This window comes from Gorilla gorilla, chromosome 13 (genome assembly GCF_029281585.2).
Source record: "Gorilla gorilla gorilla isolate KB3781 chromosome 13, NHGRI_mGorGor1-v2.1_pri, whole genome shotgun sequence".
Lineage (NCBI taxonomy): Eukaryota > Metazoa > Chordata > Mammalia > Primates > Hominidae > Gorilla > Gorilla gorilla.
Genome location: NC_073237.2, coordinates 119020716 through 119092804, shown reverse-complemented (window position 1 = coordinate 119092804; position 72089 = coordinate 119020716). Strand labels below are relative to the sequence as shown.

The window sequence follows — 72089 nt, the reverse complement described above, 5'->3', positions numbered from 1 at the left end:
ATACATAATGCAATAAGTCTAACCTGCTCTTCCTTACAGACACCACCTGATGAAATCTGCCTCAGATGGTGTGGATAGGCTGTCTGGTCTCTCACTCCTTAGTATTTTTCTTACCCTCATCTCCAATTATGGGAAGATTCATCACATCTTTGAAGAGCCCAGTGACCAGGGGGTGCCCACAATATCAGCCGTGGGACACAGAAAACTGAGGTGCAGAGAAGCAGCATCCAGTGCCTGATTGCAAAACAGACTGACCATTGTGAAGGCAAGCATTGTTTTCCATCTCCTCTTCTCCAGCAACCTTGGAATGCTTGGTTTGAATAAAATAGTCTTAGGCTACCATAAATCTACCCCAAATTCTGGATATCTTCTCTCTCTAATGTCCGTTTTAAAGGTCAGCCTGGTGGAGTGGTGAGACCTCTGAAATGGGAGCCAGAAAAACAATGTTCTAGGTTTGACTTTGCTGTAGAGCAACTTTCAAACAGTTACTTAATCTATGAGAGCCTGGGTTTTATTCATTTCAAGGAAGGCAAAAATCTGGGAAATTGATTTATTAATGAGGTTGGCTCCGTAGAAGGTGGTATCTTAGCTTAATTTCCAATTTCCTGCCTAGTTTAGCAGGAAAAAACAAAACAAAACAAAACTCCATGACTATCCACACCCCCCACCAGACTGGCATATTTATTACAGTTGATGAACTTATTTTGATACCTTAAGGTAGTAGAAACGAGACATCTCCAAAATTAACGGTGCTACAGAAATGTGAAGGTGAAATGTGAATCTCCAGGTCATCTCATCCACCCATTGCTCCAATGATTAGTTATTCTCTGTTTCAGAGTCACCAAGAGATTGTCTAGTTGCTTGAATATCTTCTCTGCTGGAGACACCATGTTCCTTCACTGACATAGTTTTCTCCTTACCTATCTGGTCCTCTGTGAATTGTGGCAACCCCTAATCTTAAATCCAGCCTGGCATATTCCCTCACAACCATTTCTGATTCCCATGGTGAGTAGAGCACCTCATAACTGGGTTTTGCTATGGCTATTCCACTGAACACAGGGCTGAAAGTCAGGGGACACGTTTCTGGTTTCAGCTCCGCCATGAGTTCATGGAGTCCTATCCCATAGCAATCTGCCTCATTTCTATGCTAGTAATGGCAGGTTGTTAAGATGAATTACCTTGCCCTTCCCAGATTTAAAATTCTAGATTCTAGGCAAATGAATGATTAAAATATGCCTATTGAGATTCTTTTTGTGAATAATTGCCTTTGCTCTGTCTCAACATACTTTTGGTAGCCATCAGATCCACCAGAGGTACTTCAACTGGGATTTGCTGAAAACAAATCTTGTTTTCCTCAGCTGAGCTGAGAAAGCCCCATCTGGCTGTTTCTGGTCTAGAGATACCCACTTTATTACAGCTCCTTCCCATGAATAGTCTCCATTATGGTAATGTAATGGGTAGCAATTAAATAGCACTTACACATGGAAGCACTGCTCTAAGAACCTTATATACATGAAGTCACTTAGTTTCTACAACACTCCATTTTACAGGTACCAAAAGTGAAGTACAGAGAAGCAAAGTGACTTGCCTAAGGACACGCAGCCAGATGGTGGTAGATTCCAGCTCCAAGTGTGTGCTTTCAATCTCTTTATTGTCCAGACGTTCTTGTTTATTTGTTCCTCTGCCAACTCAGTTTCCCTGGAGGAGATAGCCCAGTGGGTCTCAGGTTGCAGAATGTGGGCTGCACCCTTTAAGGGCAGGGACTAATGACTACAACAGTGTCTTGCATAGAATAAGTACTTTAAATGTCTGATATTTTATCAAAGGGAGCAAGAAGAAAAATATAGAGAGAGACAATATTTCCTGGTTTTTGAGATGGAGGGAAAAAAAATCAGGAAAAGGGAAGAAGATTATATGAAGATATTGATCCCGGGGTTCCCATTGCCAAAGACCTCTCAGCCTGCCTACCTGTGGGTGTGACAGGAGATTCAGAGGCCTGAATAGGCCTGGGGGCTGCCAGAGGGTTACATTTGGGCTCTGAGTCTCTGAAGAAGGTGGCCTCTTGAAGTGCAGATATAGCCTCAGAAATGTGACAGTGCTTCACCTACAGTGAGAAATGACGAGTTAATGGGTGCAGCACACCAACATGGCACATGTATACATATGTAACAAACCTGCACGTTGTGCACATGTACCCTAAAACTTAAAGTATAATAATAATAAAATTAAAAAAAAAGAAAAGAAAGGGAGATCCAGGGGCCTGTCCTCTATGCATACCAGAGCCCTGAGGGGATTGGCCCTGTGGTCTTCCCAGGGGTGAAGAACATTACTATGGGGAACCTAGGTTCCAGAGGTGTAGCCTCTTACACCTGGGAGGGGAATTAGAACCATGCAGCAGCAGGGGTGGAGGTTTGTTCAAGCACATATGTATACCCTATGCACATGTGTGTTTCCATACACATGTGTGCACCCTATATAAGGTGTTTTTTTCATGTACATGTATACTCTATGTACATGTGTGTGCCTACTCTAGCTACATGCACGTACTCTTGTGCACTTCTGGGTTTACACTTATGTGTGCCTACCTGGAAGGAGAAGCGATGACCTTTGACATCCCTAAGGTTCTGTGTTTGCATGTATGACTGCATCTAGATACACATGCAGTGTTGTGGGGAAGGGGTTAAGGTACAGGCCCGGGAGCCAGACTGACTATATTCTGATGCTGGCTCGGCATCTTATGATCTATGCAGTTTTGCAAATAATTAACCTTACTGAGCCTTGATTATTTTGGTTTCATTTGCCTTTCTTAAACATTTTATTACTTCGATTTCTTTTTTTTTATATTTGTTTTTCTTTTTTTTATTATTATACTTTAAGTTCTAGGGTACGTGTGCACAACATGCAGGTTTGTTACATATGTATACATGTGCCATGTTGGTGTGCTGCACCCATTAACTCGTCATTTACATTAGGTATATCTCCTAATGCTATCCCTCCCCACTCCCCCCACCCCACAACGGGCCTCGGTATGTGATGTTCCCTTCCCTGTGTCCATGTGTTCTCATTGTTCAGTTCCCACCTATGAGTGAGAACATGTGGTGTTTGGTTTTCTGTCCTTGCGACAGTTTGCTGAGAATGATGGTTTCCAGCTTCATCCATGTCCCTACAAAGACATGAACTCATCCTTTTTTATGGCTGCATAGTATTGCATGGTGTATATGTGCCACATTTTCTTTATCCAGTCTATCATTGTTGGACATTTGGGTTGGTTCCAAGTCTTTGCTATTGTGAATAGTGCCGCAATAAACATACGTGTGCATGTGTCTTTATAACAGCATGATTTATAATCCTTTGGGTATATACCCAGTAATGGGATGGCTGGGTCAAATGGTATTTCTAGTTCTAGATCCTTGAGGAATTGCCACACTGTCTTCCACAGTGGTTGAACTAGTTTACAGTCCCACCAATAGTGTAAAAGTGTTCCTGTTTCTCCACATCCTCTCCAGCAGCTGTTGTTTCCTGACTTTTTAATGATCTCTATTCTAACTGGTGTGAGATGGTATCTCAATGTGGTTTTGATTTGTATTTCTCTGATGGCCAGTGATGATGAGCATTTTTTCATGTGTCTATTGGCTGCATAAATATCTTCTTTTGAGAAGTGTCTGTTCATATCCTTTGCCCACTTGGGGTTGTTTGATTTTTTTCTTGTAAATTTGTTTGAGTTCATTGTAGATTCTGGATATTAGCCCTTTGTCGGATGGGTAGATTATAAAAATTTTCTCCCATTCTGTAGGTTGCCTGTTCACTCTGATGGTAGTTTCTTTTGCTGTGCAGAAGCTCTTTAGTTTAATTAGATCCCATTTGTCAATTTTGGCTTTTGTTGCCATTGCTTTTGGTGTTTTAGTCATGAAGTCCTTGCCCATGCCTATGTCCTGAATGGCATCGCCTAGGTTTTCTTCTAGGGTTTTTATTGTTTTGGGTCTAATATTTAAGTCTTTCATCTGTCTTGGATTAATTTTTGTATAAGGCATAAGGAAGGGATCCAGTTTCAGCTTTCTACGTATGGCTAGACAGCCAGTTTTCCAAGCACCATTCATTAAATAGGGAATACTTTCCCCGTTTCTTGTTTTTGTTAGGTTTGTCAAAGATCAAATGGTTGTAGATGTGTGGTATTATTTCTGAGGGCTCTGTTCTGTTCCATTGGTCTATATCTCTGTTTTGGTACCAGTACCATGCTATTTTGGTTACTGTAGCCTTGTAGCATAGTTTGAAGTCAGGTAGCGTGATTCCTCCAGCTTTGTTCTTTTGGCTTAGGATTGTCTTGGCAATGCGGACTCTTTTTTGTTTCCATATGAACTTTAAAGTAGTTTTTTCCAATTCTGTGAAGAAAGTCATTGGTAGCTTGATGGGGATGGTGTTGAATCTATAAATTACCTTGGGCAGTATGGCCATTTTCATGATATTGATTCTTCCTGTCCATGAGCATGGAATGTTCTTCCATTTGTTTGTGTCCTCTTTTATTTCATTGAGCAGTGGTTTGTAGTTCTCCTTGAAGAGGTCCTTCACATCCCTTGTAAGTTGGATTCCTAGGTATTTTATTCTCTTTGAAGCAATTGTGAATGGGAGTTCACTTGTGATTTGGTTCTCTGTTTGTCTGTTATTGGTGTATAGGAATGCTTGTGATTTTTGCACATTGATTTTGTATCCTGAGACTTTGCTGATGTTGCTTATCAGCTTAAGGAGATTTTAGGCTGAGACGATGGGGTTTTCTAGATATACAATCATGTCATCTGCAAACAGGGACAATTTGACTTCCTCTTTTCCTAATTGATTACCCTTTATTTCCTTCTCCTGCCTGATTGCCCTGTCCAGAACTTCCAACACTGTGTTGAATAGGAGTGGTGAGAGAGGGCATCCCTGTCTTGTGCCAGTTTTCAAAGGGAATGCTTCCAGTTTTTGCCCATTCTGTATGATATTGGCTGTAGGTTTGTCATAAATAGCTCTTATTATTTTGAGATACGTCCCATCAATACCTAATTCATTGAGAGTTTTTAGCATGAAACATTGTTGAATTTTGTCAAAGGCCTTTTCTGCATCTATTGAGATAATCATGTGGTTTTTGTCTTTGGTTCTGTTTATGTGACAGATTACGTTTATTGATTTGCTTATGTTGAACCAGCCTTGAATCGCAGAGATGAAGCCAACTTGTTCGTGGTGGATAAGCTTTTTCATGTGCTGCTAGATTCAGTTTGCCAGTATGTTATTGAGGATTTCTGCATCAATGTTCATCAGGGATATTGGTCTAAAATTCTATTATTTTGTGTGTCTCTGCCAGGCTTTGGTATCAGGATGATGCTGGTCTCATAAAATGAGTTAGGGAGGAGTCCCTCTTTTTCTATTGATTGGGATAGTTTCAGAAGGAATGGTACCAGCTCCTCTTTGTACCTCTGGTAGAATTCGGCTGTGAATCCGTCTGGTCCTGGACTTTTTTTGGTTGGTAGGCTATTAATTCTTGTCTCAATTTCAGAGCCTGTTATTGGTCTATTCAGAGATTCAACTTCTTCCTGGTTTAGTCTTGGGAGGGTGTATGTGTCCAGAAATTTATCCATTTCTTCTAGATTTTCTAGTTTTTTTACATAGAGGCGTTTTTAGTATTCTCTGATGGTAGTTTGTATTTCTGTGGGATCGGTGGTGATATCCCCTTTATCATTTTTTATTGCATCTATTTGATTCTTCTCTCTTTTCTTCTTTATTAGTCTTGCTAGCGATCTATCAATTTTGTTGATCTCTTTGAAAAACCAGCTCCTGGATTCATTGATTTTTTGAAGGGTTTTTTCTGTCTCTATTTCCTTCAGTTCTGCTCTGATCTTAGTTATTTCTTGCCTTCTGCTAGCTTTTGAATGTGTTTGCTCTAGCTTCTCTAGTTCTTTTAATTGTGATGTTAGAGTGTCAATTTTAGATCTTTCCTCCTTTCTCTTGTGGGCATTTAGTGCTATAAATTTCCCTCTACACAGTACCTTAAATGTGTCCCAGAGATTGTGGTATGTTGTGTCTTTGTTCTCACTGGTTTCAAAGAACACCTTTATTTCTGCCTTCATTTTGTTATGTACCCAGTAGTCATTCAGGAGCAGGTTGTTCAGTATCCATGTAGTTGAGTGGTTTTGAGTGAGTTTCTTAATCCTGAATTCTAGCTTGATTGCACTGTGGTCTGAGGGACAGTTTGTTATAATTTCTGTTCTTTTACATTTGCTGAGGAGTGCTTTACTTCCAACCATGTGGTCAATTTTGGAATAGGTGTGGTGTGGTGCTGAAAAGAATGTATATTCTGTTGATTTGGGGTGGAGAGTTCTGTAGCTGTCTATTGGGTCTGCTTGGTGCAGAGCTGAGTTCAATTCCTGGATATCTTTGTTAACTTTCTGTCTCATTGATCCGTCTAGTGTTGACAGTGGAGTGTTAAAGTCTCCCATCATTATTGTGTGGGAGTCTAAGTCTCTTTGCAGGTCTCTAAGGGCTTGCTTTATGAATCTGGGTGCTCCTGTATTGGATGTATATATATTTAGTATAGTTAGCTCTTCTTGTTGAATTGATCCCTTGACCATTATGTAATGGCCTTCTTTGTCTCTTTTGATCTTTGTTGGTGTAAAGTCTGTTTTATCAGAGACTAAGATTGCAAGCCCTGCTTTTTTTGTTTGTTTTTCCATTTGCTTGGTAGATCTCCATCCCTTTATTTTGAGCCTGTGTGTGTCTCTGCCCGTGAGATGGGTTTCCTGAATACAGCACACTGATGGTTCTTGACTCTTTATCCAATTTGCCAGTCTGTGTCTTTTAATTGGAGCATTTAGCCCATTTACATTTAAGGTTAATGTTGTTATGTGTGAATTTGATCCTGTCATTATGATGTTAGCTGTTTATTTTGCTTGTTAGTTGATGCAGTTTCTTCCTAGCATCAATGGTCTTTACAATTTGGCATGTTTTTGCAGTGGCTGGTACCAGTTGTTCCTTTCCATGTTTAACAAATCTCTCAGCATTTGTTTGTCTGTAAAGGATTTTATTTCTCCTTCACTTATGAAGCTTAGTTTGGCTGGATATGAAATTCTGGGTTGAAAATTATTTTCTTTAAGAATGTTGAATATTGGCTCCACTCTCTTCTGGCTTGTAGAGTTTCTGCTGAGAGATCAGCTGTTAGTCTGATGGGCTTCCATTTATGGGTAACCCGACCTGTCTCTCTGGCTGCCCTTAACATTTTTTCCTTCATTTCAACTTTGGTGAATCTGACAATTATGTGTCTTGGAGTTGCTCTTCTCAAGGGGTATCTTTGTGGCATTCTCTGTATTTCCTGAATTTGAATGTTGGTCTGCCTTCCTTGGTTGGGGAAGTTCTCCTGGATAATATCCTGCAGAGTGTTTTCCAACTTGGTTCCATTCTCTCCATCACTTTCAGGTACACCAATCAGACGTAGATTTGGTCTTTTCACATAGTCCCATATTTCTTGGAGGCTTTGTTCATTTCTTTTTACTCTTTTTTCTCTAAACTTCTCTTCTCGCTTCTTTTCATTCATTTGATCTTCAATCACTGATACCCTTTCTTCCATTTGATCAAATCAGCTACTGAAGCTTGTGCATGCGTCACGTAGTTGTGGTGCCATGGTTTTCAGCTCCATCAGGTCATTTAAGGTCTTCTCTACACTGTTTATTCTAGTTAGCCATTCTTCTAACCTTTTTTCAAAGTTTTTATCTTCTTTGCGATGGGTTCAAACATCCTCCTTTAGCTCGGAAAAGTTTGTTATTACCAATCGTGTGAAGCCTTCTTCTCTTAACTCATCAAAGTCATTCTCCGTCCAGCTTTGTTCCGTTGCTGGCGAGGAGCTGCGTTCCTTTGGAGGAGAAGAGGCGCTCTGATTTTTAGAATTTTCAGCTTTTCTGCTCCGCTTTTTCCCCATCTTTGTGGTTTTATCTACCTTTGATCTTTGATGATGGCGATGTACAGATGGGATTTTGGTATGGATGTCCTTTCTGTTTGTTAGTTTTCCTTCTAACAGTCAGGACCCTCAGCTGCAGGTCTGTTGGAGTTTGCTGGAGGTCCACTCCAGACCCTGTTTCCCTGGGTATCACCAGGGGAGGCTCAGTTGGAAATGCAGAAATCACCCGTCTCCTGCATCGCTCATGCTGGGAGCTGTAGACTAGAGCTGTTCCTATTCAGCCATCTTGGAACCTCCCTATTACTTCAGTTTCTTAAGCCAGTCTGCTTATATTTGAATTCCAGTTGCCTCAATTACTAAATGAGTGAATTTGGGTAAGGTATTTAGCCTCACTAGCCCACATTGTCCTCGTTATGTATAAATGGCACAGCAATTACAACTTTTAGATAGATATTTCTTTTTTCTGTTTTTATTCCTTTCAAAGGTACATTATTATTATTATTATTGAGAAATTTTAGGTCACAGAAAAATTGATCAGAAAGTACAAGGGGTTCCCATACCTCCTGCTCCCACACATGCACAGTTTCCCCTACTATCAATGCCCGCCATCAGAGCGATGCATTTGTTACAATTGATGAACTTATTTTAACACATCATCATCGTAGTTTACATTAGGATTTACTCTTGGTGCTGACCATTCTGTGGGTTTTGAAAAACATATGTCATGTATCTGCTATTATAGCATTATACAAAATAACTCTATCATCCTAAAAATCCTAAAAATCCTCTGTGCTTCACCTGTTCATCCCTTCCCCCAAACCTCTGACAACCACTGATATTCTTAGTTTTGCCTTTTCCAGAATGTCATATAGTTGGAATTATACAGTATGAGTGATTCTCATATTGACTTCTTTCACTTACTAATATGCATTTAAGGTACCTCCATATCTTTTCATGGTTTGATAGCTCATTTCTTTTTAGCACTGAATAACATTCTGTTGTCTGCATGTACCACAGTTTATTCTCTTATGTACTGAAGGACAACGTGGTTGCTTCCGAGTTTTGGAAGCTATGAATAAAGCTGCTGCAAATGTCTTCGCAGGTTTTTGTGTGGACATAAGTTTTCAATTTATTTGCATAAATACCAAAGAGGATGATTCTGGGTCATATGGTAAGAGTATGTCTAGTTTCATGAGAAATTGTCAACTGTCTTCCAAAGTGACTATAGAACTTTGTGTTCTCACTAGCAATGAATGAGATAGTCTTGTTGCTCTACATCGTTGTCAGCATTTGGTGTTGTCAGTGTTCTTGATTTGGGCCATTTTAATAGCTGTGTAGTGGTATTTCATTGTTGTTTTAATTTGCATTTTTCTAACAACATATGTATGGAGCATTTTTCATATATTTACTTGCCATCCGTATATCTTCTTTGGTGTGGTGCCTGTTTAAGTCTTCTGGCCATTTTTCAATTGGGTTACTCATTTTTTGATTGTTGAGTTTTAAGAGATCTTTGTATATTTTCGATAATTGACCCTTACCAGATATGTCTTTTGCAAATATTTTCACCTAGTCTGGGGATTGTCTTCTCATTCTTTTGAAAGTGTCTTTCTCAGAGTAAAAAGTTTAAATTTTAATTAATCATACCTTATCAATTATTTCTTTCATGGATGTTGTCTTTGGTGTTGTTTCTAAAAAGTTATTGCTATACCCAAGATCATCTAGGTTTTCTTTATGTTATCTTCTAGGAGTCTTATTATTTTACAGTTTACATTTAGATCTAGTATCTATTTTGAACGAATTATTGTGAAATGTGTAAAGCCTGTGTCTAGATTCATTTCTTTTTGCATGTGGATGTCCAGTTGTTCTGGCACCATTTGTTGAAAAGACTATATTTTCTCTGCTGTCAAATGTGTTCTCTCCTTTGCCCCTGATCAATTGACAGTATCTATATGGATCTATTTCTTGGAGAGCCTCTAGCCTCTATTTTTACTTTTATAAAAAGGGACTAAAAATAAGAATGTATTCATGGTGAGGTAAGTGGTAAGTCAGGATCTGAACTCTGGTATAGAGGGTAAGAGGTGAGCTTTGGAGACACATTATCTCATTTTGTATCCCAGCCTTACACTCACTAGCTGTGTAACCTTGGGGGAGTTCCCTGATCTCTAGGCAGATAAGAATGGTCTTGAGGTTGTTATGATGTTTGGTGAAGGTGTGGGAAGCATGGAATTTTGGGTTTGTTACAGGGGCAGAAAACTGGGACAGAGTGGAGAAAGGCAATGTTAGGTTAAGAGAATGGGCTTTGGAGTTAATGCCTGTGTTCAAATCCCTAGCTGCCACTTAGTAGTTGTATGACATTAGACAATTCACTAGATAGCTCTGTGCCTCAGTTTCCCCATTTATAAAATAGGTGCAATAGTAATCCTGATCTTATTATCTTATTAAATAAGGTTGCAGTTGTAGTTTAGCAATTAGATTGCCTGGTATCAGCACTAGCTTTATGGGTGTGCTTCTTCCTGTGCTCAGAAGGGCCCAGAGCTTAGTTTAATGCTCTGCTGTCTCTGTCTTAAAACTCTTAATACTTTTTGAACCAGGGAATGGGCTTCACATTTTCATTTTGCACTGGGTCCTGGAAATTATGTACCGAGTCCTGCCTGACACATAGTTTCCACTTAATAAGCATTAATGATGATTATGATGATGGTGTGAATGTCCCCATGCTATTCAGTACCTACTTCCTGCCCATTCTTATTCCCTACTCCAACATATTGAGTTCTATAGGGTTAGTTGGTGGGGACTCTGATGCATCTTGAGAACAGGTGTTGACGTGTTTGGTTCTATGTCCCCACCCGAATCTCATGTTGAATTGTAATCTCAAATGTTGGAGCTGGGCCTGGTGGGAGGTGGTTGGATCATGGGGTGGTTTCTCATGAATGGTTTAGCACCATCTTCTTGGTGCTGTTCTTGTGATAGTGAGTTCTCACAAGATTGGGTTTTTTAAAAGTGTGCAGTGCCTCCCCCCTTGCTGTCTGTCGGACCTGCTCCTGCCATGTAAGAGGCCTGCTTCCACTTTACCTTCTGCCATGAGTACAAGCTCCCTGAGGCCTCCCAAGAAGCATATGCTGCCATGCTTCCTGTACAGCTATGGAATCATGAGCCAATTTAAACCTTTTTTCTTTATAAATTATCCTGTCTCAGATATTTCTTTATAGCAGTGAAAGAACAGATTAATACAGAAAATGCTCTGCTCCCTGTATCCCAGCCACTCCAGCTCCAGTCATGGCTCAAAGGGTCCTAGGTACGTACAGCTGAAGCCACTGCTTCAGAAGGTGCAAGCCATAAGCCTTGGTGGCTTCCACATGGTGTTAAGCCTGCAGGTGCACAGAGTGCAAGAGCTGAGGCTTGGGAGCCTGCACCTAGATTTCAGAGAATGTATGAAAGAGCCTGGATGTCTAGACAGAAGCCTGTTACAGAGGCAGAGCCCTCATGGAGAACCTCTACTAGGGCAGTGCAGAGGTGAAATGTGGGGTTGGAGCCCCCAGACAGAGTCCCCACTGGAACACTGCTAGTGGAACTGTGAGAAGAGGGCCACCAGCCTCCAGACCCCAGAATGGTAGATCCACCTGCACTTGCACCCTGTGCCTGAAAAGCTGTAAGCACTCAATACCAGTCCTTGAGGCCAGCTGCAGGGACTGAACCCCGTAAAGCCACAGGGGTGGAGTTGCCCAAAGACTTAGGGGCCCACTCCTTTCATTAGTGTGCCCTGGATGTAGGACATGGAGTCAAAAGAGATTATTTTGGAACTTCAAGATTTAATGACTGCCCTGCTTGGTTTTAGGCTTGCATGGGGTCTGTAGCCCCTTTCTTTTGGCCTGACTGGCACTATCATCTGCCCAGTCATCAAAACCAGGAAGTTGGAAACAGCCCTTAACTGTTTTTCTTTTTTCTTCTTCTTTTTTTTTTTTTTTGAGATGGCGTCTCCCTCTGTTGACCAGGCTGGTGTGCAGTGGCACGATCTCAGCTCACTGCAATCTCTGCCTCCTGGGTTCAAGTGATTCTCCTGCCTCAGCCCCCTAAATAGCTGGAATTACAGGTGCCCGCCACTATGCCTGGCTAATTTTTGTATTTTTAGTAGAGACAGAGTTTCACCATGTTGGCCAGTCTGGTCTCAAACTCCTGACCTCAAGTGATCTGCCTGCTTCAGCCTCCCAAAGTGCTGGGATTACAGGCATGAGCCACTGTTCAAGGCTGCCCTTAACTTCTCATTGCTAGCTTGCCCTCCCCCAACTTAATTAATAACTAAATCTGATCAGAGCTTCCTCCTTAAAATTTCTCACGTCTGTCTCCCCTGTATGTCTCCACTGCCACTGCCCTAGCTCAGGACTCAATGTCTTTGTTTTGGTGTATTACCTCAAACTCCTAATAAGTCTAATTGCCTCTAGTGTCTTTTGCCATATGTCATTCAGTCCTAGCTAGAAAGAGATGGAACATTCCAAATGAGAAGACTGATGAAGGGATTATTTTCAAAAGTGGGAGTAGGGTATAAGGAAATTTTCAAGGGATAATGTAGTACTCTTGGGCTGGCAACAACAGAGAGTCATTACACCCCTAGACCTGAAGGGAAAAATCACAGGGTGTAGATCTCAGAACGTGGACAAGGTGGCCACATGGAGAAAGTTGCCTGATGGGAGCTGTGGCCTTCATTAGATGGATACAGGTAACTCACTGTGACCAGCAAAAAGGAAGTTGATGGAATAAATACTCTGATCGTTCCCACCTCCCTCCCTCAGGATCTCTTACCAGTACCTTGCATTTCCTGGAGGGAAAGGGAGCCTTCTGAAACATGTCTCAACCTTATGAAACACAGAGCAGGGTGGACACAAGTGGAGAGCAGGGTAAATGGACAAATGCACTCTATCCTTTCAACCCCATTCTATCTTCCATCTGGTGACCAGAGCGATCTTTTTAAGTTACAAAAAATTTTGTTATAATTTGGTCCCTTCTCTGCTCAATGTCCTTCAAATTCTCTCCCTTGTCGACATCCTGTGTTTTCAAAGCAAATTGTCATGGTATGTGATGGCTCAGAATTAACATGGAGGAGTGTCAATTTTATTCATTTTTTAAAGAGAGACAAGGGAAGTACTGTCTTGTATTTATGGCATGGAATGATAACTTTGCATGAATTTTAGTGATAGAACATATATAACCCAAATGTTTACAAGTTCTTCATCTATCTGTAGAGTTGCTCCTCCCTTCAAATGTCCACTTTCCTGGGTCAAGCCCCCAGGTTCTGTGACTGAATATCCCCACTGGTCTCCCCATGAGTGTGTCTTTTTACTGCTGTTGCAGTTCTTTTTAGTCGGCTTCACCACGAAGTGAGATCGAGGCCACCTCCCTTTATTCCTCAAGACACACCCCGATCAAGGCCATGTGTTAACACAGTGGTCTTCAACCTTTTTGGCACCAGGGACTGGTTTTGTGAAAGAAATTTTTTCCACGGATGGTGGGAGGAAGATGGTTTTGGGATGAAACTGTCCCACATTAGGTCATCAGGCATTAGATTCTCATAAGGAGCAGGCAACCTAGATCCCTTGAGTTCATAGTTTACCATAGGGTTCGAGCTCCTTTGAGATCTAATGTGGCCGCTGATCTGACAGGAGGCAGAGATCAGGAAGTAATGCTCACTTGCCTGCCACTCACCTCCTGCTATGTGGCCTCCTGCTGTTCCTAACAGACCACAGATTGGTACCGGTCCATAGCCCAGGTGTTGGGGACCCCTGTTAACAGACTCTACCAAGACTTAAATGTAACACAAGGAAATCACAATGCAGAGAACGCAAAAGCAGACAGTAGCTCTCACTGTCCCTAGATGCACTGGCAGTGCCCTCTTTATTAAAGGAAACTCATTCTGATCTTTTCTTATCCTGGCAGGATAATCTTGAGGCACATTGATCTCACCCAGAGGAGAGTTTTCTTTTCCATAGTCTTCTTTTCTCGAGTTCAATTCTCTAACAACCTATTTCTGGACACATTAAAGGACTGTAGGTTTGCCAGATTTAGCAACTGTGGAAAGGTTCTAATACCAATAATTTCTTTAGAGATGCCACAATCCAATGAAAACAGTCATTTACATTATTTAACAAAATGCATACTATCTCAATCTGAAACTCTGTAATTATTTCCTGGTTCAGGAATCACAGAGCAATTAAGAGGTATTCTACTTATAATTTGGTAATTTTTTTTTTGATGGATTCTTGCTCTGTTGCCCAGGATGGAGTGCAGTGGCACGATCTCAGCTCACTGCAACCTCTGCCTCCCAGGTTCAAGCGATTCTCTTGCCTCAGCCTCCTGATTAGCTGGGATTACAGGCACCTGCCACCACGCCTGGCTAATTTTTATATTTTTAGTAGAGACAAGGTTTCACCATGTTGGACAGGCTGGTCTCGAACTCCTGACCTCAGGTGATCCACCCACCTCAGCCTCCCAAAGTGCTGGGATTACTGGTGTGAGCCACGGTGCCCAGACCATAATTTGATGATGTTAAAATGTCTCACTTAGAATAGTCTCTCCCAAAAGAAAATTAACAGCAAAGCCCCATAAGTCACAGAGCCTCATGTTGCAATCTGATGAACACTGCTATCTTCCCTGAAGGTTATGCATTATGGAAGGGCTGGAGCCATTATTTAATTTAAAATTTTAATATAACACAAGTAATACTCTACATACATGCTCACAGTGCAGATGGGTAAAGATTGTTTTGTTCTTCTTTGTGTCTCCTTTGGGGTTGCCTATAGCACTTATAAATGTTGATTGGACCAATTAGCGCAATTTTGAAAAACTGAACATAAGGAAAATTTTAAAAACTATTTACTATTCTGGAAAGAAGTTTGGCAGTTTCTTAAAAAACTAGACATGCAACTACCATGCAACTCAATGATTATACTCATAAGCATTTATCCCAGAGAAACAAAAACTTATGTTCATATAAAAACCTATATACAAATGCTTATAGCAGCTTTATTCATAATGTTCCTAAATTGGAAGTAGCTCAGATGTCCATTAATGGGGGAATGATTAATGAAATTGTGGTACATATATACCAGGGGCTACTACTTGGTAATAAAAAGGAACACATTATTGATATACACAACAACCTGTATTACTCTCCAGAGAATTATGTGAGGTAAAAATAGCCAATTCCCTCTTCCCTGGAAACCACCATTTTATTTTCTGTTTCTATGAATTCGACTATGTATTTTAGATATTTTATGGGAGTGCAATCATAGAGTATTTGTCTTGAATTACTTTTGTGTTATTCTTTTGTTTTAATTTCTAAAGTAATTACAGTGTAGACAGAGAATGTGGCTTGTATGATTTCTGGAATTCTTGATTGGAATTTGTTTAGATTTTCTTTATTACCTAATACATAATAATTTTGTAAATATTTCTCATGTATTTGAAAAGAACATATTTCTATTGAATACAAATCTTTATTTTTATTAAATCAAACATACTAAATATATTTCAAATTTTTACATATTTACTTAATTTTGTTTGACTTCATTTAATGATTTCTGAAAAAAGAAAATGTCTCCCATAATCATGGGGGATGTTTAATATCTCCTCCCTTCCTATTCATTTTTGTTTTGTATATTCTGGTTTCAAAATAATTTTCTATGAAGACTTTGAAGACATTACTTCCGGTATCCAGTGTTGCTGGTAGGGATTCTCACATTCAGCTTATTCTCACTACCGTGTAATTAAGAATAAAGTAGAACTCAGAAGACATATACTTATTAGGAAATAAAAACAATAAAAACAAACATTTAATTAAAGAAACAAGAAATGAACCATAAGATAAACCTCAGTAGATTGTAAGAAGAAATTAATGTTTAAATGCAAAATTAATGAAATAGAAAATACAAATGTTAGATCCAATTAATAAACCTAAGCTGTTTTTTGAAAAGATCAGTAGAGTGGTCAAGGCCTTAGTAAGTGTGAATTCATAAAAATGAGAGAAGACTAAAATAAATATTATTAAGGATAAGAAGAAAAGATAAAATAAAAAAAACTGTACAATTCCCTGATGAATTTCTAGTAAAATATAAATAATTGAAATGGTCAAAAAAGGTGAAAATCTGGAGAGTCTGGTTAATTATCGAGGCTTTAACTGGCTAGTTTAAAAATTTTAACTATTCAATATTAGTTAAATTTTGAAATGGTAACCATAAGCTCTTTGTAAATACACATGAAAAGATACTCAATATCATTAGGAAAATGCAAATCAATACCACATGAGATACTATTTCACACCCTTTAGGATGGCTATAATTTTTTTAAAAAAGGAAGATAGATGTTGAGAAAGTGGAACCCTAACACAATGCTAGTAGGAGTGTAAAATTGTGCGGCTGATTGGTGGTTCTTCAAAAAGTTAAATGTAGAATTACAATATGACCCACAATTCCATTTCTAAGTATATACTCAGAGGAACCGAAAACAGGTGGTCAAATAAATACGTGTTCACAAATGTTTATATCAGCTCTATTCATGGGAGCCATAAAGTGCTATCAACCCAAATGTCCATCAACTGAGAGTTAGATAAACAAAATGTACTATATCCATTCAATGGACTATTACTTGCCATAAAGAGGAATAAAGTACTGATACATAATATACCATGAATTAACCTCAAAAACAGTAAACCAAGTGAAAAAAGTCAGACACAAGAGGTCATATATTGTAGAATTCCATTTATATGAAATATCCTGAATAGGTAAATCAGTAGAGACAGAAAGTCGATCAGAGTGTTTGCCAGAGGCTAGGAGGAGGAGGAATTGGGAGGGCGACTACTTTTTTTTTTTTTTGAGATGGAGTCTCGCCTAGCTCTGTCGCCTGGGCTGGAGTGCGGTGGCGTGATCTCGGCTCACTGCAACCTCCGCCTCCCAAGTTCAAGTGATTCTGGTGCCTCAGCCTTCTGAGTGGCTGGGATTACAGACACCCGTTACCATGCCTGGCTAATTTTTTTGTGTTTTTAGTAGAGACGGGGTTTTGCCATGTTGGCCAGGCTGTTCTTGAACTCCTGACCTCAGGTGATCCACCCACCTCAGCCTCCCAAAGTGCTGGGATTACAGGCGTGAGCTACTGCGCCCGGCCAGAGGGTGACTACTTAATGAGAAGGGTGTTTTCCTTTGGGGTGATTAAAAATATGGAACTAGAGATGCTGATTGTACATTGGGAATGTGCTAAATGCCACTGAATTGTACACTTCAATATGGCTAATTGATATTATGTACATCTTACCGCAATAAAAAACTTACAAATAAAGACAACATGCCTATATAGTTTTACCAGTGAATTCCAGCAAACACCAAGAAATGGATAATTCTAACGTCGTATAAATTGTTTCACAGCATAGAATAAGAAGGAGAGCTTCTTAACGCATTCAGCAGACAAGGAAAACATTAAGAAAGAAAACAATAAGACTGTCTCACTTAGAAAATCATATGCAAATTTTTACTATAATATCAATAAACATTAACATTACTTATATTACATATGTTACATATATAATATAAATTATTAAAGAAATAAAAAAATACATCATGACCAGTTAGAGTTTATTCTAAGAATTCAAGAAAGGGTCAGCATTAGAAAATCTGTTATTGAATTTTACTACATTAGCAGATTACAGAAGAAAAACCATAAGGCTTCTTAATACATATTAAAAGATTATTAAATGTAATACAATATCTGATTAAAAATTCTTAATAAGTTAGAAACATAATGAGACTTGATAAACTTGAGGTTAAAAAAAAAAAGGTACAGCAAACGTCATAGGTAATGGTGAAATACCAAAGAAATCTCACTGAAGTCAGAGACAAACATGGCCCATATATTGCAATTATTCAACATTTACCAGAAATGTTGTCTAATATATCAAGATAATTCAATACAATATAATCACCAATTATTTATTGAGTAGTATTTTTCTCTACCTTTTAGAGGGACTAAAAAAGAATAAGGCATAATTATTGAAAAAGAAGCAGGGAAAACACTTATTATTACAGATAATATGATTGCCAAAATAGCCAACAGAATCAAGTAAAATATTATTAAGTTTGCTAGGAGAGTTTAAGAAGTTTATTTAGGCCAGGCGCTATGGCTCATGCCTGTAATCCCAGCACTGTGGGAGGCTGAGGTGGGCAGATCACTTGAGGTCAGGAGTTCCAGACCAGCTTGGCCAACGTGGCGAAACCCTGTCTCTACTAAAAATACAAAAATTAGCCAGACGTGGTGGTATATGCCTGTAGTCCCAGCTACTTGGGAGGCTGAGGGACGAGAATCGCTTGAACCTGGGAGACAGAGGTTGCAGTGAGCTGAGATCGGGCCATTGCACTCCAGCCTGGTAACGGAGTGAGACTGTCTTAAAAAAAAAAACAAACAAAACCTACTTAAACTTTTATGTTTACTAAAACAGAATCAAGTAAAAAATTTTTTTAATTTGCGAAGATAGTTTAAGAAGTCTATTTGTCCACTTATGTTTACTAAAAGACATAAAGGAAGGTAATGGCTAACATTTATTAAAATGTACCACGTTCCAAGCATTCTTGCAGGTCCTTTACGTAAATTATCTCATTTGACCTTCACAACAAACCAACAAAATAGGTACTTTTATTATTAACCTTTTACAGAAGAGGAAACTTAGGCTGGGTAATTAGTGCAAGGTTGAGCTGGTATTAACGGCAGAAAGAGGAGTCAAACCCAGGTAGCTTGGTTCCTTATCTCATGCTCCTTCGCAGTTCTGTATATTGCTTGGTGCTAGCAGAGATCACCAATTGGTCACATAATCCATATTCCTGGATAGGAAGATACTATAGTAAGAAATGTTGGTTCTTGGCCAGGTGACTTACAGGTGACTAACACCTGTAATCCTAGCCCTTTGGGAAGCCAAGACAGGAGGATCACTTGCAGCCAGAAATTGGAGACCAGCCTGGACAACACAGTGAGATGTCCAACTCTGTTTTTAAAAAAGGTTGATTCTCCCTAAATTAATACATATATTCCATATATCCTCACAAAATGTCAATAGGAATACTATTCAGCTTTTTTAAAAGTGGGGTTATTTTTATTTTTATTTATTTTTCATTTATTTTAATTTTTTATTTCAATAGTTTTAGGGGTACAAGTGGTTTTTGTTACATGAATGAATTGTATAGTGGTGAAGTGAAGTCTGGGATTTTAGTGCACACATCATCTGAGTAGTGTACATTAAACTTAATAGGTAGTTTTTCATTCTTTACCCCATTCCCATTCTTCCCACTTCGGAGTCTCCAATGTTCATTATAACAATCTGTAGCTCAGCTCCCACTTATGAGTGAGAACATGTGTTTGGTTTTTGATTCCTGAGTTACTTCAGTTAGAATAATGGCCTCCAGTTCCATCCAAGTTGTTGCAAAAGACATTATTTCATGCTTTTCTATGGCTAATATTTAATGGGGTATATATTATATATATATATAATTTTCTGTATCCATTCATCAGTTGATGGACACTTAGGTTGATTCAATATCTTTGCAATTGTAAATTGTGCTGTGATAAGCATATGTGTGCAGGTGTCTTTTTGATATGCTGACTTGTTTTCCTTTGGGTAGATACCCAGTAGTAGGATTGCTGGATTGAATGGTAGAGCTACTTTAGTTCTTTGAGAAATACTCATACTATTTTCCACAGAGGTTGTACTAATTTACATTCCCACCAGCAGTGTATAAGCGTTCCCTTTTTACCACATCTGCACCAATATCTACTACTTTTTGACTTTTTAATATTGGCTGTTCCAGCTGGAGTGAGGTGGTATCTCATTGTGGTTTTAATTTGCATTTCTCTGATGATTGGTGATGTCGAGCACTTTTTCATATGTTTTTTGGCCATTTGTATATCTTATTTTGAGAAATGTCTATTCATAGGCCTGGCATGGGTGCTCACATCTGTAATCCTAGCACTTTGGGAGGCCAAGTTGCGTGGATTGCTGGAGCTCATGAATTTGAGAGCAGTCTGGGCAACATAGCAAAACCCAATCACTACAAAAAATACAAAAAAAAAGTAGCCAGGCATGGTGGCACATGCCTGTAGTCTCAGCTATTTGGGAGGCTGAGGTGGGCGGATGGCTTGAGTGTGGGGGGCAAAGGTTGCAGTGAGCCAAGATCACACCACTGCATAGAGCCAGGCCTTGTCTCAAAAAAACCCAAACAGTATGTTCATGTCATTTACCCACTATTTAATGGGATTATTTGTTTTTTTTTTCTTGATGACTTGTTTGAATTCCTTGTAGATTCTGGATATTAGATCTTTGTTGAATGCATAATTTGCAAATCTATTACAAAGTTTGCCAAGGAGAGAAAATGTGCAAAAGTAATAATTTTGAAAAATAAAAGAAAACAATGAGAGTGGATTTTCCTTCTCAGTCAGAAAAACATGCAATAATGCTATGTTAATTAAAATAGCATAGTATTGGTACAGAAATAAACAATTCATCTGATGGAACAGAATAGAATCTAGACACAAACCTATACAAAAAGACATTTAGCTTTTTGAATGTGACAAGAAAGAAAATTGTGGGACAATTGTATATTCAACTGAAAGAAAATAAATTTAGATCTCTACCTAATACCATCTGTAAAAATAAATTCCAAATGTATTCGGACATCTAAAAGGAAAAAATTTATAAAATTATAACAAGAAAATACAGGAGAATACTTTTTGTAATCTTGGGAATGAAATAACCCTTCCTCAGCAAAATAGAATCCCCAATGCTCTAAATTAGAAGATTGACAGATTTGACTATGTAAAAGTGAAAATGTGTGTGACAAATGATGCCATGAAAAAAGTTAAAAGAGAAGCACAAGGATTAGAAAAAAAATATTTGACACATATGTATGATGTATCCATAGGGGATTGTTTCTAGGACCCCTGTGGATACCAAGATCCATGATACTCAAGTTCCTTTTATAGAATGGCATAGTATTTATGTATAACCTATGCACATCCTCCAGTATAGTTTAAATAATTCTGGATTACTTATAATACCTAAGGTAAAATAAATATTGTATAAATAATTGCTATACTGTACTGTTTATTTGTATTCCTTATTGTTGCAATATTATTTTTTCTAATATTTTAAATCCATGATTGGTTGAATCCACACATGTGGAACCCACAGATGTGGAGGGCTGTATGCACAGCAGACAAGATTACTATTCATATAATACAAGGGATTTCAATAAGTCAATATGGAAATTATTAATATTCCAAGTTGTGGTAGAGACCGTAATGTTTACCAAATATTGCATGTGAAAACTTACATTTCTCACTCTCTGCAGTTTGGAGTGAATACGTAACTACTTCTGTCCAAAGCAATATGAATTTAAGTGATGTGTATTATTTCTGGGTTAAGGCAAAAGAAACCCACAAGCAATTCTCCAGTCTGTTTTTCTCTGCTAAGGAGTCTGTATGATTTGGATATGCGGTGGTGGACCTCTATCAGTGTGGCTTTCTCTGAGTCACTATCCATAGAGCACCCCTGATGACTCACAGTGGACACATAGTGTGAGCAAGAAATAAAGTTTCATTGTGTTAAGATATTGAGATTTTAGGATTAATTTGCTACTGCAGCATATATAGTCTAGTCTGGCTAATGCTTCAATAGAAAAATGAGAAAAAATATAAACAGATATTTCCCAGTGGAAGAAAGAAAAATGACCAATAAACATTTATAATGCTATGCAAATTAAAGGAACAATGAAATATTATTTTTTGATCAGTATACTGGAAAACATGAAAGATGTTGATACTATAGAGTGTTGACTGAGGAAACAGGTGCTGTCACACACTAGATTGACATAGAAATGCCTTTTCTGAAGGATAATTTTATGGTATCTAGGAACTTCTACTTTTATGTATGTATATAAAGCATAGAATATATTTGAACTATATATATCGATATAGTTATATATCGATATATAGTATATATATAGATATATATATATCGATATATAGTATATATCGATATATATATATATCGATATATAGTATATATAGATATATATCGATATATAGTATATATAGATATATATATATCGATATATAGTATATATAGATATATATATATCGATATATAGTATATATAGATATATATATATCGATATATAGTATATATAGATATATATATATCGATATATATATACAAGATTTTCACAGCAGCTTTGTAACAGAGAGAGAGAAATTATTGATATGTCCAATAATAAAGGAATGTTTAAATAAATTATAGTAGCTTCATATTATAAAATATTGTTAAAATCCTAGGATCCAGTTAAAGACAACAGTGTAGACTGTAGATACTAGTGACTTGGAACCATCTCCAAGACATCTTATTAGATGAAAATTCAAGTTGCAAAATAATACATTTATACTGTGTGATTTCAAGGCTGTTAATATTTGTATTTGCATATATAAAGATATTTTTATACATAATGGGTTTGTGGGTGGGAATCAAGAGATACTTTTAGGTTTTACTTTATAACTTCTGTTTGAATTATTTCACAACTAGACTGTATTCATGTGTTATCTGTGGACTTAGGGGAATAAAGGAAAATAGAAACACGTAAGACCAGAAAAATTGAATTAAATCATTTTTAACATAGTGCTTTCTTTATGTCCTTTCTCAGTATCAAATATTGATTCATAAAATCTAAGAAAAAGCAAAAAGAAAACCCCCAAAACTTATGATAGATAAAAATAGACCCAGGAGATAAGGGAAGGACGTCATTCATTTGCTTAACCCTAAACTCGCAGCATAGGCGCTGTCAAATTACACAAGCCAATAGGGACCCTCTAAAGAAATCCCAACCTTGGCTGCGCATTGGAATCACCTGAGAGCTTTAAAAATACTGATACCTGGGTTGCATCCTTAGAGATTCTGATTTAATTGGTCTAGGGTGTGGCCTGGGCATCGGAATCTTCTGTGAAGCTTCCCAGGTGGCTAAATGGGCAGAGGAGGCTGAAAAGCCCTGCCTTAGATAAAGTAGACACCATTACCAGGGTTTTAAATTAGGAGATCAAAAGGAATAGGGAAATCGATTTGTATCCCTGAAAAATGATGTTATTCAAAGAACACGTGAAAAAATGGCTCTGACTAAAACTGGTTTAAATATGCTATCTCTCTCAAACTGGTTATTCAGCAGCTCTCTCCAATGCTGCCCTGGAGGACTGACCTCAGATGGGAGCAGGCAAAGCCTCTGAGTTACGGCATCGTCTTTCCCCTTTCTTTTTTTTTTTTTTTAACTATACTTCAAGTTTTAGGGTACATGTGCACAACGTGCAGGTTTGTTACATATGTATACATGTGCCATGATGGTGTGCTGCACCCATTAACTCGTCATTTAGCATTAGGTATATCTCCTAATGCTATCCCTCCCCCTTCCCCCCACCCTATAACAGTCCCCGGTGTGTGATGTTCCCCTTCCTGTGTCCATGTGTTCTCATTGTTCAATTCCCTTTCTAAAATCAAAGTAGAATATGGCCCCTTGAGAGCAGCCCAAGGGAAAAGTCGGGAGGCCTCACTCATGATGCTGTGTCAGAAAAGTTTCTGAGCCACCGTCACTGCAGAAGGTGCCTCTGAGGGACAGGTCCAATCTCAGCTTTCCTAACGAGGCTCTGGGGGAGGACTTGCTATCTAACCTTTAGGCTCCTTTTCTTTGATGTTAATTAACCACTTGGGTTGGCTACTGATAGCCTAATTAAACGGAATCCAGAGGTAAAACTTTGGCTTCTCCTTGGTGAATGAATGGGTACTTGGGAATTAAGCTTGGAACCTCTTAGCACATCAAGTCAGTCTCAAAGTAACCATGGCCTCAGCTGATCCCAACACAGTTCCCTGGTACAGAGAAACCAAGATTACTCAGGCATACCCATCCCACTGTCGAGTCAGACAAACATGTTTTCCCTTGAGAGCAAAGGTATTTATCTCCAGATTAGAACACTGGCTTATCTGGTTTGGAACTCTGCTGAAATAGGAGCAAAGAGGGACTCTAGGGGAGGTCACGGCTGTCCTTGGTGACCTTAGCCTCACACAGGTTAAGGTTTGGCCTCAAATATCTCTGTTTTCTCTCCATGGTGTTTGGGTAGGCACCTGGGATTGAGAAATAGTCACGGCAGTTATATTTCCTTTATCGTGATGACCTAGTGAATATTGGTTGACATCTTTAAATTTGTTAAAATTATGTGATTAAGAAGTATGTCCTAGTTCAGTAGGTGGTGAAAATTATTAGAGGGTATTATGGCAAGGGAACTCAAGAAACTTGGGATTCCACTCTGAAATCCAGGTACTTCTTCCCATGAGATTGCTAAGAGAAATGCTGCCCAAGGAATAATGACAAACTGAAGCAAAGTAACATTTTATTGTTATCTGCACTTTGGGCCCTGCATCCCAATGCAGAGAATTCTGTAAAGCTACAATGTTTCTAAACTAGTTATATTTATTTTTAATTTTTATCTTCTTAACTTTTATATCTTTAGGGGATACAAGTGAAGATTTCTTACATGTACACTATTGCATAGCAGTGAAGCCTGGGCTTTCAGTGTACCCATCATCTGAATAGTGAACATTGTACCAAAGAGGTAATTTTTCAACCTGCACCCTCTCCCCTTTTGAAGTTCCCAGTAACTATTGTTTCTATCTTTATATACACATGTACCCATTGTTTAGCTCCCACTTATAAGTGAGAACATGTGGTATCTGACTTTCTGAGTTATTTAACTTAGGATAATGGCCTCTAGTTCTATCTGTGTTGCTGCAGAAGACATGATTTCATTCTTTTATTATGGTTGAGTAGGACTCCATTGTGTGTGTGTGTATACACATACTCTCGATCGATCGATCAATCAATCTGTCTATCTATCCATCTCATATTTTCTTTATTCAATCCTCCACTGAGGGACACTTAGGTGGGCTCCATATCCTTGCTATTGTGAATAGTTCTTCAATAAACATATGAATGCAGTTATCTTTTTGATATAATGGGCCCAGTTTCATTTGTCTGCATATGACTATCCAATTTTTGAAGCACCATTTATTGAATAGGGTGTCCTTTCCTCAGTGTATATTTTTGTCAACTTTGCCAAAAATCAGTTGGTTGACTGTATGTGGTTTTATTTCTGGGTTTTCTATTCTGCTCCATTGATCTTTGTGTCTATTTTTATACCAGTACCATGCTGTTTTGGTCACTATAGCCTTGTAATATAATTTGAAGTCAGAAAATGTGATGCCTTCAACTTTGTTCTTTTTATTTAGGATTCCTTAAGTTATTTAGGCTCTTTTATGGTTCCATATACATTTTAGGATATTTTTCGCTAATTAAAAAAATTACATTGGTAATTTGATAGAGATTGCATTGAGACTGTAAATTGCTTTGGAAAGTGTGGTCATTTTCACAATATTGATTCTTTCAATCCATGAGCATAGAATGTTTTTCCATTTGTTTGTGTCATCTATGATTTCTTTCATCAGTGTTTTGTAGTTCTACTTATAGAGATCCTTTACTTCCTTGGTTAAATATATTCCTAGGTATTTTATTTATTTTTTGTAGCTACTGTAAATGGGATTGCCTTCTTTATTTGTTCCTCAGCTAGATCATAAGTGGTATATAGAAATGCTACTGATTTCTGTATATTAATTTTATATTCTGAAACTTTATTGAATTCATTAATCAAATCTGAGAGGTTTTCTGGTGGAGTATTTAGGGTTTTCTAGATATTAAATCATATCATCAGCAAAAAGGGAAAATCTGACTACCTCTTTTCCAATATAAATGCCTTTTGTTTTTTTCTCTTGCCTGATTGCTTTTGCTGAGACCTACAGTACTATATTGAATAAGAGTGGTGAAAGTGGGAATTGTTGTCTTGTTCCAGTTCTTAAGGGGAATTATTTCAACTTTTTCCCATTGATGTTGGCTGTGGGTTTGTTGTATATGGCCTTTATTATGTTGAGCTATGTTACTTTGATGCCTAATTTGTTGAGGATTTTTATCATGAAGTGTTGCTAAATTTTATTGAACACTTTTTCTGCATATATTGAGACGATCATATGGTTTCGGTCTTTATTTCTGTTTATGTTGATGTATCACATTTATTGATTTGAATATGTTGGACTACTGTTACATCCCTGGGATAAATCTCACCTGATCATGGTGTATTATCTTTTTAATGTGCTGTTGGATTTGATTTGCTAGTATTTTGTTGAGTATTTTTGTATATATGTTCATCAGGGATATTGGTCTGTAGTTTTATTTTTCTGTTGTGCCCTTGTCTGGTTTTCCTATCAGTGTGATACTGGTCTTGTAGAATGAGGGAGCATTCCAGGCTCAATTTTTTGAAATAGTTTCAGGAGGACTGGTATTAATTCTTCTTTGTATGTTTGGTAGGATTTGGCTATGAATTCACCTGGTCCTGGGCTTTTCGTTATTGTTGTTGTTAGGAGGTTTTTTGTCACTGATCCAATCTCACCACTCATGATTGGACTGTTCAGGAGTTTCGTTTCTTCCTTGTTCATCTCAGGAGGTTGTATCCTTCCAGGAATTCATCAGTTTCCTCTATGTTTCCTATGTTGTAAGTCTATAGTTTTTCATAATAGTCTCTGATGATCTTTTGCATTTCTATGATATCAATTGTAATGTTTCTTTTTTATTTCTCATAGTGTTTATTTGGACCTTCTTTTCTTGCTATTGGTCTATCAAATTTCTTTTATCTTTTTGAAGAGCTTTTAATTGTGTTGATCCTTTTTTTGGTTTTAGTTTCATTTAGTTCTGCTTTGCTCTTTATTATTTCTTTTTTTCTGCTAACTTTGGGTTTGGTTTGTTCTTGTTTTTCTAGTTCCTTGAGGTGCAATGTTAGGTTGTTAATTTGTGATCTTTCTACTTTTTTGTTGTAGTCATTTAATGCTATATACTTCTCTTTTAGCACCACTTTTACTGTACCAAACACGTTTTGGTATGTTGTTTTGATTTTCATTTGTTTCAGAAATATTTTAAATTTGTCTTAATTTCTTTATTAACCCAGTAATTGTTCAGGAGCATGCTATTTAATTTTCACGTATTTATATAGTTTCCAAAGTTCCTCTTGGTATTGATTTCTAGCTTTTATCCACTGTAGTCTGAGAAGATAATGATATGATTTCACATTTTAAAAATGTGCTGAGACTTATTTTTTGGCCTAATATGTGGTCTATCTTGGAGAATCTTCCATGTGGTAATCAAAAGAATGTATATTCTGTAGTTGTTGGGTAGAATGTTCTTTAAATGTCAAGTAAATTTGGTCTAAAGTCCAATTTAAATCCAGTGTTTCTTTGTTAATTTTTTGTCTTGGTGATCTGTCTAGTGCTGTGAGAGGGGTGCTGAAGTCTCCCATTATTATTTTATTGCTATCTATCTCTTTCTTTAGGTCTTGTAACATTTGTTTTGTGAATTTGAGTGCTCCAACATTGTTTACATAAATATTTAGGATTGTTATACCCTCTTGCTGAATGAATAAATCCCTTTATCATCACATAATGTCCTTCTTTGTCTTTTATTGCTTTTTTTTTTACATTTTAGCTGTCATTGTTTATTACTGTTTTGGCTATATTCTCTACAATTTCAGCAGCATTTTAAAGAGACAATGTGTCTATGTACAATGAAAAAACAAAATGGCTTGCAACTTCACACATACAGTTTAACTGTACAATATTAAAGAGAATCCATGGTAAGTATAACCTCCTTTTTCTGCAACATGAACAACTTACATGTAAGTATCAGCATTATTAATGTGACAGCAAAGAAAAAGTCCTTACAGGAGTGAAATACAGCATCCTGAAAAATATCGGTTTCTACCCTACAAGGCAGTTAGAAAATGTTCACATTTTAACAAATTTGAACAAACTACAAGAAACTTATTTATGGGATCATCTTGCTGATAAGAACTTTCTGGAAATGTAGAATAACCATGAACAATGTATAAATCTAGTATCTATGTGCTCCACAGCCCTATAACCCAATAACTGATTTGAAGAACTCAATATGTCCAACATGGATCATTTTTACATGTCTTGATTGTTAATGAATGTCTGCTAATGATGTATAGTCAACCGGCACCTTCTAGGGGTTCATTTAATTTTTTAGCAAAGAAGTGACATCATTTAGCAGCAATTAGAGCACCTTCAAGAAGACTTTAAAAATACAATATCCAATTAGAAAAGCCACATTTTAAACATTTGTACAAGAATAAGCTGCTGAAACTTAGTGATTGAAATATGACATCTGTACAACACTTTACAATAGAGCTAGAAAGGAATTTATCATTATCCTGCATAGAACCGGTCTGCATTTGGTACATACTGTCACCGTTTGATGAACAAGGCCTGGTAACAAAAGAAAAATACCTGTTATCAATTCTAACGTGTTGAAAACACTGGCAATATTACAATTTAGTGAATTCAACTGATTTCAAAACAAGCAGCTCATTTTGTCAAAAGTGTAAAGTATTTAGGAATAATAGCTCTCCCTTTAATATAACAAGTGAAAGAAAATGGACATGTGATTTCAAGGTGCAACTTGGTAAAAGCCAGAATAGACAAATGACAAAGCCTAACTTTGTCCAAAGATTCTAACTGTCACATTCTATTACTATAAAACCCAACTGTCACTCTCATTCAGTTCTTACTTTGGCTTCAGCAGATTAACTGCCAAATGCTGAAGAATGTATCCAGGCACTGTAGTTTGTGTGTTAGAAATATGTCTCATATTTTTCCATGTGTTTTTAAATGATGAAAAACTACCCTTCATATTAGAACTCTGGTAACAACCAAATGTATTTAAGTATTATAAATGTTATTGACAGTGTTCCTCCGAATAAAAGACCAAAAATGTTTTTCTTCCATCTTAACATGGTATTCCTGTTTCTTTATAACGGGCAGTCATCCTTCACTGCTCAAAGTTGTAGTCAGAAGTTGCATTTATTCATTGTCCATGATCCAGTCTCATACAAATGACACTATGAGGAACTTCAGCTCACAAACAGTTTTTAACCATGTCCTGTGTAAAAAAAAGAAAACAGAAAAACACTCAAATGCTCTTAAACTCAAGTGTGCATCTGGAAGCAATTCAAAGATATCATGTCAATCTTGGAGGAAAATCAGTAAGTAATTATGCTTGAAGAAAGCAGTGTAGGAGATGTTGTCAGCTCAGTCATGTTGTAGGTCTCCTGAAGAATTTGATCTTCGCATGTGTAGGAGAAGGCATGGGTCATGTGCCAGCTAGTGCACATCAAATCAATCTTCTTTTTGATATGCCAAGCAGCATCTTATAAAGGCCTCGGGTTCACTGCTTACAACTGGTTTTACAGGAAACTGGACATCTGTGGCTTTTAATATTGTATTTGCTTGAAGAATATCTTGTTGAGATTGATTGTGACCAAATGGCTTTCTACCATAAAGACACTGAAAGAAGATGACTCCAACTGACCACACATTAACCTTGTTGGAAATCGGAAATCTTTGCTGCCTCTTTTCCAACTACAAAACACTCAGGAGGTAGATTCATTCCATCTGCACCATAGCTATCATCATCCATAATCTTGGACAGACCAAAATCAGTGATTTTGGTTTCACCACATGCTGTTCTATCTACCAAAAGGATGTTTCCTGGCTTAAGATCATAATGTATAATGGGGGTTGATCTCACTGGGATATCTTAGTGTATTTACAATCTGCATTACAATAGACTCAGCTTCTTTCTCTGACATTAGCTTGTGTTGCTTCAGATAGAAATCCAAGTCATTGCCTTCACAGTATTCTAACACTGTACAAAATATATCTGTATCCAAGGAGAAATAATCATAGAGTTTATTCTGGGGTGATCCAGTTCTTTGTGTATTCTATACTGCAGGCATGTTTGTAGTAGTTTTCTTTTTTCTCATCTCTCCAGCTTTTATTAAGTTGATGTAGCTTCACAGAAGCATAGCTTTGTTCATAAAGGTCAAAAGCCTTATACACTTCACTAAAGCCACCTCTACCAAGCAGATGAAGTAATAAATATCTTTCATTTAACGTTGGGTGTCTTTGAATTGTGAATTATCTTCATTGTTTATTCTTCTCAGGTCATGTATGTGAAGATTTCTGACTCTTTCCAAATGTTCAAGTTCTGCTTGGATTTCTGCCTCTTCTTTTCTGAGATGTCCTTGTCTAAGTTTGAACATTTCTTCCTGTTCATAATATTCTGCCAAAGTCAACAGTTGTGGTAAATTTGGTCTAACAAAGGGATCATTTTCTGCTCCATTGACTGCTTTGTTTTTCCTTTGTTTTGGTTCAGAATTGGTAGAGGGTGTCTGAGAATTATTAGCTGTAGGAGGTTTGCATTTGGCTAGAATTTTCCTTTGCCTTTCAATATCTTCCCTTTGCTGATTCACCCATTCTTGTTGCTTCACAAGAGTCTGAAATGCAAAACCATCTATCCATTATTCAGTAAATGAAGCGCCATGTCTAACTGTTGTAAAGTGCCTGAGACGCAATCAATCTTGCATACTCTTCTCTCTGACAGTTTTTCTTGTGTACTCTTTTCAAAAGAAGTTTCTTGCTCATTTATATGCACTTATTTAATCATTCTTTGTATTTTTCAAGTAATTTTTTTTTTGTTCATCTATTTGCCATCTGAGATCATGGTTAGCCCTGAGCAAATAATCTATACATCCTTCCTTCTTTTCCAGGTCCTGGATTTTATTACTTTCTAATGCTGCTAATTGCAGGATTGTGAGATCAGTCTGAATAATTTTAAAGGATAACTGCTTTGGTTGTACAATAGGGTGGTCCCCAAATGCTAATGCAGTAGGAGAAGGGCTACTGCATTGGTCGAAGAGATGAGGAAGGAGTGGAATGTGAATGTGAATTTTGAGGAGAACTGATTGCAGGAGGTATGCCTCTTACTGGACTTGAGCCATTTCCACCCTGGTATTCAAAGTAGTCACTACTTTTGTGGCCACGTCCCTCCAATACTTTATTTAATATATTTCTATTTTTATTTATTTTATTTATTATTATTATACTTTAAGTTTTAGGGTACATGTGCACAATGTGCAGCTTAGTTACATATGTATACATGTGCCATGCTGGTGCACTGCACCCACTAACTCGTCATCTAGCATTAGGTATATCTCCCAATGCTATCCCTCCCACCTTCCCCCACCCCACAACAGTCCCCAAAGTGTGATGTTCCCCTTCCTGTGTCCATGTGTTCTCATTGTTCAATTCCCACCTATGAGTGAGAATATGCGGTGTTTGGTTTATTGTTCTTGCGATAGTTTACTGAGAATGATGATTTCCAATTTCATCCATGTCCCTACAAAGGACATGAACTCATCATTTTTTATGGCTGCATACTATTCCATGGTGTATATGTGCCACATTTTCTTAGTGTCTATCATTGTTGGAGATTTGGGTTGGTTCCAAGTCCTTGTTATTGTGAATAGTGCCACAATAAACATATTTGTGCATGTGTCTTTATAGCAGCATGATTTATAGTCCTTTGGGTATATACCCAGTAATGGGATGGCTGGGTGAAATGGTATTTCTAGTTCTAGATCCCTGAGGAATTACCACACTGACTTCCACAATGGTTGAACTAGTTTACAGTCCCACCAACAGTGTAAAAGTGTTCCTATTTCTCCACATCCTCTCCAGCACCTGTTGTTTCCTGACTTTTTAATGATTGCCATTCTAACTGGTGTGAGATGGTATCTCATTGTGGTTTTGATTTGCATTTCTCTGATGGCCAGTGATGGTGAGCATTTTTTCATGTGTTTTTTTTGGCTGCATAAATGTCTTCTTTTGAGAAGTGTCTGTTCATGTCCTTTGCCCACTTTTTGATGGGGTTGTTTGTTTTATTCTTGTAAATTAGTTTGAGTTCGTTGTAGATTCTGGATATTAGCCCTTTGTCAGATGAGTAGGTTGCGAAAATTTTCTTCCATTTTGTAGGTTGCCTGTTCACTCTGATGGTAGTTTCTTTTGCTGTGCAGAAGCTCTTTAGTTTAATTAGATCCCATTTGTCAACTTTGACTTTTGTTGCCATTGCTTTTGGTGTTTTAGACATGAAGTCCTCGCCCATGCCTATGTCCTGAATGGTAATGCCTAGGTTTTCTTCTAGGGTTTTTATGGTTTTAGGTCTAACATTTAAGTCTTTAATCCATCTTGAATTGATTTTTGTATAAGATGTAAGGAAGGGATCCAGTTTCAGCTTTCTACATATGGCTAGCCAGTTTTCCCAGCACCATTTATTAAATAGGGGATCCTTTCCCCATTGCTTGTTTTTATCAGGTTTGTCAAAGATAAGATAGTTGTAGATATGCGGCATTATTTCTGAGGGCTCTGTTCTGTTCCATTGATATATATCTCTGTTTTGGTACCAGTACCATGCTGTTTTGGTTACTGTAGCCTTGTAGTATAGTTTGAAGTCAGGTAGTATGATGCCTCCAGCTTTGTTCTTTTGGCTTAGGATTGCCTTGGCGATGCGGGCTCTTTTTTGGTTCCACATGAACTCTAAAGTAGTTTTTTCCAATTCTGTGAAGAAAGTCATTGGTAGCTTGATGGGGATGGCATTGAATCTGTAAATTACCTTGGGCAGTATGGCCATTTTCACGATATTGATTCTTCCTACCCATGAGCATGGAATGTTCTTCCATTTGTTTGTATCCTCTTTTATTTCCTTGAGCAGTGGTTTGTAGTTCTCCTTGAAGAGGTCCTTCACATCCCTTGTAAGTTGGATTCCTAGGTATTTTATTCTCTTTGAAGCAATTGTGAATGGGAGTTCACTCATGACTTGGCTCTCTGTTTGTCTGTTGTTGGTGTATAAGAATGCTTGTGATTTTTGCACATTGATTTTGTATCCTGAGACTTTGCTGAAGTTGCTTATCAGCTTAAGGAGATTTTGGGCTGAGACAATGGGGTTTTCTAGATATACAATCATGTCGTCTGCAAACAGGGACAATTTGACTTCCTCTTTTCCTAATTGAATACCCTTTATTTCCTTCTCCTGCCTAATTGCCCTGGCCAGAACTTCCAACGCTGTGTTGAATAAGAGTGGTGAGAGAGGGTATTCCTGTCTTGTGCCAGTTTTCAAAGGGAATGCTTCCAGTTTTTGCCCATTCAGTATGATACTGGCTGTGGGTTTGTCATAGATAGCTCTTATTATTTTGAGATACGTCCCATCAATACCTAATTTATTGAGAGTTTTTAGCATGAAGGGTTGTTGAATTTTGTCAAAGGCCTTTTCTGCATCTATTGAGATAATCATGTGGTTTTTGTCTTTGGTTCTGTTTATATGCTGGATTACATTTATTGATTTGCCTATATTGAACCAGCCTTGCATCCCAGGGATGAAGCCCACTTGATCATGGTGGATAAGCTTTTTGATGTGCTGCTGGATTCGGTTTGCCAGTATTTTATTGAGGATTTTTGCATCCATGTTCATCAAGGACATTGGTCTAAAATTCTCTTTTTTGGTTGTGTCTCTGCCCGGCTTTGGTATCAGAATGATGCTGGCCTCATAAAATGAGTTAGGGAGGATTCCCTCTTTTTCTATTGATTGGAATAGTTTCAGAAGGAATGGTACCAGTTCCTCCTTGTACCTCTGGTAGAATTCGGCTGTGAATTCATCTGGTCCTGGACTCTTTTTGGTTGGTAAACTATTGATTATTGCCACAATTTCAGAGCCTGTTATTGGTCTATTCAGAGATTCAACTTCTTTCTGGTTTAGTCTTGGGAGAGTGTATGTGTCAAGGAATTTATCCATTTCTTCTAGATTTTCTAGTTTATTTGCATGGAGGTGTTTGTAGTATTCTCTGATGGTAGTTTGTATTTCTGTGGGATCGGTGGTGATATCCCCTTTATCATTTTTTATTGCATCTATTTGATTCTTCTCTTTTTTTTTCTTTATTAGTCTTGCTAGCGGTGTATCAGTTTTGTTGATCCTTTCAAAAAACCAGCTCCTGGATTCATTAATTTTTGAAGGGTTTTTTGTGTCTCTATTTCCTTCAGTTCTGCTCTGATTTTAGTTATTTCTTGCCTTCTGCTAGCTTTTGAATGTGTTTGCTCTTCCTTTTCTAGTTCTTTCAATTGTGATGTTAGGGTGTCAGTTTTGGATCTTTCCTGCTTTCTCTTGTGGGCATTTAGTGCTATCAATTTCCCTCTACACACTGCTTTGAATGTGTCCCAGAGATTCTGGTATGTTGTGTCTTTGTTCTTGTTGGTTTCAAAGAACATCTTTATTTCTGCCTTCATTTCGTTAGGTACCCAGTAGTCATTCAGGAGCAGGTTGTTCAGTTTCCATGTAGTTGAGCGGTTTTGAGTGAGATTCTTAATCCTGAGTTCTAGTTTGATTGCACTGTGGTCTGAGAGATAGTTTGTTATAATTTCTGTTCTTTTACATTTGCTGAGGAGAGCTTTACTTCCAACTATGTGGTCAATTTTGGAATAGGTGTGGTGTGGTGCTGAAAAAAATGTATATTCTGTTGATTTGGGGTGGAGAGTTCTGTAGATGTCTATTAGGTCTGTTTGGTGCAGAGCTGAGTTCAATTCCTGGGTATCCTTGTTGACTTTCTGTCTCATTGATCTGTCTAGTGTTGACAGTGGGGTGTTAAAGTCTCCCATTATTAATGTGTGGGTGTCTAAGTCTCTTTGTAGGTCACTCAGGACTTGCTTTATGAATCTGGGTGCTCCTGTATTGGGTGCATATATATTTAGGATAGTTAGCTCTTCTTGTTGAATTGATCCCTTTAGCATTAAGTAATGGCCTTCTTTGTCTCTTTTGATCTTTGTTGGTTTAAAGTCTGTTTTATCAGAGACTAGGATTGCAACTCCTGCCTTTTTTGTTTTCCATTTGCTTGGTAGATCTTCCTCCATCCTTTTATTTTGAGCCTATGTGTGTCTCTGCCCGTGAGATGGGTTTCCTGAATACAGCACACTGATGGGTCTTGACTCTTTATCCAATTTGCCAGTCTGTGTCTTTTAATTGGAGCATTTAGTCCATTTATATTTAAAGTTTATATTGTTATGTGTGAATTTGATCCTGTCATTATGATGTTAGCTGGTTATTTTGCTCGTTAGTTGATGCAGTTTCTTCCTAGTCTCGATGGTCTTTACATTTTGGCATGATTTTGCAGCGGCTGGTACCAGTTGTTCCTTTCCATGTTTAGCGCTTCCTTCAGGAGCTCTTTTAGGGCAGGCCTGGTAGTGACAAAATCTCTCAGCATTTGCTTGTCTGTAAAGTATTTTATTTCTCCTTCACTTATGAAGCTTAGTTTGGCTGGATATGAAATTCTGGGTTGAAAATTCTTTTCTTTAAGAATGTTGAATATTGGCCCCCACTCTCTTCTGGCTTGTAGAGTTTCTGCCGAGAGATCAGCTGTTAGTCTGATGGGCTTCCCTTTGAGGGTAACCCGACCTTTGTCTCTGGCTTCCCTTAACATTTTTTCCTTCATTTCAACTTTGGTGAATCTGATAATTATGTGTGTTGGAGTTGCTCTTCTTGAGGAGTATCTTTGTGGCATTCTCTGTATTTCCTGAATCTGAATGTTGGCCTGCCTTGCTAGATTGGGGAAGTTCTCCTGGATAATATCCTGCAGAGTGTTTTCCAACTTGGTTCCATTCTCCCTGTCACTTTCAGATACACCAATCAGACATAGATTTGGTCTTTTCACATAGTCCCATATTTCTTGAAGGCTTTGCTTATTTCTTTTTATTCTTTTTTCTCTAAACTTCCCTTCTCACTTCATTTCATTCATTTCATCTTCTATCGCTGATACCCTTTCTTCCAGTTGATCGCATCAGCTCCTGAGGCTTCTGCATTCTTCATGTAGTTCTTGAGCCTTGGTTTTCAGCTCCATCAGCTCCTTTAAGTACTTCTCTGTATTGGTTATTCTAGTTATACATTCTTCTAAATTTTTTTCAAAGTTTTCAACTTCCTTGCCTTTGGTTTGAATTTCCTCCCGTAGCTCAGAGTAATTTGATCGTTTGAAGCCTTCTCTCAGCTCGTCAAAGTCATTCTCTGTCCAGCTTTGTTCCGTTGCTGGTGAGGAACTGCGTTCCTTTGGAGGAGGAGAGGCGCTCTGATTTTTAGAGTTTCCAGTTTTTCTGCTCTGTTTTTTCCCCATCTTTGTGGTTTTATCTACTTTTGGTCTTTGATGATGGTGATGTACAGATGGGTTTTTGGTGTGGATGTCCTTTCTGTTTGTTAGTTTTCCTTCTAACAGACAGGATCCTCAGCTGCAGGTCTGTTGGAGTACCTGGCCGTGTGAGGTGTCAGTGTGCCCCTGCTGGGGGGTGCCTCCCAGTTAGGCTGCTCGGGGGTCAGGGGTCAGGGACCCACTTGAGGAGGCAGTCTGCCTGTTCTCAGATCTCCAGCTGTGTGCTGGGAGAACCACTGCTCTCTCTTCAAAGCTGTCAGACAGGGACATTTAAGTCTGCAGAGGTTACTGCTGTCTTTTTGTTTGTCTGTGCCCTGCCCCCAGAGGTGGAGCCTACAGAGGCAGGCAGGCCTCCTTGAGCTGTGGTGGGCTCCACCCAGTTCGAGCTTCCCAGCTGCTTTGGTTACCTAAGCGAGCCTGGGCAATGGCGGGCGCCCCTCCCCCAGCCTCGCTGCTGCCTTGCAGTTTGATCTCAGACTGCTGTGCTAGCAATCAGCGAGACTCCGTGGGTGTAGGACCCTCCGAGCCAGGTGTGGGATATAATCTCCTGGTGTGCCGTTTTTTAAGGCCGTCGGAAAAGCGCAGTATTTGGGTTGGAGTGACCCGATTTTCCAGGTGCCATCTGTCACCACTTTCTTTGATAGGAAAGGGAACTCCCTGACCCCTTGCGCTTCCCAAGTGAGGCAATGCCTCGCCCTGCTTCGGCTCGCACACGGTGCGCGCACCCACTGACCTGCGCCCACTGTCTGGCACTCCCTAGTGAGATGAACCCGGTACCTCAGATGGAAATGCAGAAATCACCCATCTTCTGCATCGCTCACGCTGGGAGCTGTAGACTGGAGCTGTTCCTATTAGGCCATCTTGGCTCCTCCTCCCCCCAATACTTTTTCCCTGACAATTTTCATTCTGGTTTTCTGCTTTTCTCTATCGTCCCCTGGATGATTCTGATTGTTTCTTCTCTGGCTTCTCAAGGGAACCCACTGCAGATAAAGTCCAGTCACTTGTATAGTCCTTTCAGCTGCCTGCCAGTCGTTTCTCTGATTCTTTGTCACTTAAAGATCCTAAGCTTCCAAAACTGTGATAAGAGCTTTCATTATTTGTTGAGGCTTTAGCTCCAACATTGCAACTGCTGGTACTCCCAGTGCTCCCACTTACAATTCCAGTAAATCTAGCTTCCAATAACTCTTGCCTTCTTGGATTCAGACTGCAAAGCTCATCCATTGCTCCTTCCCTGGGCCTCCTGGATGGTGGTGTGTGATTCATCAGGGACCTGCCTGCTGCTTGCCGCTGAGCCTGGAGGTAGAGATGTGGAGAGCTGGGACCAAGATGGTGGCCCCTCCAAACTTGCACTCCTACTTTGGACACTCATCAAGCTGCTTTCTGGGAACCTGACTCCCACTCTGCAATGGCAGCAATTACAGTGGCACTGGCACCTGCCTCCATCATGGTGGGGGCTTGGCTGAGGGTGAGCAAGAGAGTGAGGGCAGGGAGGGGAGAGTCAAGGGGATGGGGGAGGAAACAAAGAAGAGGGGAGGTGGGGAGGAAACAGGTGAGGGAAGGAGAGCGGATGAGGAGGAGGGAAAGGAGGAGAAGTAAGGGAGTGGGTGGGCACACCAGAGAAGAGGCTGAGGGAAGGAGACCAGTGGCTGAGGTGTGGTGGGGGCACCTGCCAGGGCTGGGGTCTAAGTGTGGGCCTATTGCTGTTTTTGATTTAAAGTCTGTTTTATCTAATAGAAATATAGCTACACGTACTGCTTTTGGTTTCCAATTGCATGGACTATCTTTTCCCACTCTTTTACTTTCAGTCTATGTGTGTCTTTATGGGTAAAGTGAGTTTCTCGTTAGCAGCATATAGTTGGATCTTGATTTTATTTTATTCATTATGCCAATCTTTATCTTTTAAGTGGAACATTTATTTACATTCAAGATTATTATTGATATGTGAGGCTTTGTTTCTGTCATATTATTAATTTTTACAAATTGTTTTATAATTTTTTTCTTTTCTTTCTCTTTTTATCTTTATGGTTTGAACAAATTGTGTCATGTTGCCATTTGATTCCTTTCTCCTCCTCCTTCGTGTGATTGTTTTATAAGAATTGTTAGTTTTATTTTTCCAAGTGTTTTCATCATAATGAATATTGACCTTTCATTTCCATGTTTAAGACTCCTCTGAACATTTCCTGCATAGCCAGTCTAGAGGTGACAAATTTACTCAGCATTTGCTTGTCTGAGAAATACTTCATTTCTCCTTCATTTATGAAACTTTTTCTGGTAGAGTATAAAATTCTTGGCTGACAGGTTTTTCTTTTCTTTCTAGTGTTTTGAAAATGCCATCCCATTCTCTTCTGACCTATAAGGTTTCTGCTGAAAAGTCTGCTGTTAATCTGATGAGGTTTCCTTTATAGATGACTAGCTGCTTTTCTCTCTTGCTAATTTTAAAATTCTTTCATTTACTTTGACTTTAGACATTCTGAATAATACATGTCTTGTTGAAGTCTTTTTGCAATGTTTTTTCCTGGGGATAGCTGGGCCTCCTATATATGGAAGTCTGACTCTCTTGCTAGGCTTGGGAAATTTTCATCAGTTATTTCCTCAAATAGATTTTCTAAACTTTTTGATCACTCTTCCCCCTTGGAGTACCAATAATTCATAGGTTTGGTCATCTTATGTAGTCCCAGGTGTCTAGAAGGCTTTGCTCATTCTTTCTTATTCTTTTTCTTTACTTTTGTCTAACTGTATTATTTCAAAAGACTTGTCTTCCATTTCTGAGATTCTTCCTTCTGCTTTCTAGTCTATTATTGAAGTTTTCAAATGTATGTTTTATTTCCTTCAATGATTTTTTTTTGAGACAGTATTGCTCTGTTGCCCAGGCTGTAGTGCAGTGGTGTGAACATAGCTCACTGCAGCCTTGAACTCTTGGGCTCAAGTGATCCTCCAGCCTCAGCCTCCCAAGTAACTGGGACTACAGGCATGCACCACTATGCCTGGGTGATTTTTGTATTTTTTTTGTAGGGATGGGATCTTGTTATGTTGCCCAGGCTGGACTTGAACTCCTGACCTCAAGTGATCCTCCTACCTTGGCCTTCCCAAATGCTGGGATTCTAGGCATGAGCCACTGTACTCAACAGTGAATGAATTTTTTATTCCAGAATTTCTGCTTTTTTTTCCCTAAAGATATCTATCTCCTTGGTAATTTTTTAGTCATATTCTAAGTTGATTTTGGACTACTTTGTATTAGTTTTTAGATTTCTCTTGCATCTCATTGAGCTCCTTTAAAAATCAATATTTTGAATCTTTTACTTGACATTCTGAGGAATTATTTTTTATTGGGATCTGTTGCAGGACAGTTGTGGTCCTTTGGTGGTGTTATATTTCCCCACTTTTTCATGTTTTCTGTGTCCTTCTTTTGATATCTGAGCATCTGGTGAGACAGTTGCTGGTTCCAATTTTTTTTTTTTTTGAAATTGCTTTGGTAGGGGAATTTCTTTCCTGAAGATGCGTGTATGTTGTTGGTTGAGTAGGATACTTTGGCTAGGATGATGGGTGCCTGCAATAGTGTTATCTTTGCATGAGTTCTTTAGCGGTACACAGAGTCAGTGGTATCCGTGATTTCCTCAGTGGCTTAGGGTACTAGTTATTAGTTGAGTTATTAGCTGAGGTTATTACTAGTTGAGGTTGTGGCAAGATTTTGCTGGGGACTTGGACACTGACTGAGCCAGTCTCCAGGTCTCTGTGGTGGCAGCAGTGGGGTTAATGCATCTGTTTTTAAGCCCAGAGCAACTTACAGTGACTTTGGTGTTAAAGGGTCCTGGAGGACTGACTGATTCTTGGGCCCCAAGTGGCTTGACTAGAAGCTAGGAGTGGGATTGGTAGGCCAGGTATGTGGGTGGGTTCTCATATGCTGTGGCAGCTGGTATCATGTGGGTGATGGCAGTATCAGTGGTGGAGCAAACCACAGGGACCCGGGTGGTCCATATTGGTGTTCTTGTTAGCTGTGATGGGTTGGGCAGGCTAGTCCCCAGTCCCAGAGCCACTCTAGCAGGGTGATGGGTATTACCCTTAGTGTGCTTAGGAGAGCTTTGCCTCCCCTGTTTCTCTCCCAGCTGAGTGGTAGCTGCAGCTGTATTGCCTTGAATTTGGGCCAAGTGTGGGGCACAGCTCAGTGTTAAACTCTCGAAATGAAGCTAGCTGTCAGTTTGTGACCAGAGAGGGGAGGACCCCCTAAAGCAAGCAGTATGGGCAAGAAACTATGGGGAGTGTGGTCTGCTCAAGTCTTAGTCTCACAGCAGCCTGTAGCAGGGCAGTGAGTATTGTCCTATGTATATGTAGGACAGCTTGGTTTCCTTGTCCCTTTTTGACTGGGTGCTGGCTGCAGCCATGGCAACTCAAACTTGGCCCAAGGGTGAGGCAAATCCCAGGATTAAACTCTTAAAATGGTGTCAGTTGTAGGCATATTACCAGAGAGCGTGGATCCCCTCTCAGGTGAGCACCATGGGCAAGAATCTGTGGGGAATGTGGTCTGCTCATATCTCAATCTCAACAGCATTCCACAGCAGAGTGGTAGGGATCCTCCCTGGGGTGCATGGGAGCACCCAGTCTCTCCTATCTCTCCTTGAAGCAGCACAGTGGCAGCAGCTAAGTATGTAGATCGCCAATATCTAGGCTCTCTAAATGGCACCTGGCTGAGGCTGGTCTAGGCTCGGATGCCTGTGAGATTCCGTGTGGGTTCCCTTTCTGGAATGACATCTCTGTGCAATCTTTAGGCAGCTCTGTATGTCAGGCCCAAGGTCTAGAGGGTCAAAGGTTTCTCCCAAAGTCCAGAGAAACCTGGGGGTTTCTCTCTTACTGTTTCCCCATATCTAGGAGCCTCTCTCAGCTCTCAGTCAGTCCCTGGCTAGGCAAGGTGTCCTGAACCCTCTCTTTACTTATTTTTGGTGCTTCTTGTATTTTCTCTGGTGAATCCTAGCATTCTCTTCTAGAGGGTTTGTTTGAAATGTACCTACTTTCTATTCTGGTTCCTCTCCCTGGAGGAGGAACATACTACCTTCATCTAGTCAGCCTTCTTAATCCCTTTCTTGTCTAAACTGTTCTGTTTTCAATTAAATTCATACTCTGGATGAAGCAACTTTAGTTCATCTTCTTAGGATGTTCAAATCCAGGTCTTCCATCTTATCACATTAGGTATTATGAAAGGAACAGGTAAGAGAGTGACAGCATCAACAACAACAGTGACTAAATGCTTACTATGAACCAGGCACTGGTCTAAGCGTTTTATACACGTAAAACATTTAATCTTCACAGTAATTCTTGAATGTTGAAACCATTTTATGGATAAAAAACAATGTAACATTTCTGTTACATTAGGATTAGAGACAAGTGTATTGTTGGGGCAAACAGGAAATGGGTTAAACAATACCATATTGCTCACTGAAAATTTTCTAAGAGAATAGATTTTAGGTACTTTTTAGTACACTAGAAAAGCTAACTATGTAAGATGATGGATATGTTCATTTGCTTGACTATAATAATAATTTCACTATGTATACATATATCAGAACATCATGTTGTACACCTTCAATATATACAATACAAAATCTCAAGAAAATTTTTGTGAAATTGATTAACCATTGTTAAATTTTCTCTAGAAAAGAAATTGTTTAAGAATGATCAAAAAAATTAAAAATAACAATGATGGAGGACTTGCCCTAAAAGATTTTTTAAAAGCTCTTAAGTTATAGCAATTAAAGGCAGGAGAATGGTGTGAACCCGGGAGGCGGAGCTTGCAGTGAGCCGAGATCGTGCCACTGCACTCCAGCCTGGGCGACAGAGCAAGACTCCGTCTTAAAAAAAAAAATGTACGTATTGCTATAGTTTGAATGTGTCACACAAAGTTCATTTGTTAAAAACCTAATCCCCAATGTAACAGTATTGAGAAGTGGGAACTTTAAGAGGTGATTGGGTCATGAGGGCTCTGTCTTCATGAATGGTTCAATGCTGTTATCTCAGGAGTCAGTTAGTTACTGCAGGAGTGGGTCTCTGATAACAGGATGAGTACAATCCCCTTCCTTGCTCTCTCCCTCATGCTCTTTTGCCCTTCCACCTTATACCATGAGGTGGCACAGCAAGAGGACCTTCACCAGATGCAGGTCCCTTGACTTTGGACTTCCCAGTCCCCAGAATGGTAAGAAATAAATTTCTTTTCTTTATAAAGTACCCAGTCATTGGTATACTATTATAGCAACATAAAGCAGAATAAGACACATATCAGTGAAACAAAGAAATAAATGAGATAAATGTATATATGGGCATTTAGCATTTGAAATTAGTGATTATAAATGTTATCAGAGTAATTAGATATATAGATGAAATAGTTATTATATATCTGTCTACAAAATATTTAAAACTAAAGAATAGAATAGAACTGAAGTTAATATAGGAGGCTATATTTTTTTTTAGAGGGAAAAGCTTGACAAACTTGACAACATAATAATCAATGGTTTCTATACATTGAAAAGTTCTATACATTGAAAGTTACCAAAATATTTGAAGGCATTATAGCAGGAAGGCAGATTCTGATTAACACAGAAGCTGTCCAACAGTTAGATAGGTTATCTCATTATGTTGTGGGTTCCCTGTCATTTGAGGCAGTCAAACAAATGCTAAGTGACCACAGAGTATGTCCAGTTTGTAGGAAGAATCAAAGTATAGAAATGGTTAGATAATAAGAATGAAAATAACTTTTATAGGAAACTAATCGTTAAGTTTAAGGTGAGATTTTGGGGATATCCAGGAACTTAGGGCTGATTGAAACAGAAATGGTGCCCTAGAAACCACCTAGAGATGAAAGAGAAGTTATCTTCTGGTTAAATATTTACAGTGCATGCTCTGAACCTGAAAATCAAGAGTGATTGCTCCTTAAATCTGGATCTGAGCATATGGAAAGATATAGAATTTCTTGGATGGGAAGATTTAATATCATGAAAATGTCAGTTTTATCCAAACCAATGTACAAATTATATACATTTTCAATCAGAACCCCAATACGTTTTTGGAAAACATATACAGCAATTAAAACAATTTCCATGTACAACTTTGCCATATATTTATGTAGTTATATGCCTATATGTACAGCATGAGAGCGGTTGAGGCAAACTATTGTCTGTCTGTCTGTCTATCTATCATCTATCTATCTATCTATCTATCTATCTATCTATCTATCTATCTATCATCCATCTATCCATCCATCCATCTAAACTATCTTACCTTACAGCTAAGGACACAATTCAAGCCTAATTCATGTTTGACACCACATGTGAACATAGTTCATAAAAAGGTAAAAGACAGATTTTAGCACTTTTGAGAATTTCACATGAAGAAATAAATGTGTGAGCATTGTCAATAACTTTTTTGAAAAGTAGGATTCAAAGAAGGAAGAGTTACCTTAGTATATATTTTTAAAAACTATGACCATCAAACATTATGGTTTGACACAAATAGAGATGATTGGGTTAGTGAAACAGAATCAAAAGTTCAGAAATAGATTTGAACATATATTGGGATTTACTATATACTATATATTTACGTGGAGGATTTTAAATTCAGTGTTTAACCACTTCTTGATGGCAAATGGTGACATCTCTACTGGGTCATCACTAGAGAGTATGAGGAGTAATGAAAGCCAGTTGCCAATCCAAAGCAAGCCCTAGTGATCATCCATGGTGACAAATGGATGGAAAAAGGGCGGATGTTAGCAACAGATTCTAGTATAGAACCAAAGGAGACCACACTAAAAAAACCCTGCTCTATATTAGGGACATCAGGAGTAAGCTGCCTAAGTCCTGAGAGTTTAAAGAAAGAGCGTGGAGGGAGCAATGACAGCCAGGAGGGATATGAAATGAATAAATGGGGCTAAATTATAACAGAAGTCATGGAGAAATTATTGAATTGGGATAAGAGAAACTCAGAATTGGGCCTCAATTGGGCAAAGCAAAAAGTAAAAAAAAAACTATACAAATTAAGCTATAGAATGATCTATAAACTTATACAAAAAAGATAACTTGCACATGCATGTTTATAGCAGCACATTGATTTATTTCAACTCATTGAGTTTATATCCACTCAACTTGTAATGTATATATACACACACATATATATATATGATGTTATATATATATGATATTATATATATAGGATATATATGCATTGGATATGAGTGGATAAAGTATTATATATAACATATATTATATAATATATGTTAACATATATTATATAATATATGTTATATATAATATAGTGTTATATATAATATATATTATATAATATAGTGTAATATATAATATAATATAATATAATATAATGTGATATATATATATGTACATATGGTGGACTACTACTCAGACATAATGCTTTATCCACTCATATCCAATGAGTGGATAAAGAACTTGTGATATATATATATCACATCATATATATAATCACATCACATACATATATATCACATCATATATATATATATATATATAAAATGATGGAATACTACTCAGCCATAAAAAGGAACAAATTAATGGCATTCACAGTAACCTGGACGGAACTGAAGACTATTATGTTAAGTGAAGTAACTCAGGAATGGAAAACCAAACATCTTATGTTCTCACTCATAAGTGGGAGCTCAGCTATGAGGATACAAAGTCATAAGAATGATATAATGGACTTTGGGAACTTGGGGGAAAGGATGGGAGGGGGGTAAGGGATAAAAGACTATAATTTGGGTTTAGTGTATACTGCTTGGGTGATGGGTGCACCAAAATCTCACAAATCACCAATAAATAACTTACTCATGTAACCAAATACCACCTGTTCCTCAAAAACCTATGGAAATAAAAAATTTTAAAAAGTTATGCTATAGAATGAAAGTATGCCCAAGTCTTGAGGCCTGTGGTGACTGTGAAAATTCACTTGTTATATGTACCAGTGCTCCTTGCTCCCATGCCCATTGTAGACATACTCAATCTTCATCGTTCTTCATTCAGCCCGGTGGTAGGCACATAAGTTTTCTCATTAGCAATGCAGGAGTCCGCAGTTGGCACGGAAGTTAAAATTAATTTTGCAATACATGTAATAAAGGAATGAAATAGAACAGTATATCCTTATTTTGATTCTGCCTTACCCTTGGTTAGGGATTAACAAGGGCAAAAACAAAGGTATTTAAAGACTCTTTTAAAAAAGTTTTACTTTATTTTTTGATTGACAAATAATAACTGTATATATTTGTGGAGTACAGTGTGATGTTTTGATACATGTATACATTGTGGAATCATCAAATCAGGCTAACATATCCATCACTTCAAATACATGTTGTTTCTTTGTGGTGAGAACATTTAAAATCCATTCTTCTAGCTAGTTAGGAATATACAATACATTATTATTAACTGTAGTCACCTGCTGTGTAATAGATCCCCAGAACCTTATTCTATCATTTTACACTTTAAGATAATCCATCTGCTCATTGTCTAAAATACCATGAGAGATTAATTTGTTTGACTTCGACATTTCCATCTACTAAAATACGAATACTAGGAAAGAAAGAGAAACTCATTAAATTGCTGCATTTAAAAAAAATATTGTGGGAAATAATTCATCTGACTGCTTTCCTAAGTCATGTAATTTATTCCCCAACTATATTGAGAGCCTCCTTTGTATCAGGCACTCTGACCCAAGAGACCCTTGCTAGTAGTTTATATTTATTGATATTTTGACTCTGCCTCCAGTGACCATAGGGAACATTTCTGATTACATGGAATAAACCTTTTTTTATTCTGAGCAAAAAAACTAGACAGATAGAGGAGACAGTGGAGATTTTTAAATTCAGTGTTTTATTTAACCACCTAGAGACGCCTAGAAATATATGCATCTCTAGATAGAAAAGCGAACAGGCAAGAAACCCCAGGAAGAGTCAGGGGATGAATGCCCCTTGGGTATAGGAAAAGAAGAAAGAGTAGAGACTCAAACTCATGTAGAGACATAGAGTTGTCTTATTAACAGTCAATCAGGCTGGGGGAAGTGGCTCACGCCTGTAATCCCAGCATTTTGGGAGGCTGAGGCGGGCAGATCACTTGAGGTCAGGAGTTCAAGACCAGCCTGGCCAACATGGTGAAACCTCATCTTCACTAAAAATACAAAAATTAGCTGGGCGTGGTGGCAGGTGCCTGTAATCACAGCTACCTGGGAGGCTGAGGGGTGAGAACTGCTTGAACCCAGGAGGCAGACATTGCACTGAGCCAAGATAGCACCACTGCGCACTCCAGCCTGGGTGACAGAGCAAGACTCTGTCTCAAAAAAAAAAAAAAAAAAAAAAAGAAAAAAAAGAAAAAGTCAATCAGATAATTGGTAGCAGTTGTTGAGAATCTATGACTCCAGAGCCCAGGACATTCAGTTCTTGTGATAATTTTAAAAAGGGACCATAAAGCTGGGCATGGTAGCTCACGCCTATAATCCCAGTGCTTTGAGAGGCTGAAGCAGGAGGATCACTTGAGGCCAGGAGTCTGAGACCAGCCTGGGTAACATAGCAAGACCTTGTCTCTACAAAAAATTAAAACAATTAGCTAGGGGTGGTGGTACACACCTGTAGTACTAGCTACTTGAGCGGCTGAGGGAGGAGGATTGCTTGAGCCCAGGAGTTTGAGGTTATAGGAGCTATGATAGTGTCACTGCACTCTAACCTGGGTGACAGGGGGGTATGACCCTGTCTCTAAAAAGGTGGAGAGGGGGACCATAGCCTGTAGTCTCATGGGCAGGTGAGACTTGCACATACATACACACATGCCTGTAAAAAATTCCTGACAGCTTTAAATGGAAGAGAGTGACTATGTGTGCATAATATCATTGCACATATTTAAATTTCTACATAGGTATATAGGAAAATTCTCTGATAATTGAATGACCAAACTTGGATGAATTTATAAACACAAACAAATATGAGAGGCTCCAAATAAATATGCAAAGAGTAAAGGGAATGTGATTTTCCGGAATTAAGATATATTATGAGGTGAGTCTGTGATTGGGGCATTGATACCAAGACATCCTAATTGTTCAATCATACGATGACAGAGACCACAGGGTGGAAAACCACGAGGTGAAGCTACAAATGGTGAAGATGAAGAAACGTTTTTTCAAGAAAAGAGTTGCATCAGGTGCTAACACACACACACACACACACACAGACACACACACACTCCTTGTAATCAGGGTCCACAGATTTTATTGGTCGTTGTAGAGAACCTACCCATTTGAGACTTAATCTTGTTTATCAATTTCTGTAAGCCCCGTTTCAAGTCTTTGTTTCTTAAACTGTAGATAAATGGGTTCAACACTGATGTCAACACAGTGTAGTTGATTGTTGCTATTCGGTCCTTGACAGTATAGCTGGACAAAGGCTGCAAATAGACATAGCTAATACTTCCATAAAACAGAATCACCACAGTGAGATGGGAGCTGCAGGTGGAGAAGGCTTTGTGTTTTCCAGCTGCTGAGGGAATCTTGAGAACAGCGATGAGAATTCTTAGATAAGAGATGATGATACAGACAAATGGAGCCATCACAGAGGCCAGCCCTTCTGTCATGGCCACAATTTCATTGACAAAGGTGGAGGAGCAGGACAGTTTCAGCACAGGGTTGACATCACAAAAAAAGTGATGGATAACATTTGATGTACAAAAGGTGAGCCGATTCACCAGGAGGACATGTAGGAGAGAGTGTAAATAGGAGAAAGTGATGGGGAAGGCTAGTAGCAACACACAGCATCTGCGGTTCATAACAGTGACATAATGGAATGGGTTACAAATGGCTACACAGCGGTCGATGGCCATAGCCGCCAGGAGATAACTATCTATGTTTCCAAAAACCAGGAAGAAATACATCTGTGCCAGACATTCAGCATAGGAAATGGTCTTTTTCTCTGATAAGAAGTTCACGAGCATCTTCGGGACTATGACTGTTGTGTAGCAAATATCAGCAAAGGACAAGATGCTTAGGAAAAAATACATAGGGTTTTGAAGTCGAGGATCAGAGTGGATAGCCAAGATGATGAGCAGGTTTCCCATCAAAGTGACCAGGTATATGATAAGAAAGAGGGCAAAGAGTGGCCTCTGGTCTTCAGACCGAGAGGAGAGTCCCAAGAGAATAAATTCAGAGAGTCTTGTCAGGTTGGACGTTCCCATGGACTTGTACTCACCTAAAGATAAGCAACACTGTCAATTAATGACATAATTCTTATGTCATCTACAACATGCATCTTTCCACGTTGTTCTTACACTGAGTAGTTATTAATACAGCATTTACTCTGTTGTTTATCTTTCTTCCTGAGCATGGAGAAATCAGAACTGAAAGTGTGTTTTCACTTTTTAAAAGATCTTTGAGGTAGATACCTGTCTTAATCAGTTCAGGTTGCTATAATAAATTACCATAGCCAGGTCAGAAGCGGTGTCTCATGCCTGTAATCCCAGCACTTTGGGAGGCTGAGGTGGGTGGATCACTTGAGGTTAGGAGCTCGAGATCAGGCTGGACAACATGGTGAGATCCCGTCAGTACTAAAAATACAAAAAATTAGCCGGGCCTGGTGGTGCATGCCTGTAGTCCCAGCTACTAGGGAGGCTGAGGCAAGAGAATTGCTTGAACCTGGGAGGCAGAGGTTGCAGTGAGCCAAGATTGCACCACGGCACTCCAGCCGGGGTGACAGCGAGACTTGGTCTCAAAAAAACAAACAAACAAATCAGAGACTAGGTGGCTTGAACAACATTTACTTTTCACAGTTCATGGGACTGGGAAGTCCAAGATCAAGTTGCCAACAGATCCAGTGTCTGCGGAGGGCTTGTTTCTTGGTTTTCAGAGGGCTGTCTTCTCCTTGTAGTCTTGCATGGCAGAAAGCAGGGGGAGGAAGCAAGCTCTTCTTATAAGGGCGTTAATCACATCAGGAGGGCCCCAACCCTCATGACCTAAATTACCTGTCAAATATCAATCTCCAAATACTATCACATTGGGGATTAAGTGACTTCTGGGGGGACATAAACATTTAACCCATAGCAAGATCTATAGAGAACAGATACAAGGAGAGAGAGAGAGAGAGAGAGAGAGAGACAGACAGACAGACAGACAGACAGACAGACAGAGAGAAAGAGATTGGGAGCAAATGGCTGATACCTTTCTCCTCCTACTTACTCTGTGGCCGATAATTACAGGAACCACAGATAAAGACTTTGAATCAAGTTCAGGCCATCTTCTGATTAAGGATTATGAGTGGCTAAACCACATCTAGGTAACGAGATAGTTATCTCACCTAGCTTGTAATTGATGAATACCCTTTCTTTTGAGTCAAGATGTTTCCACATCATTTACAATGGAAGCAAGAAACTCACTTAGAGAACACTGAGTTGAATGTAAACAGTTATAGGGAAAAGAAACACGGGGAATGAGAGAGTGAGGGGGACAGAGTACTTTTGCGAGAAAATTCTCTCCCAAGCTTTCCTACTCTGGCTAATAATCCATATCCTGAGGTCAGGGGAATGTAATTCTGGAGTTGACTAGGGTAAAGGAAGATCAGACTTTAGAGTATAAATACAGATAATCTACACTTAGGGTGAACATAAATTAGCTCTCTTATTTAATGTCCAGTAACGACTAATTATTTCCCAGAGATCAGGTATTTCCACTTTCTCATCAGGCACTTGCTAGGTTGATTTCTTACCTGGAAAGGACATTAATGTCTTGCCTTATGTATTCATTCCTCTCATTTATGCTCCATGAAATAATTAGTCGAAAGAAGATAAATCTGTGCCAAGAAACTGCATACAAAAAGGTATCTAATTGTCAAAAATCTCCCAGTGCTTCTTGATTCTGAATGCTCCCTTCCCTGGATTCTTACTGTCATTCACAAGTTGTAGATACTTATAGCCCACGTTTTCCTCATGGGAATATATTCTGAGACTGTGCCACTAGGTCTCTGGTGTTTGCTAGGGGAGACAGTAAGAAAACAACCATTCATTAACTTTGTGCAGAATTGTCTCCAGGGATCCAGAGGAATTGCACGTTTTCTCTGCTCGCCCCAGCAAGTGGCCCCACGTTCTCCTCTTGGAACCTTCGGAGGTAGTGCAAGATCTGCTTAGCTTGATGTAGGTATCTCAGATGGACAATAATTTTCTTTTCCCAGCTCTTCCAAGCTGAGGGCTTGCCTGGAAGATGTCCCAAGTAGCACTGAGAACAGAGTACCTGGCATTTACACCTGGGTCCAATTCCCCCCTTGAACCTATAAAATATCAATTTGGCCTCCTCCTTAGTGCCTCCATTTTTTCAAAGGACAACTACCCCAAGTGTACCCCAACATCATCGGTGCCTTCTTTCCAAACCCTTCCAGGATTAGATGCAGCTACTAGTTTAGTAGTGGTGACTTTATGATTCTATTTTCTAACAAAAGGTGGTGTTAAAACCTTTGAACTCAACCATAGGTCACCCTTCTTGTATTAGGCAATCTCCAAGTCTGCTGCTCATATATCTGATTCCCTTTCCTTGCTGTCACTGCTAGGGAAAGCCACCAGCTTCAAATCTCTTACCCTTCTTGATTCATGTAAGCACACAGAATCCATATATCAGAGTCCCCAAATGCCCTGCCTTTTACATATTGTCCATTCCTGTCGCTTATTGATTTCTGATTCCATCTTACGTTTCAAGAACCTCACTGTCTTTATTTCTTTTTCTTTTTTTCCCTCTCCTAACTGCATTAAGTTATTGTTAACTTAGAAGATTATACATTTGGAAGAGGAGGGGAGACTTTAATTTTTATGAGGTTACAGCTTACAAGGTGGCCATCCAGAGGCCGAGAAGCATGCCTTCAGCCAAAACCAGAGATAGGCACTTTGAAGGAGGAGGAGTTGAGATAGGAGCTTTTATGCTGAACAGGTTGGCTAAACACATATTCAACAGGTTACAGAAAAAGCTATGAATATTCAAGAAGACATTCCTGACACATGTGTATTGAACCAACATGCATGTAACATATGACTCATGTTCACTTTGGGATGGAGACTTAACATTTAAATGTATTACAATTAGGGCCTATACATCAAAAGATCTTTTCAGGAAAAGAAAGCACATAAGTGCACAGTCTCTGTAAACTGGACAGAACCAGTTCATGGTCAGTGATCTTTTTATCAGGAGAAATTTACTAAAATCAGTCTCTTGTCCAATCAAAGCTGTAGTTATGGCTGGTGGAACAAGGGCTGGGGTTCAGTTAGTCGGCATCTGTGGAGCTGAAAATTGTTGTAATATTGCTTATCTTGAGGCCAAGTTTGGGTTAGCTGCTAGAGAAAGAGAAAAGCCTTGTGGCAGTTAGAACACAGTTTATTCTTTAAGTGAAGGGATGTGTGACTTAACCCTTGCCTGGCATGGCCATAGGTCCCATTTATAATTTGGTATCTTATTGCCACTAAGAGTCTGTTCTGTTCATCTTATGATGTCTATTTTAACAATAATGCTGATCAGTTGTTGTGTCTACATCATAAAAGAGAGGGTATATAGTGAAGCCTGTCTAACCTACCATCCTGACATGGCCAGGAACTTGGTTTTAAGGTTTTTCTGGAGTCCCGTTGGCTACCTGGGCATCCATTTAGTTGGTGGGATAGCGGGTGGTTAGGATTTTATTTTAAGTTTATATTATAATTGGCAAATAAAAACAGCATACACTCAAGGTATACAATTGATGATTTGATATATGCATGCATTGTGAAATGATTGCCACAATCAAATTAATTAACACATCCATCACCACACATAGTGTGTGTGTGTTTGGTGAGGACACTTGTGATCTACTGTCTTAGTAAATTTCAAGTAAACAATATGATATTATTAACTATATTCGCCATGCTTTACTTCAGATCCCCAGAATTTATTCATTTTATAACTGAAAGTGCGTAACCTTTGACCAACATCTCCCCGTTTCCTCCACCCCCAGTCCCTGGCAACCACCACTGTGCTCTCTGCTTTTATAAGTTCAACTTTTTAAGATTTTACAGATAAGTGAGATTATAAGATATTTGTCTTCTGTATCTGGTTTATTGCACTTAGCATAATGTCTTACAAGTTCATCCATGTTGTTGCAAATGTCAGGATTTCCTTCTTTTTATGGTTGAATAATATTACGCGCGCACACACACACGCGGAATATGCAAAATTTCCTTCTCTCTCTTTCTCTTTCTTTCTCCCTTTCTCCCTTCCTCCTTTCCTCCTTTCCTCCTTTCCTCCTCCCTTTCTCTCTCTTTCTCTCTCTCCCTTTCCTTCCTTCCTTCCTTCCTTCCTTCCTTCCTTCCTTCCTTCCTTCCTTCCTCTCTCTCTCTCTTTCTCTTTCTTTTCTTTTCTTTCTTTCTTTCCTCATCCTGTTGCCCATGCTGGAGTGCAGTGCTACAGTCATAACTCACTGCTGCCTTCAGCTCCTGGGCTCAAGCAGTCTTCCCACCTCAACCTGTCAAGTAGCTAGACCTACAGGCATGTGCCACCACATCTAGCTAATTACAGAAATTTTTTTTGCAGAGATGGTGTCTTGCTATGTGGCCCAGGCTAGTCACAAACTCCTGGCCTCAAGCAATCCTCTGGCCTTGGCTTCCTAAAATGAGGAGATTACAGATGTGAGTCAATGTGCCTAGCCACCTCGTTTTCTTTATCCCTTCATCTGTTGTTAGATACTTAGGTTGATTCTATATCTTGGCTACTGTGAATAATATTGCAATGAACATGAGGTGCAGATATCTCTTTGAAAGACTGATTTAAATTCATTTGGATATATACCCAGAAATGAGATTGCTGAATTCTATGGTAGTTATACTGAAGGAGTTTCATTGTCTGGGGAAATACCAGATGTTTGTTGTCTCACACTAAGGAGAACAAAGACACAGACACACATCCACATGGAGTGAGTTTAAGAGTGGAAAGTTTAATAGGCATAAGAAAGAAGAGAGAGAAAGAGAGCTTCTTCATGCAGAGGAAGGGGATGTCCAAGTGGATTTCCAGGTTTGGGGTAAGATGTGGTCGATTTTATAGAGGGGCTTGAGGAGTCAGTGTTTGATTTACACAGGACTCAGGAGATTGATTTGACCAGGTGTGCCATTTACATAGCCTGTGAAGAAACGGACCGTCCCACTTTATCTTGTATTATGCAAATGGAGCCTTCACCTGGCTGGCGCCATGACACCCACACATATGGCAACAAGGAAAAGGGAAGAGGGAATTGCCATGTTGGATATACGTGGTGTCTGGCATAGCTGCTGGCATTTACCTATGCAAGTTTCCAGCTTGCTTATCTATGCTTGCAACTTGATTTTTCATGCTGCTTTTTATTAGAAAAGAAATGATTTGGGGGCTGCTTTTTATTAAAGGAAAATTCCCACTGAGCATTTTTTCACCCTCACTCACTGCCTAAATAATTTCTTTTTAACCCCTGTATCAATTGTAAGATACAATGAATTTCTCTGAGTTTCTCTTCAAAGATTTAGCCTGCCAACTTCCTTGTCCTTTGTTTTCAAACTCAACTTTCTTGTTCCTCCTTGCCCCTAGTTACTGTAAATAGCCTATCCACTTCCTGTCAGCTCTAATCAATAACGCACATCTATTCCCTTGGTTACCTGCACCCATTGTTCCCCTGAAACTGGACGTCTCACATGCTTTACCACTGTACCTCATGTCCCCCTTCCCTTCCATATTTAGAAAAATATTTGCTAGTAGCCAATTGGGTCAGCTCAGATTGTGCGGCCTGACCCCAGCCCATGGCGGAGTGACACAGAGGTAAGAACGACCGTCAGAGATAAAAACTCACTGCTCTCCTTTGTTCCTTGTGCTCTTGCGATCTTGATTGACACAAGTGGCACTCTTCTGCAGAAGTGAATTGCCTTGCTGAGACAACTCTTGCCTGAGTGCTGGTTTCACTTTGTGGCACCAAGCATTTTTTCCTAGAGCATTTTTATATCCAACACAATAATTTCAGTTTTTTGTCTGGGTGCAGTGGCTCACACCTGTAATCCCAGCACTCTTGGGGGGCCAAGGCGGGCAGATCATGAGGTCAGGAGTTAGAGACCAGCCCGGCCAATATGGTGAAACCCCGCCTCTACTAAAAGTACAAAAATCAGCTGGGTGTGATGGTGCACACCTGTAGTCCCAGCTACTTGGCAGGCTGAGGCAGAAGAATTGCTTCAACCAGGGAGGCAGAGTTTGCAGTGAGCCGCCGAGATAGCACCACTGCACTCCAGCCTGGGCAACAGAGTGAGATTCTGTCACAAAAAATAGTAATAGTAATAATAATTTCAGTTTTTTGAGGAGCCCCCATACTGTTATCCATAACGGCTGTGTTAATCTACGTTCTTACAAACAGTGTGTAACTGTTCCCTTTTCTTTACATCTTTGCAATCGTTATCTTTATACTTTTTGCTAACAGCCATTCTAACAGGTGTGGAGTAATATCTCATTGTGGTTTTAATTTAGATTTCTCTGATGATTAGTAATGTTGGGCATTTTAAAATATACCTGTTGGCCATTTGTATATCTTCTTTTGAGAAATGTCTATTCAGGTCCTTTGCTTACCTTAAAACCAAATTATTTGCCTTCATACTATTGAATGTTTGAGTTCCTTATATATTTTGAATATTAATATTAACTGCTTATCAGATATAGCATTTGCAAACATTTTCTCTCATTCTGTGGCTTGTCTCTTCACTTTGCTGATTGTATCCTTTCCTGTGTGGAAGCTTTTTAACTTGATGTGATCCCATTTGTCCACATTTTCTTTGGTTGCCTGTGCTTGTGGGATATTGCTCAAGAAATTTTTGCTCAGACCAATGTCCTGAACATTTTCCCCAATATTTTCTTGAGGTCTTAGATTTAAGTCTTTAATCCATTTAGATTTGATGTTTGTATATGGTGAGAAATAGGGGTCTAGTTTCATTCTTCTGTGTCTTCAATTGGTAATTTGTTGTTGTTGTAGTATCTTTTGATTCCTTACTTTTTTCATTTTTTGCATTTACTATAGGTTTCTGTTTTGCAGTTACCATGAAGCTTACTTAAAACATTCTGTAGTTATAACAAGCTATTTTTAGCTGATAACAACTTAAGTTTAGTTACATAAAAAAACTACACTTTCAAGCTCCTGCCCCTTCCATTTTATGTTTTGGACATCACAATTTACATCTTTTATTTTTTATTGTGTATCCTTTAACAAATTATTGTAACTATTTTTAATAGTTTTGTCTTTAAACATTCATACTAAAGTTATGACTGGTTTATGCAAACATTACAGAATTAGACTATTTTGAATTTGACAATGTACTTACTTTTACCTGTGAGTTTTATATTTTCATGTTTTTATGTTACTATTTAGTATCATTTTTTTCCAGCTTGAAGAGCTCTTCTTAGCATTTCTTGTAGTCAGCTCGGGATGATTAACTCCATCAGCTTTTACCTTTCTGGGAAAGTATTTATATCTTCTTCATTCTAAAATATAGCTGTGCTGGTCACATATTCTTAGTTGACAGTTTTTTTCCACCACTTTGAGTATGTCATCCCACTCTCTCTTGGCCTGCAAATTTTCTGCTGAGAAGTGTGCGCTAACCTTATGGGAAATCAGTTAAATGTGATATGCTTCTTTTTCCTTTCTGCTTTTAGGAACCTCTCTTTGTTGTTTTGTTTTATAATTTGATTTCATGTCTTGTGGTAGTCTTATTTGGATTGAATCTGATTAAAGACCTTGGATTTCCACGTACTTGCATATTTATATCTTTTCCCAGATTTAGAAGTTTTAAGCTATCATTCTTTATATAACCTTTCTATCCCTTTCTCTTTCTCTACACATTATTTAAATTCTATAATGCAGATGAAAGCTATCATTATGTTGTCCTATAAATCCCATACACTTTCTTCATTTCTTTTCATTTTTTTCTCCTCTGAGTGTATATCTTCAAATAACCTGTTTTCAATTTTACAGGGTTTTATGCTGTTTGATTAATTCTGCCATTGACACTATTTCATTTTTATTCCATTCACTGTATTCTCCATTGTATTTTTATTTCATTCATGTATTCTTCAGCTCTAGAATATCTTATTGATTTTTTAGGATTTCAATATGTAACTTTTTCATTTTTTATTTATTGTTTTCCTGATTTTGTTGAAACTTTTTTCTCTGTCTTCTTTTGAACTTTGCTGAGATTCCTTAAATATAATTATTTTGAATTCTTTGGCAGTTCAGAAATTTCTATTTCTTTGGGGTCAGCTACTGGGAAATTATTGTATTCTTTTTGTGATGATATGTTTCCCTTGCTTTTCATGTTTCTTGTGGCCTTCTGTTAATGCTTGAATTTGCTTGCAACCAAGACTATACACTCAAAGTTTTCAAGGCAGTGAAATAATCCCCTCTGTCTGATTTCTGGGATGGTTTTGGTGGGGAAAGATCTTCTTTTATGGGAACATGCAAGGGTGCTGGCTATGTAGGGTGCAGCAATTCTGACTCTGGTGAGGGTGCAGCAGCATAGTCTCTGTACAGCTATGTAAGCTGCAGTAAGCGTTGGTAAAGTTTACAGGGCAGGGATCAATTATGTGAGTGCCTGCAGCAGCAGTGAGGGCTTTTGATGTGTTTGGTGTTTATGGCTGCTAAAAGTTCTCCTGAGATCTTTTTCTTCCACTTGGGAAACAATGACCAAAGGGATGTCTCTTGCCACTGGGTTTGACTCATAGGCCTGCTTACACTGGCAGCAATACTGGTGTCTGATGAACAGTACCTGTGGAGTAGCCAGTGAGCCAAGGCTGAGAGCACAGGCATGTGTGGAAAGACCGTGGCTCTGAGGTTCAGGGCAGCAAATGCACTGGTGCCCAGGGTGCAGGTACCCCTGCTGTTGTGTCGGTAATGATGTACAAGACATGGGTGTTTATGAAGCAGGCAGGGAATCATGGACTTGTGCAGAGCTATAGCAGCTCCAGGCTCCAGGTCATGCACTAGCTCTCTATGGTGGCAGGGCTGATATCTGGTGTGTGAATCCATGCAGATAGACCTTAATTCTGGGGTGCAGAGTGTAAACTAACTTGCTATGGTGTTGGCTTTGATATCTGAGGCATGGGTAGATGTAGTACAGCCACAGAGCCAAGGTCTGGAATGCAGGCAGTCATGGAGAAGCTGCAGTTTAGCGGTCAGGAACATATGTCAAGTTGAGAGGAGTGGTGGCTCTGGTTCTGGAGTGGCACAACGCTGGCTACTTCTCGAGGGTGTGTATGTGTGAAGCCAAGTCTTCTCTGGGGTTCCCTGGCAGGAATGGCTTTTGGTTACCTTAGTGACAAAAATGCCGAAGTTTTCTGCAGAGCAGGTCACTAGGGACTGTGGTGTCTCCCTCAATGTGCCTGATACCAGTGACCTTGGCTTTTCTCTTTGTACCTAGCCATCTCTAGGTATTTCAGGGACACTGATCTCACAAGTCGTCCTTTATGTGCGTACATTCCTCTTCTTCTTTTTATTCTTCTTCTTGCACCACTGTGTTGCTGCAGATTCTTAAATGAGCCCTTGAGCACTCTCTGCGTTATTTTGGTTTGTGTATTGCTGTCTATATTTGTTTTTTGGGTGGTGGGGTTGGGAGATAAAGGCCGGTATCTCCTATTCTGCCATATTGATTATGTCATAGCTGGGAAAGTCTTTTAAACCCTCTGAAACTTGGCTACCTCATCTGTAAAGTGGCCATGATTATAGTGCTACTATCAGATGATAATATTATATCATAGTATTATTCTGATAATTAAAACATGTTTTAATTCTGGCACAATAAAAACTCTCAACAGATATAGCTATCATTGAGGGATTTTCTGCCCCTTGAGGTCTAAGTAAATGTGACTCAATGTTCCCATTTCACAACATGCAGAATTTCAACTTATTATGGAGAATTTTGCACAGTTTTAGGAAGTTTATGTCCTTGTGGTCATCTGTGCCTCTGGGTTTCTGCTTTTAAGAATGAAAATAAAGTTCCACCTCACTGACCTAGACTTGTTTTTTTTTTTTTTTTTAAAGAAAATAGTAAGTTGAAGAAATTTGCCTTTATGGACACATAGGTACCTTTAGGGAGGTAGGATAGGGGTTAAGAGCCAAAAATACAATTTTCAGAACAAGTTTAAGTTCTCAGATCTGATGTTAAGAGTAGTTTGATATTCAACAAGTTATTTGTACTTTCTGATTCTCATTTATCACATCTGTTATATGGACATAATAAATTTGTACTTTCATCAAAAAGTTAGTAGAAAGTTAGTATGATAATGTATGTAAAGTGCTGCATTGGAGTGCCTTTTACAGCTCAATTCTTGGTGGCTGTTATTACATAGTGTAAAGATCAGTAGCATCCCTCTGCTGAACGTTCAAGTAAGATTCAATTCAGGAACCTATCAATTGCCTGGTTGGTGGAAGTTTAAGTTCTTTGCCAATGTTTCTGCAAATCCCAGAGGCTTGTAATCTTTTATGATCAATGCCTGCAAGCTTTTGCTTCTGTTATTCTTCATATTGACCCAGATGTGCAACTGAGTCCTTCTCCAGTTACTTACGTAAGGCAGTCCCCGTGTGGTGTATGGTTTACTAAGGATGTTTGGAGTACGTTTGGCTGTTTATTTTGGGGGGGAGTTTATACTTGCATGAAGGGCACATTTGTAACTATTGTAAATATCCTCTGACAAACATGTCTCTGGGAAGTTTCCATGTTTACTTTATCATCATGTAATCTCCAACTCACTCTAGCTGACTCTTCTCTCCCATTTGGAGAGGGTATTGGAGAGAAGCTTCTTATCTTTTGTGTGATTCTCATGACCATGGCCTTCTTGTTTGAACTTAATGTGGAAGGGCATCAAAACGACATGTTCATGAATCTTGCATTTTCCCCTGAGTAGCCTTCCAGAGCCTGAATTACCTTCCAACTCTGTGGGGCCCAACTGTGCTTTGGTTCTTATTCCTCTGTGAGATCTGGCTACGCAGCTGAGATTTATGTCTTCTTTTTACCTCATGAATTCTTACAGCAGATTCCTGTGCCAATGTTGAATTTTACCTGAGCCCTGTGCTCCTGGAAAACAGTGACAGTTAAAGAAATCCCTCCACTCTTTTGTGTTCTGGAAAAGAATGAACTTTGTCCCACCCTCAATCTGAGTTAACACATAACCCCTCCTTAATGACGCCTCTGGAGCGTCAACTGATAAAATACATTCTTTGATCAACTCTTCAGTCCTGCTACTGTTACTAGCTCATCCCACTTCTGCATATCTGTTTCTTTCTAGCCTCATTCATGTTCACTTCTCTTTATGAAAGAAAATTCCTTTTCTGTCTGACATTTGACACTTTTGTTGGTCTCACAATTGAGACATTCTCCCTAGTGTAATAGTCTCCCTTGCATAATTGCTATAGACCATTTCCCCACTTTTGCAGTAATATCTCTCCTTACCTAAGACCAGATTGGATTTTTATTTGACACCTGTTACTTAAAAGTATGTGTGTTTCTCTGTACCTTGCAAACCTAAAACAATCCAATTAACAGGAAATTGCCCTCCAAATACTTGTATTGCCTGTGTTATTTTGTTTCCTTAGACCCTGCTGATCTTTGGCTTTCAGATTGTTGACTTAAATCATGTAGCACATTATCTTTGTTTTTAAGTCCAGTAGGCTGGTGCATGGTGTATCAGAAGTAGAAATTTGTTGAAAGAGCAAATGAATTCACAAATCTCTGAGTTGCAAGATAATTCATGGACTAGCAGTGACTAATATTTCTCAGAACTCACAAATGAGCAAAAGTGTTTCTTTCCTACCCAATTGGTTTTTCTGGTTAGAAGACTGTCTTTAAAGTCTGTTAAGGAAGAGAACTGCCCTAGCAGTTGGAGGCATCTGCTACTAAGGTTACTGGGACCTAACACATACCTCCTGGGAAAACGGTGCAGTTGAGTTTGGGTCAAATGAAATTAATGAGAGATTTAAGGTACAGTCAGCTTTGCCAGGTGGGAAGCAGGAAGAATACTGAGATGCCATACTCTTAGGAAACTGACCTGGCACTTATTCACTAAGAGTTATCTAGTGGGATGGTTTTATTTGTTGAGACTATGACAACTATAGAAGCCAGGCTTTAATCTTTGAGGAAATGCAGAGGAAGGAGTCACAGTTCTGACATTTATAATGGGAGAAAGAGAGAGACCTCGTTATTGAGGAGCCCCTGGGCTAATATGATGAAGCGACACACACACACACACGCACACACGCACACATGCACACACACACACACACAGAGTAGCTCAAAGACATTCAAGCAGCTTTACATTACTATACAAGAGAACCCAGCTGCATGATTAGGGATACTCAGGAGATTACAGTGATCCAACTTAGTTTGTAGGCATTATATTCAGGAGTAGCTTCAATACATGCAATAAACTTTCTTCTGTAAGGAATGAAACACCATCATTGAAGGTACTATCCTTTCAGAATCTAATAATCATTTCAGAATCACATACCCATTAATAACCTATAGTCCAGGGCAAGAGATCTGTGGTATTCTCTTAAGACCTTAGGTCTTTTACTGACATTTCATCCTGTGCATCAACTTTGCCAAACCCTGCTTCATGTCTTTGTTCCTCAGACTATAGATAAATGGATTTAGCATAGGAGTCAGTATGGTGTAGATAATTGTTGCTATTTGATCCTTGACAGTATAGTTGGACAGGGGCTGAAAATAGACATAGCTAATGCTTCCATAAAACAGGGTCACCACTGTGAGATGAGAGCCACAGGTAGAAAATGCTTTATGCTTTCCAGCAGCTGAAGGAATCTTCAGAACAGTGATGAGGATTCTTAAATAAGAGATGATGATGCATGAAAACGGGGTCATTATGACAGCCAAGCCTTCTGTCATTACTGTGATTTCTTTGACAAAATGGGAGGAACAGGACAATTTTAGCACTGGTTGATCATCGCAGAAAAAGTGATGGATGACATTGGAGGCACAGATGAGCTGATTAGTCAGAAGAATGTGCAGGAGGGAGTGAAAATGTGGAATGCAGAAGGAGAGAACCAGAAGCAGGACACAGCTTCTGTGACTCATAATGGTGATGTAGTGGAAGGGATTACATATGGCCACATAGCGGTCAATGGCCATGGCTGCTAGCAGGTAACTGTCTGTGTTTCCAAAGGCTAAGAAAAAGTACATCTGGGTCAGACACTCACCGTAAGAGATGGTCTTTGTCTCTGATAAGAAGTTCACCAGCATCTTAGGGATAATGACTGTCACATAGCAAATGTCAACAAAAGACAGGATGCTTAGAAAGAAGTACATGGGCGTCTGGAGACGAGTGTCTGAGCGGATGGCCAGGATGATGAGCAGGTTTCCTATCACTGTGATAAGGTAGATGGGGAGGAACACAGCAAAGAGCGGCTTCTGATCCTCAGGTCAAGAGGAGAGTCCAAGGAGGATGAATTCAGAGGGTCTTGTTAGGTTATTTCTTCCCGTAGTTGTGGGTTCACCTAAAGATAAACTAACACTGTAACAGATTCTTCCAACATCTGATACAATCTGTCCAAAATTTCTCCTTTTATTCTTCTTATCAGCAAAGAAAAAATTTAAAACATTACAATTATCTGGATTGTGGTTTCTTTCCATTAATGTGGGGTATTTAGAAATTAATATATATTTTAATCTCAGTTGCCTGCTATAAAGAAACAAATTACAGGGAAACAGAAATGGGAAAAGGAGAAAAGAAGAGATATAGGGCAAGAGGAAGGAGTGAGTGCAAGAGAATTCCCAGAAGGAGAGGAGGGGAATCCTGGAGAAATTATTCTCTTCTTTTTCTGTATATATTTATCGTATTCACGGTTTTCAGTAATTAGTTTATGACAGGTTAAAAAAAGTTTCATCTCTCAATTTCCAGCTGATGGAATAATGATTTCCCTTAGTTCAGATATTTCTGTCTGCATCGATTATTCTGGAGGCTGGCAATCATGTAAAAAGACATTGAAATATGAGATTACCCAACAGTTACTCCATTTCCCTCATTTTTTAGTGAAACCTTATTTGAGTGAAAGGATAGGTATGAAGAGGCAAAAGATAGACAGAAATAACAGGATAGTAAAAACATTTCTTTTCCTTATTTTTTTTTTTTTTTGAGACAAGGTCTTGCTTTGTCGCCCAGGCTGGAGTGCAGTGGCACAATCTTAGCTCACTGCAACCTCTGCCTCCTGGGTTCAAGAGACTCTCCCGCCTTAGCCTCCGGAGTAGCTGGGATTACAGGCATGTGCCACCACACCCGGCTAATTTTTGTATTTTTAGTAGAGATGGGGTTTCACCATGTTGGCCAGGCTGGTCACGAACTCCTGACCTCAAGTGATCCGCCCACCTTGGCCTTCCAAAGTGGTGGGATTACAGGCATTAGTCACCGCACCCGGCCAACATTTCTTTTAATGTAACATAAACCTCATTTTTGTTATCCAGCCCCTAAATGCTAAAATTGTCATTGTTGGTGCATGCTTGTCTGTGTTGGTGTAATTCTTTTCCCAATTCCAGTCTCAGTTATATATATGCTTCCCCAAAAAACCACACAGAGAAGGCACCTGATTCTAGACAAGCTTTCAACCCTCATGAAGCTGAAGATTTTCCTCTCTTCCTCCTCTGGGCCTCCCACATGCTGAAGAGATTATAGACACTCATAGACCCCACCCTCTGTCAAGGGAGCATCCTTTGAGATCATCAAGAAGTCCCTGGAGTTCAGATGGAGAAGACAGCAGAAAACAAGCCAAGAACTATTAAGGTTTTGGAGTTTCTTCCCCAAGGAGCCTGGGGAGTGTCAGTGCCTTCTCTCTCTCTCGGAAATCACCCTCCTGACCTAACTCCTTTTGGTGAAAAAGACCCCACCTGTGTGAGGCTGGCTCAAGTGACAGACTTCCTGAGCCTCACCGCCGTGCTGCTTACATTGAAAGACAGCATGTGGGGTTGGAGAACGTTTTCTCGGAATTCATTGATCATCAAGCTAAAACAACTAGAACATCTTATGGCACTAGTCACTTTCCCATCTCCCAGTGTTAGAAGCAGTCCCTTGCTAGACACTGTTCTTAGAACTTTAAAATATAATAAGCAATAGGGTTAAGACTTTAGACCCTAGGCCTTGAATCTTTACTCTTCTGTCTGAAGCATCCTTAAGTCTACTTATGTATGACCCTTGCTTCTCACTCAGGAAAGCCACCAGGGCATATATATATAGCATTAGCTATTAATTTTATTACAGTTCTAACACACAAACATTAAGCAAACCAGATCGATATTTTTATTGTTAAAGCAACTTTCAAAAAAAGTGGTTGGGGCCATGCGCGGTGACTCACGCCTGTAATTCCAGCACTTTGGGAGGCCGAGGTGGGCGGATCACAAGGTCAGGAGATCGAGACCATCCTGGCTAACACGGTGAAACCCCGTCTCTATTAAAAAAATACAAAAAAATTAGCTGGGCACAGTGGCGGGCACCTGTAGTCCCAGCTACTCGGGAGGCTGAGGCAGGAGAATGGCATGAACCTGAGAGGCGGAGCTTGCAGTGAGCTGAGATCACGCCACTGCACTCCAGCCTGGGCAACAGAGTGAGACTCCGTCTCAAAAAAAAAAAAAAAAAAAAAAAGTGGTTGGCCACTCTAGTTTATTGTGTGGATCTGTTTGAAAGTAAGAAAGTAATCCTCACTGGAACCATTCTAGAACTCAGATTGTCATGTATTTGAAATGGCTCCTGCTCTCATTACTTGAAATTTAAGGTGATGTTTGTTTTCCTCCTAGAAAGAGATGGCTCTAAGCAGGTGGAAGTGATGGGGGAGGGATTCTGACAGATGAGCTGAATGGATGAGAAGGATAAGGCTTCTACTCTCTTATTTCTTCATTTCTTTTTTCTTTCATTGTGGTAAGAAAACTTAACATGAGATCTACCCTGTTTACAAATTTTTAGTGCACAGTATCATTAATAATAGGAAAAATGTTGCATAGCAGATTTCTAGGACTTATTCATCTTACATAACTGAAAATATATTTTCCCTGAACACCAATTCTCCATTCCTCCTTCCCTCCAGCCACTAGGGACATATATTTTATATTTTATGGCAATCCATATTTCTGGTCATTTGGGACATCTCACTTTGTGTGTATGATATAATTCTCAAATTAGGACTTAAACTTCCCCATATCCCAGTACAACTGCAATCCAAGGATATCTGATTCCTTCTGACTCATTGCCCCTCACCCATTTAGACTATTGTGTCTTTGCTTATCCTTTCCTTCATCTATTAAACCTAACCTGCAAGACTCGAATTCAGCCTCTTCCAGGACACTTTGCTTGATGACTACCAGTTGAAATGGCTTTGTCTCTGTCCCCACTTAACACTTTGGACCTCCATTCTATGCAATATCTCAATCTGTTTGTCTTATTGCTTAAACATTAATTTTTAAAAATCCCAGACAGCAACAATTCAGTGAGTGCTTGCTCTGTGCTAGGCACTCAGCTAAACAAATTAGATGTAATATCTCATCTATTTATCTCAACACCTTAATGAGGTAGGTGGTCTGATTTTCTTTACATTAGAGTTGAGAAATCTGAGCTCAGAGAGGTGAAGTGAGCTATCCAATGTAGAACAGCAAGTAAGCGACAGAATCAGTTTTGAAACATCTCATGAGGTTGTTTAACTCCTGTTTGACTCAGTGCTCTTAACCTGCCACTCTATTGCTTTTTTATGATGCTAGCAAAAAGATTTGGATATCATATGCTGAGTAACAATTCCCAAATAAAGCATAGTGCCAAAAATATAAACTATTTCTTGTTGATTCAAAAAAGCATATTAGTTTAAGCTGTCCCTCCAGACTGCATACTCCTTGAGATCAATAACCATGCCTATTAATATCTGATTGCTCTGATCAGTTTATTAGTTCATAGGCATTTATTAAAGGCTTATTATGTGATGGGAATTGTGATGGGTACTGGAGATACAGTAGAATATAAAATAAAGTCAGGTTCCACCCATGAGTGGCTGATCAATGCCTTGTTCAAAGTAGTGGTTACTCAACAAATGAGCTATTTTCTCATTTTTCTATTTGTGGAAATTTGAAATAAAAAATGTAGAAAGGTACAAAGAGGAAAATAGTAATCATTCATGTTACCATCACCAAGAAAGGTTTGCAACAATAGCATTTTTCCCATTTTCTCCAGCCTCTAAAATATTCATTTATTCACAAACCTTTATAAAGTACTTATTATGGGCCATGAACTCTTCTATGTGCTTTATAAGTATCGAGTCACTTTTATTGTCCTCGTAACCCTATTAGGTAGGCATTATTCTTACCTCTTATTTGCAAATTGGGAATCCAAGGCACAAAAAATTGAGTAACTTTCTCAAAGTCATCAGCTAGTAAGTGGATGAGCCAGGATTCAACCAGGCAACCTCACTTCAGAGCACATGGTCTCACTATGTATGCTATGCTTTATGTCTTGCCCCCCAAATAATACATAATTATAGGTGAATATGTTGCCCTTTAAGATGGAACACTACAAATAAAGATTGTCCTTTGATTTCTATCTCAGGTCTGGAGGTTTGCTATGTTTTTGTGTTCCGTGAGTGCAAATATCAATCTGATCTCAAGACTACTATTGCTGGTAAAGCAGAATGGACATTGCAGTAAGTATGTTTTCACTTTCTGTAATCTGTTCTAAAAGCCCTTGATCTACTTCCAGCCAGTCCTTAGCTGGGAAACATTACAACACAGGCAGGAACAACATGGACTGTAGCGTCAGACATCTTGTCTTGAATTCTAGGTCTGCTAATAACCAGTTGTAGGATCTTGGGGTGAGTTACCGAAACTTTCTTTGCCTTGTTTGACTCTATGTAAAAAATAGATAATAGTAGCTGCCTCATAATTGTGGTAAAGATTTAATTATGTAATATGTGTAAAGACACTTCTGGTAAGTTCTATATAACAATTTTCTATTATTTGTATTTTTATTATTTACAGTCTGAGTTGGCCAGAAAGTCTCTGATTTCTCCAAAATGATAAAGCTCATACTAAAAGCCTCTTTTGTAGCCTAAAGGTCCAGGAGATTGAGAACACCCCCTGACCCTTGGAATAACCTGAGAAAGATCTTCAAACATATTAGTAGTCAAAATCTACATAAAAATGAAAAAAAATTAAACTAGAAATATGTATTGAATCATTTAATGCATTATATTGATAACTTTTAAAGAAAAAAATCGGTTGGATCCCTCAGTTGATTTAAACTATTTTCAATGATGTTACTTAATTAAAAAAATATAGTGCCAATGCTTATAGCTTTTATATAATCATATAACTAAAATATGTTATAAAGTAAATAAAATAAAAGTACCCATTCAATAGAATTTATGTTGTAATTTTTGATTTAGTACTGTTTGGGTTTAGGAATAGAAATTCATGCCTCAAGTTCTAGTTTTAAATTTAACTTCAGTTTGTAGACTGTGAAATGATACTGTCTTTGTCCATTTTCTGCTGCTGCAATGGAATACCACAGATGGGGCAATTTATAAAGAACAAAAGTTTATTTGGCTCATGGTTTTGGAGGCTAGGAAGTCTGAGGGCATGACACTAGAATTTGGCAAGGGTTATCCCATTGTGGAAGGTATCACATGGTGAGGAAGTGCATATGTGAGATACAGAGAGGAAGTTGGGCCAGACTCATTTTTTTTTAATCAGGAACCCACTCCCATGATAATTCCTGCAATAACAGCATTAATCTATTCATAAGAAAGAGCCCTCCAAGGGTTCATGAGAAAAGATACCTAATCTCCTCTTAAAGGCCCATCTCCCAATACGTTGTAGTGGGGATTAAGCTCCCAACACATGGACTTTGGGGGACATCTTAAAACCATAGCAGATAATAATGAGAAAATTGTCTTTGTCTATGTATAATATCTGAAATCAACAAAGCTTCAAGGATTTGTTTCCTATCTTTGGATTAACAAATTTTTTGAAGACACGTGTTGCCAGAATTGTGCCCTGTGCCATCTTCTTCATCAAATAACAACAACAACAACAACAAAATGGATAAAACCTATTGAACACAGAGTACATTTCAGGCATGTAGTAGCTACATAAATTCTTAGAGACAGATCCTATTAGTATACCCATTTTGGAAATAAGGAAACTGAGTCTTACTCATAGAGGTAAATGATATTTCCCCATGTAATATTATTGGTAAATGTCAGGGCCAGGATTCAATGCATGTTCTTGACCATTACACTAGGCTACCACTTCAAGGAAGACTTAGGTAAAGTTCTGTCATTCTACGTGTAAAAGCAGAAGAAATTTCACAAAATAGGACTTTTTTTTTTAATGTTAAGCTCTGGGGTACATGTGCAGGATGTGCAGTTTTGTTACATAGGTAAATGTGTGCCACGGTGGTTTGCTGTGCCTATCACTTAGGTATTAAGCCCAGAAAGCATTAGCTATTTTTTCTAATGCTCTCCCTCCCCCTACCCCAACCCCCAACAGGCCCCAGTATGTGTCATTCCCCTCCCTGTGTCCATGTGTTCTCATTGTTCAGCTCCCACTTATAAGTGAGAACATGTGGTGTTTGGTTTTCTGTTCCTGTGTTTGTTTGCTGAGGATCACAGCTTCCAGCTCCATCCATGTCCCTACAAAGGACATGATCTCTCATTCTCATTCCTTTTTATGGCTGCATAGTATTCCATGGCGTGTATGTACCACATTTTCTTTATCCAATCTATCGTTGATGGGCGTCTGTGTTGATTTAGGTAAGGCTCTGTCATTTTATGTGTAAAAGTAGGAGAAATTTCACAGAATAGGACTTTCAAGGAGCCGGTAATAGGAGGGCTTTGGTCAGGAACAGTCTGGACCCCACTGAGTAGAGACGACTTGAAGGAAGATAGATCTGTGGGGAAAATTTAACTCCCAAATTAGTTAAAGTTGGATGCTGTATTTTCCTTTTTTCCTTCCTCTTTGATCCCTCATCACACATTCTTTCTTTTGATATTAAAAAGTTGTTTTAGTGCTTTGAAAATAATGTGCCTGGGGGAGCAGGGTGAATGGTGCAGTGAAGGACCTGGAATGATGGAGAATTTTTCTTAAATGTTCATTTTTAGTTGACAAATAATAATTGTGTAATTTATGGAGTACAATGTGATATTTTGATGTATGTTTGCAATGCTGGATGATTAAATCAGGCTAATTAACAAATCCATCACCACAAGTAATTTTCAGTTTTTGGTGAAAACATTTAAAGTCTTTTAGTAATTTTGAAATATACAATGCATAATTATTGTAGTCACCATTCTGTGCTATATTATTTAGCCTTACAAAGGGGGGAAATCCTGTTATCTGTGACAACATGGATAAATCTAGAGGACATCATGCAGACTGAAATAAGTCAGGCACAGAAAGACAAATACTGCACGATCTCACTTCTATGTGGAATCTAGAAAAGTTGAACTCATTAGAAGTAGAAAGTAGAAAGGTGGTTACCAGAGACTGGTGATGGAGTTGGGTTGGGTGAAGGGGACATGTTGACTGAAGGGTACAAAGTTTCAGTTAGACAGGAGGAATAAGCTTTAGGGATGAAAAGTTTTGATGAAATAAAGAAGGAGTGGTACTTTCTTCTCTGAAACTCTAGTAAAGACAATGGGAAATTTGGTATATCTTCAGAGGTCATTGAAATGAAAAACAAAAATATTGTCAAAACCATAAGAAATGGACCCCATCTGGTTAGAGCAGAAAGAAGGGGAGTATTCTTGATGCAGCAGAGCACTGAGTTCCCACGAAGGAAACAGCTGGGTCTTAGGAGAGCACTGGAATCAGATAGATGCTGTGAGCAAGTCTCGCTCTGTATACCTTCTCCAAGTTGTGGTTCAGGAAAGAACCTACCTCTTTGTATAGTCTCAGTCATGCATCAGGAAAGTAGGGCTAATAAAACTGTCCTCATTTGTAACTGCACTCTTCCCTTTGATTGTTTACATGACACTTGAAGTTATGTCTTATCTTTTATCCTAGCTACAATGGAAGCTCCATTAGGGACATAATTATATATTTTTTTCATCATTGCATCCTCAATCCCCATTAGAGCCCTTTTCACATAGTTGGTGATCAATTAAAAAATACATAGAGTATGGAAAAGAGTCTCTTTTTCTGGAGCATGTTTACTGTGTTGATCTCAAATTTATTTTTTGAGCATATCTTATGCTCAGTATTTGCCTTTTAATACTGGAGAAAATAAGTATTTAATAATATGTTAAAGAGATTTGATGGAAACTAAATTATAAACACTCAAAAAATGCATAAATGCATGAATTGTCTAGTCCAGAATCTTTGTTAGTAGGCTCTCAATTAATGAGAGCTCTTTCTCTACTGTCTGAGGGGATCTTGAGCATTAGCAGGTTGAATAATATCCTTACCACTTAAAACCCCTCTCTCCTTAACAAGAATAAATTCCTTCAGATATTACCAAGGGAAATATTGTGAAGTTGGAGAAATCTGTTTTTATAACCTCAATTTCAGCCAGCGGGAAGTGCTATGGTGGGTGTTTAAGAACACAGGCTTGGTTTCAGACAGATGAGGAACTCATCTTTCTGAAACTTTTACATGAGACAGTGGAAGATCTCAGTTACCTACTGTTGAAGGATACCAACAGTAATAGAATGTCTTATATTGTATTTACCATGTGTCAATCTGTGTTCTAAGAATTTTATGAAAACTTATTTAATAGTAGCAATATTATGAGACAGGGACTATCTTCCTCATTTACAAGTAAGAAAATTGAGGCATAGACAGGTTAAGATATTTTCCAAAGATCACACAGTTGATGGGTGTTAGAGCTGGGATTACAACCCAGACTTGGTTAGTCTAAACATTAAGCTATACTGCCTTTCATAGTACTAACTCAAAGGTGCACTGTGAGCCTGAAATGAACAAAGCATTTAATACGTAGCATGGTGTCTGTCAACATTAATACATAATACATATTACATGAATACATATTAACTAGTGCTTTATCATCAGTACATTCTCATATTCCTCAGAGCCTTTTCTGTCCCCAAGGAAAGTGTCCCTTTTCATCTTGGTCAATTTAAAACATTTATGACTGTCTCTTTATCTTGGGCTGATGCCAAGTCCTCAGTCTAGCTGGCCTTAGTCCCGAGTGCCTGGTTACTTTGAGCACAGTAATGCTGGGACTCCAGGTGGATCCCACATTGTGGAAATTACAGCCTAGTGTCACAGGCACCCTTAGCTTGGAGCAGAGGGCTTTGACTTCCCCACTGTGATTATAGGAGTGCTACATTCCGTAAGAGACAAGTTGAAGAACCAAGAGATGAAAGTTATTCCCCTATATCCTTCCAATCCCCAGGGATTTAAGATAGATAATTAATATAATGAGGGTTAATTTTGGATCACTCCTTGATAAATCATCTGGAGCTGAAGTTATCAAACTTGAGCATTATACAGTTACTTTAAGATGGAAAAAAAACAACAAACATAGAACCTGAGTTAACCTGTTTTATTTTAAAGTCAGTAGAATATATATGAACAGAAAATTCTAAGCCCTAATGAATGTATCAATATACAGATTTAACTCTAAAACTGTAATAAAGATACAAATTAAATAAAGTATTGCAGACATATTTCAAAATAAGAACACTTATTTATGGAACAGATGATGTGGTTTAAGTGAAACTAAATCAATAACGGTGGAGTTGAAAGTGAGGGTTTTAAATTTAAGTCCAGGTCTGAACCTAATCTCTTCCTGGTTTTTGACTTTGCCGATACTATAATGCACACAAATCTTTAACAAAATGACATTAACTAATTTCAAGATTCTGTTTACTGGTTTCAGATAAAGCCAGATGTTTAGCCCAAACTTTTCTAGCAATCAGTCGTATAAAATTAATTTTAATGAATATCAATTGATGACTTTTAGAAGTAGGTAAGTTGTAATATTATATGAATCTTTATTAAATAGTATCTGATACAGTTATTTCTGGAATCAGTAATAGGAAAACAGTATCTCAGTTTTCACTCATGACAGATATTGAAAAATATTTCTAATTTTAATATGGAATTTTCTGGACAATGCTTAAATGAAATAAAATACCAGAAATGATGCATTTTGGGAGGGCAAGGCGACCACTTGAGGCCAGGAGTTGGAGACCAGTCTGAGCAACATAGCGAGACGTTTTTTTCTTCAATAAAGAAATTTAAAAATTAGCAATGCGTGGTGGCACAGCATACTCAGGAGGCTGTAGTCCCAGCTACTCAGGAGGCTGAGGCAGGAGGGTCATTTGAGCCAAGAGTTTGAGATTACAGTGAGCTATGATAGTGCCACTGCACTCTAGCCTGTTGCCCTGATGTACATATATCTGAAATGATAATTTCAAAAATGAACTCACAACAAATAAAAATTGTTATAATTGGTTTTATTTTTCTGCAAATTGGAATGTACAAACTAGGAAACATCCTTTTCTTTGCTAATAAGCTAGTAAGTCCAGAAAAGTGAAAGTGATGAGTTAATTTCTCACTCTAAATCATTTTCTTAAGATTGTATCAAAGTTTCAGTGTCTTAAAAAAATCAACAATATTTTGAGGTCTGGTAGTATGATGCCTCCAGCTTTGTCCTAAAAAAAAGTGGATGTCATAGAAATAAAAAGTAGAACAGAGGATACTAGAGGCTGGGAAGGTTAGGGGGAAAGAAGGTAAAGAGATACTTGTTAAAGAATGCAAAATTACAGCTATATAGGAAGAATAAGTTCAGTGTTCTATAGCACTGAAGGATGATTGTAGTTAACAGTAATATATTACGTAGTTTCAAATAGCTAGAAGGTGGATATTGAATGTTCCCAACACAAATAAAT

General features: G+C 38.6%; 3 protein-coding genes and 1 pseudogene across 3 annotated transcripts in view; all 4 read right to left on the bottom strand.

The window, feature by feature from the left end:
• Positions 1–735, bottom strand: part of LOC101142549 (olfactory receptor 1L4) — a 7729-nt gene extending 6994 nt beyond the window's left edge. Inside the window, 1 exon segment of the mRNA XM_004048569.5 lies at positions 712–735. Coding sequence (XP_004048617.5) covers positions 712–735 — 24 coding nt within the window.
• Positions 736–29131: 28396 nt separating this feature from the next.
• On the bottom strand, positions 29132–37538 carry LOC109028403 (serine/threonine-protein kinase tousled-like 1; annotated as a pseudogene).
• Positions 37539–47409: 9871 nt separating this feature from the next.
• Positions 47410–48402, bottom strand: OR1L3 (olfactory receptor family 1 subfamily L member 3). Its single transcript, XM_004048563.5, has one exon. The coding sequence runs from the start codon at positions 48382–48384 to the stop codon at positions 47410–47412; it is 975 nt and encodes a 324-aa protein (XP_004048611.3). The 5' UTR covers positions 48385–48402.
• Positions 48403–60762: 12360 nt separating this feature from the next.
• OR1L1 (olfactory receptor family 1 subfamily L member 1) lies at positions 60763–61842 on the bottom strand. The gene is given in 1 exon segment (XM_004048568.5): positions 60763–61842. A coding segment is annotated over 1 exon segment (1080 nt).
• Between the last annotated feature and the right edge of the window lie 10247 nt (positions 61843–72089).

Coding starts and splice junctions, on each gene's coding strand:
- OR1L3 (XM_004048563.5), bottom strand. CDS start 48,384: ATGGGAACGTCCAACCTGACAAGACTCTCTGAATTTATTCTCTTGGGA.